The sequence below is a fragment of the Hippoglossus hippoglossus genome, chromosome 3 (assembly GCF_009819705.1).
Source record: "Hippoglossus hippoglossus isolate fHipHip1 chromosome 3, fHipHip1.pri, whole genome shotgun sequence".
NCBI classification, from domain to species: Eukaryota; Metazoa; Chordata; class Actinopteri; order Pleuronectiformes; family Pleuronectidae; genus Hippoglossus; species Hippoglossus hippoglossus.
Genome location: NC_047153.1, coordinates 1,273,845 through 1,343,013, shown reverse-complemented (window position 1 = coordinate 1,343,013; position 69,169 = coordinate 1,273,845). Strand labels below are relative to the sequence as shown.

General features: G+C 42.4%; 8 protein-coding genes and 1 long non-coding RNA gene across 22 annotated transcripts in view; 7 read left to right on the top strand and 2 right to left on the bottom strand.

The window, feature by feature from the left end:
- The window catches only part of LOC117779401 (serine/threonine-protein kinase BRSK2-like), an 80,598-nt gene extending 79,407 nt beyond the window's left edge, over positions 1–1,191 (bottom strand). For all 5 annotated transcript variants that reach the window (XM_034615576.1, XM_034615583.1, XM_034615602.1 and 2 more), the window contains exon 1: positions 769–1,191. In XM_034615576.1, coding sequence (XP_034471467.1) covers positions 769–862 — 94 coding nt within the window. In that variant the 5' untranslated portion in view covers positions 863–1,191. The remainder of the gene's footprint in view (positions 1–768) is intronic.
- A 10,216-nt stretch (positions 1,192–11,407) lies between these two features.
- Positions 11,408–15,812, top strand: LOC117759306 (interferon-induced very large GTPase 1-like). The gene has a single exon (XM_034581373.1). The coding sequence runs from the start codon at positions 11,408–11,410 to the stop codon at positions 15,029–15,031; it is 3,624 nt and encodes a 1,207-aa protein (XP_034437264.1). The 3' UTR covers positions 15,032–15,812.
- A 2,712-nt stretch (positions 15,813–18,524) lies between these two features.
- On the top strand, positions 18,525–40,820 carry LOC117752049 (ras association domain-containing protein 7-like). Of its 5 annotated transcripts, none has more exons than XM_034569201.1 (8): positions 18,525–18,582; positions 23,533–23,607; positions 33,017–33,173; positions 37,059–37,184; positions 38,070–38,711; positions 39,030–39,301; positions 39,429–39,596; positions 40,698–40,820. In XM_034569201.1, exons 4-7 carry the CDS (start codon positions 37,082–37,084, stop codon positions 39,579–39,581), a joined length of 1,170 nt encoding a protein of 389 aa, XP_034425092.1. In that variant the 5' UTR covers positions 18,525–18,582; positions 23,533–23,607; positions 33,017–33,173; positions 37,059–37,081; the 3' UTR covers positions 39,582–39,596; positions 40,698–40,820. The 5 variants fall into 5 exon arrangements, with proteins under 5 accessions (XP_034425092.1, XP_034425082.1, XP_034425099.1 ...); XM_034569191.1 differs by lacking the exon at positions 40,698–40,820 and adding an exon at positions 33,742–33,825 and having other exon boundaries at positions 39,429–39,779; XM_034569208.1 differs by lacking the exon at positions 40,698–40,820 and having other exon boundaries at positions 39,033–39,301; positions 39,429–39,779.
- Positions 28,649–30,865, top strand: LOC117752377 (interferon-induced very large GTPase 1-like). Its single transcript, XM_034569610.1, has 2 exons — positions 28,649–29,586; positions 29,813–30,865. Exon 1 carries the CDS (start codon positions 28,762–28,764, stop codon positions 29,560–29,562), a length of 801 nt encoding a protein of 266 aa, XP_034425501.1. The 5' UTR covers positions 28,649–28,761; the 3' UTR covers positions 29,563–29,586; positions 29,813–30,865.
- LOC117752776 lies at positions 32,586–36,632 on the bottom strand. Its single transcript, XR_004612137.1, has 3 exons — positions 36,511–36,632; positions 33,958–34,080; positions 32,586–33,128 (listed from the first exon to the last, which is right to left on the bottom strand). It is a non-coding gene; the product is annotated as an uncharacterized LOC117752776 (long non-coding RNA).
- A 4,223-nt stretch (positions 40,821–45,043) lies between the features above and the next one.
- On the top strand, positions 45,044–47,263 carry LOC117752640 (retinal cone rhodopsin-sensitive cGMP 3',5'-cyclic phosphodiesterase subunit gamma-like). Its single transcript, XM_034570166.1, has 4 exons — positions 45,044–45,129; positions 46,001–46,112; positions 46,580–46,614; positions 46,746–47,263. Exons 2-4 carry the CDS (start codon positions 46,003–46,005, stop codon positions 46,820–46,822), a joined length of 222 nt encoding a protein of 73 aa, XP_034426057.1. The 5' UTR covers positions 45,044–45,129; positions 46,001–46,002; the 3' UTR covers positions 46,823–47,263.
- Positions 47,264–50,316: 3,053 nt separating this feature from the next.
- LOC117752516 (guanylyl cyclase-activating protein 2-like) lies at positions 50,317–52,360 on the top strand. Its single transcript, XM_034569880.1, has 4 exons — positions 50,317–50,628; positions 50,725–50,874; positions 51,789–51,885; positions 51,991–52,360. Exons 1-4 carry the CDS (start codon positions 50,434–50,436, stop codon positions 52,110–52,112), a joined length of 564 nt encoding a protein of 187 aa, XP_034425771.1. The 5' UTR covers positions 50,317–50,433; the 3' UTR covers positions 52,113–52,360.
- A 2,875-nt stretch (positions 52,361–55,235) lies between these two features.
- LOC117752510 (guanylyl cyclase-activating protein 2-like) lies at positions 55,236–56,562 on the top strand. Its single transcript, XM_034569866.1, has 4 exons — positions 55,236–55,436; positions 55,586–55,735; positions 56,059–56,158; positions 56,306–56,562. The coding sequence occupies exons 1-4, from the start codon at positions 55,236–55,238 to the stop codon at positions 56,422–56,424; spliced, it is 570 nt and encodes a 189-aa protein (XP_034425757.1). The 3' UTR covers positions 56,425–56,562.
- A 1,854-nt stretch (positions 56,563–58,416) lies between these two features.
- LOC117778995 (golgin subfamily B member 1-like) overlaps positions 58,417–69,169 on the top strand; it is a 31,095-nt gene continuing 20,342 nt past the window's right edge. For 3 of the 6 annotated variants that reach the window (XM_034614901.1, XM_034614903.1, XM_034614899.1), the window contains exons 1-14: positions 58,417–58,669; positions 60,672–60,731; positions 61,653–61,808; positions 62,412–62,549; positions 63,433–63,546; positions 63,741–63,896; positions 64,216–64,395; positions 64,522–64,644; positions 65,073–65,186; positions 65,351–65,654; positions 65,914–66,029; positions 66,275–66,392; positions 66,860–66,951; positions 67,043–67,194. In XM_034614901.1, the coding sequence (XP_034470792.1) occupies positions 60,687–60,731; positions 61,653–61,808; positions 62,412–62,549; positions 63,433–63,546; positions 63,741–63,896; positions 64,216–64,395; positions 64,522–64,644; positions 65,073–65,186; positions 65,351–65,654; positions 65,914–66,029; positions 66,275–66,392; positions 66,860–66,951; positions 67,043–67,194 (1,808 nt within the window). In that variant the 5' untranslated portion in view covers positions 58,417–58,669; positions 60,672–60,686. Of the gene's footprint in view, positions 58,670–60,671; positions 60,732–61,652; positions 61,809–62,411; positions 62,550–63,432; positions 63,547–63,740; positions 63,897–64,213; positions 64,396–64,521; positions 64,645–65,072; positions 65,187–65,350; positions 65,655–65,913; positions 66,030–66,274; positions 66,393–66,859; positions 66,952–67,042; positions 67,195–69,169 lie in introns of all 6 variants that reach the window. The other 3 variants (XM_034614898.1, XM_034614900.1, XM_034614902.1) reach the window with 3 other exon arrangements.

The window sequence follows — 69,169 nt, the reverse complement described above, 5'->3', positions numbered from 1 at the left end:
TTTGTGTGTGTGTGTGTGTGTGTCTCTGTGTGTGAATGTGTGTCTCTGTGTGTGTGTGTGTGTGTGTGTGTGTGTGTGTCTCTGTGTGTGTGTGTGTGTGTCTCTGTGTGTGTGAGTGTGTCTCTCTGTGTGTGTGTGTGTGTGTCTCTGTGTGTGTGTGTGAGTGTGTCTCTGTGTGTGTGTGTGTCTCTGTGTGTGTGTGTGAGTGTGTCTCTGTGTGTGTGTGTCTCTGTGTGTGTGTGTGCAGGACAGTGCAGCATCACTCTGCAGCCTCAGCAGAGACCATGTGACAGACGCTGCTACAGAGGAATTAAAGACAAGAAAAAATCACAAGGGCCGAATATCAGTGAGAAGTGTCTGCCTGACGACAAGGATTAAAGGCACACTACCACCTTCATCATCTTCATCATCATCAACTACATCATCATCATCACCTGCATCACCTTCAACACCACCACCTTCATCATCATCATCACCCCCATCATCTTCATCACCACCTTTAACACCACCACCTTCATCGCCCTCATCATCACTTTCGTTACCTTAATCATCATCATCATCATCACTTTCATCCTCAGCACCTTCATCATCACCATCATCATCCAGAAAACCCGCCCCCCCCTCACATCCCTCAGTCAGGAGCCGTGTCTCCGCTGCTCTTCTCCCGCATAGAGATCACGCAGAGCCGCTGTGTGATGTCAGCTGCGGATGATGCTGAGGAGAGTCCCGCAGCTGGGGTGGGGGGGGTGGGGGGGGTTATTCACTAACCTGTCTGTCCTTTGCCCAGCGTCTTCTCCAGGCGGTACGGTCCCACATAGTTGGCGTAATGGCCGCTGTTTGCGTCCTTCCCCGACGATGACATGTCTCAGTCGTGCGGGACCAGTTTTTTTTCTTGCGGGTGTCAGAGAAGCGCAGTCCCGCGGTGGAGCTCTCCTCGCGCGGCGTGCCCGTGGATCTGATGCTGCTGCGTTAATCGTCTCCCCCCCCTCCTGCGTGCGCGCTTGCGTGCGTTCGCCGGTCGTGCGTTCGTATGTCTCCACAGTCCCGCGCTGCTCTCGTGCGCGGTGCGGCTCAGTGTGCGGGTTTGGACCTGTTCGTCATGGTGCTGCTGCGGGAGGAGCTGCGCTGCGGCCCCGCTGGATGTGCGCTGGAGCTGGGACAGGACGGACTCTGCTGCTCCGTCAGTGCGCGTCCGTGTCAACCACCACTTCCGCTGCTGCCTTTCAGAATAAAGGCACAGAACTGCTGCAGCTCCAGGGCCGGAGCTAGAGGGGGCACTGGCCCCAGCTGAAATCTGAAGTGCTCCTGTCACTGACCTACAACAGAGAATATTCAGTCTGTTATATTGTAAAGTCTCGTCTTTTCTAAAGCTGTTCTCAGACCTGAGCTCCAGGTGAAATCCAGAGAATCGTCTCCAGAGCTTCTCCAGAGTTTGTGTTTCACAGCTGAACAACTCAGCATCAGATCCTCCTCATGGTTCAGGTGAGAGGGGGGGCAGCCGGGTGCCGCAGACAGAGACAGGAAGTGACACGTTACCTCTGCTGCAGAGGTCACGTGATCATGTTTACATCACCTGACACCGTCTCAGCTCTGATCACCACGAACTCTCCTAACATCTTCGTCTGTGTGTGTCAGCACTTCTTCACCAGAGAGATTTGTTTTTGATTCTTCATGTTTGTGTCACGTGTTAGAACACCCCCCCCCCCCCTCCTGCTAACACCCGCTAACACCTGCTAACTCTTGCTAACACCTGCTAACTCCTGCTAACAACTGCTAACTCCTGCTAACACCTGCTAACTCCTGCTAACAACTGCTAACTCCTGCTAACACCTGCTAACTCCTGCTAACAACTGCTAACTCCTGCTAACACCTGCTAACAACTGCTAACTCCTGCTAACACCTGCTAACTCCAGCTAACACCTGCTAACTCCTGCTAACACCTGCTAACACCTCTAACATCTAGTCCTATAATCTAAAATTTATAATGTCTTTACAAGTTTGAACTCAGGATGTCATAACAGGTTACTGAACACAAATATATAAATATATTATGAATTATATATTAATAAAGTATAAATACACAATCATAATAACTACATTATGAATATGGATGAACGAAAATGTTTGTGTTCTGCTCGTTCTCTGATTTTTACATATTTTAACTCGGTATCAATCCTCCCTTTGGCTTCGTCTTTTTGTTGTCAGAAAGTTGGGGTTTTAATTTGAAGGCCAGTTCGTCTAACTTCCGGTGCTGGGCCATCCTGTCACAGCTGCTTGGTAAGGGAATGCGCATGCGCACAGAGCGTGCACGGCAGGGGTCTCTGATTGAGTTGGGGTCGAGGTGATGAGGAAGCTGCACTGTTCTGTCAATCAAGACATTTCAAAATAAAACTGATTCAAGGTTTGAGGTCAAGACAACAAAAGGTTTTAAGTCAGATTGAATTTTAAATGTTTTCTTTAAACAATTTAACTAAACTCCAATTAGTAATTAAACATGAAGTCATTCATTGTCAGTGTGTGTGTTTGTATGTGTGTGAGTGTGTGAGTGTGTGTGTGTGTGTGTGTGTGTGTGTGTGTGAGTGGTAAACACACTGGGACACTCTCACTTGATTAAAGCAGCGGTTGGTGACACCGATCATCCATCAGTCTCATCACTCCTTCACAACAAAAGCCTTTTGACCCGGCACGCTCGGTGGCAGATGGAACCACCCCCCCCCCCCCCTCAACCACCCACCCACCCCTGCCCCTCCTCCTCATCTACCCCCCCCCCCCCCCCCCCCCCATCTTACCCACAAATCCGAGTCCCTAACAAAGACAGAGAGGGTGAGGTGGGTGGGGGGGGGGGGGGCCTGGTTGCCATGGGACGGCTTTACCGCTAAATGACTTCCTGTTAATTAATGTAAAACCCCCGCCCTCCATCATCGACACAGGAGGCGGCGATGACCCCCCCGTCCGCGGATCAATCCTGACATTTCTAGATTCACGCCACCGGGCGAGCTCTCCGGCCTGATCTCTGCCGTCTGATTCCCTGGAGGCCGTCGGCTGTTCGACAGCTGTGGACGGCACCGCGGCCACAAAGCCAGAGCAGCGTCCTAATCACCTCGATGTGGAATAATCTGCCATAATCACCCGGGGCTCTGAGGAGAGGCCGCACGTCCGATACCCACGTGTCAACAGCTGAGCGTGTTAATGTGAAGAGGAGGACCGGATCATTACCAGCCCCAAAAGTTCCTCTGGAGACGATTCAGCAAGAAGAATATCGTTTTCAACAGGTGTAGATCTGCACAAACACACATGGACCACAGACTGTAAACAAAGATGGACGACACAGCTCCATTTCCTCCCAACATCCAGAAATGAAGACAAAATATCTCAGATATGAACGCTACCATATTTAGCATCTAGCATCTGGGTGAAACCGGGACGATCCTGGACACACCCACGACTCAACTCTGTGTTGGTCGTCATGGCGATCCATCTGAAGTGAAGGACCAGAAGAACCTGCAGAGATAAGTGCAGAAGTATCTGAGACCACGTGGGAGTTGAACGAAGCACCGCTCAGTGACTGTGGCTGAACAAAGTGTTTCAACAGAGTGAAGCACTTTGGATCATTTAGATCATTTAATTTAAGCAGCTCTTTAACTTTAAAGTGAATATTCAGGAGCTGAGTTAGAGTCTCTGGCTCGAGTGGTTTGTGAAACGTGACGTGCAGAAGAACGTCTCACGTCTTCTCAGGATTCATTCATTCTGCGTGGTGAGCTCAGCAACACGCAGAGAGAGCAGGTGTTCTATTACTGATCTGGAGCTTCAGGTGGTTTTAAGAGGCGGTGGTCGGTCGTGGTCCAGTTCTCTTCACAACGTTTACTTCACGTGATTCCATTTAAAAGAAAGATGAGACGGAAGTTAGTTTGGTGTGAGTGCAGCCGGAACCAGAACCTTGAAAACACAACTGAATAAATAGTGAAATTACATGAAGTAAAAATCATAGAGCAGCACTAACAAGCAGAAACATCAGTGAATGAATTGAGAAGAAAAACGATAAACACCAGTAAAATATCATTTTATCATTTTTCCCACATTTAAGAATATTTTTTAAATGATATGATTTTTTATATGGAACGAATTTGTGTTTTCTTTGAGCCTGCTCATGCATCGTGGTCTATCTTTCCGCACATGCTCATGCTCACGTTGAGCGTGATGCACGTTTCCACAGCAGATCTAAACGCTGCAGGAGCAGCAGAATGTGCCCTTCACTTTTCAAGACATTTCTGTAAAAAAGAAGCTTAGCCTGCAGTCTATTTCTGCATTAGTCAGCCCTATTGTGGCAGCAGGGCAGGATAATGCAGACACACACACACACACACACACACACACACACTTTCAAGGCAAAGAAGCCAAATGAGAGAACATTTCCTCTGACAGCAGACTGATAAAGAGCGAATAACAGAGATGAGGTGAGGTTTAGAGGACTTGTCCCAAACCTTGAGAGGAGAAGGTCACTGTTGGTCTTAGAAGAAACGTCCTTTAAAGGTGTATTTGTCAGGAGCATCAGTGATGAAGAACAGAACATTAATCAGGGAAATGAACGGCGACCGCTCACTTCATTTGAATATATTTTCCATCAGTGGAGAAGTGATGAGGCTCAATATTTCCGCTGAAAGTCTCATCAGTGCAAAATTGGAATCTGACTCTTTCAGTTATTTTGTTTTAACCGAGCTCCGAGGTTTTATAATTAAAGCTGAATTTACAACGGGAGCTGAAACGAGACCATTCAAGTATAAATACAGTATATTTACAGATAATATTTACAGATTTATCACATTTACTGTCAATTTGAACTCATGACCTCGTGTTTTTGGCCATTGTTGTTTTTACAAGACGTTATAATATAAGTTAGTGTCGTTTTCCACAACTAGAGATTAACAACTGAAGCTGAACTCAGTGTTTCTGATTAGTTACAGTGGTTAACACTATTATCAGCTGTGTAGCGCCCCCTGCTGGTCAGAGAGAGAATGCCGGTTTCGGACACTTCACTGCGTTGGCTTCACTTTCTGGACCCGGAGTCAAACCGTCTGTTTGTGTCCAAGATAATAAAGCACGTCTTGTCTTTCCACCACCTGTTGTCATGTGACCTGAGTCCCATGAGGTCTGCATCACTTTAACTTCCTGCTGTTTTGGTAGAAAGCTCCGGAAGAACAACTGAAATGAACAGAAAACAAAGCCTATTATTCTAATCTCTTCTTGCCCGACCGCAGCTTCACAATAGCTCATCCGGAGGCACATTGTTGGTAATTAAGTGGGGGGGGGGGGGGGGGGGGGTGCAGCGAGACGAGTGTAGTTCAGGGGTAATTATAAAACTGCTAATTTAGAGTGAAGCTCCGTAAGCTCATTTCGATTACGGCGCCGCAATTAAATTGGCAAAAGACCATAATTACTAACAGCACTCACAATATGCAGCCGCACATTCTATCTGATTTCCTATTTATCTGTCGGTTCTGCTGCTTCTCCTTTGACTCAGATCTTTGAGATACAGTCTATTAAAACTCAGATGGCTTCATGCAGGTCTTCTTCAGCTTGGGCACAAATGTTGAAAACCATTAGGACAAATATACAAAAGTACAAAAATGAAGACTCACACAAATAAACAAATAGTAAAGCAATAATACGACATATAAAACATCAATGAAAACACACAACAGCACATAGAAGCAGACACATCAGTCTTATCTTATCTTAGTGGAAAGTTAATTGATTAAAACCCTTATTAACATTATTTTTTAGAGTAATTCTGGGCACCGATCTGCTCAGCGAAGGTCAGACTTGTTTTAGTCGCTGTGGGTTGTCGGTTTCAAACCCTCTTGTAGCTGTGAACGTGTCTCTATTGAAAACAGATGATCTTGTCTGTTTTCCTTTGAGCTCCACCTCCTGGTAACGTTCGCTGCCATCACAGTTGTTGATATATTGAGATCAACTGAAAGCTAAGCAGAAATCATATTTGAGCCTTTTCAGTGAAATCAGAGGGAGGCTCCACTTCTGTTTAGAAGAAAATAAACAACTGATTCAACACGAGCCACAAATATGAACGTTTACACGTAACACAAGGTTAAATATTGTTTTTAAAGTGAAACAAAACTGAAACAACACGTTTGTGTCTGATCCAGTTTTGTGTTTGTGATCAGGTGAAGTTTTCAATGAGACGTGAAACTCAAATGTACATTTCTGTTCATGTGCACAAATGATCTACCCTATTAGAGGATGCCACCTAGTGGATCCATTGCAAAACAGCATCCATATAGATGTTTCACTTACAGACATGAATATTTATCCAATTGCTCATAAAATCATAAAAAACTTTTGATTTAAGGACTTTTTGTCTTTTCAGTTAGTTCAGTTTTTTAATTAGCTGATTAAAAAAAACAATCAACAAAGTTGTTTTAATTTTATTGGAATTACTTTTATGTTAGATTTGTTCGTTAATAACTTTTAAATAATTTTTAATACTAGGAATTTTTTATGTTTGTTTTTTTGCGCACAAAATAAAAGCAAAAGTTGTGTTTTCTTATTTAAGTACATGTTATGTTAGTTTTTCATTCTTAATTTTAACTTAAGGTCTGTTTATGTTTTAGTTTGTTAATTAGCAAACAAAATACAAACAAACTAAACTAAACAAGACTTTTTTAGATTATCAAAAAAAAAAAGTCTTAATTTGTAATTTTGATTTAATGACTATTTAATTTTTCTTTTTTAATTAGCTCACAATAATTTGTAATCATGTTAAATTAGTTCACAAAATATATATATATATATATATACACTTATCAATATGAATATGAAAACACATACATATAAACATTACCAGTGTGTGGATTTCTGACATAATTATTAATTTATATTCTATGAATCGTTTTCACATGTTACTGTTATTGTGGCCTGTTGGACAGAAATCAAATAAAACGACCTTTATCCTGAGGTTTACATCTGATCTTGGACCAAAAAAGACAAAAACTAAGTCACAAATCAGAAGGAAAAAAAATGGAAATGCTAAAAAAGTTGTAGTAACTGTACAAACCCAGTTGGATTCAGTTTGCAGAGCGACTGTGGCTGCAGGTCATTGATCAGAGGTTCCCCCAGAGAAGAAGCACATGACGGCGTGGACGCTTTAAGTTAAGCTGTAAAAAATAAGGTGCATTTAAAAAAAGGCAAGTTTTTCCTTTAGAAGCTTTGTCACTATAACCCACAGTTACTCACATCTCAGGTGAGATACGTATCTGGTGTGTACTGGGAATATTTGTGATGGAAAAGATTGAGTGGAAGAAGATGTACTCACCAGATAATGGACACATCAGCTGTGAATGACACTATAGTCAATATAATTTATTGGATAAAAATCCTGATGATGATTTATACAGAGCCTCTAAGTTCTGACTGCTGATATTTTTCTCACACAATAATTTACTACAAATTAAAAAGCGTTTCTAACAACTTCAGATGCTCACAGCCACCGTGGTGTGAACAAGTTAAATCTTATATGAACGTGATAGAAACGATGCCCCTGCTGGGACGTTAGGGGAAACACACACTAAACAATACAAACTCTCTATACAGTTGTTTCTTGTTATTTCTTGTGTATTTGTGGAGAAGCAATAAAGACTAAAGTGGAAGATAAAGAAAAGTAAAGCTGTGGGTGACAAACTAAAACAACGAGAGGTATTTGAACAGATTGATGCACTCTGATATGAACTGTGTTGTCTGAATGAGGAAGTGAAGTCAGACAGGTCCGTCAGGCTCAGCAGGAGACGCTCAGGCTTTGAAAACACGGAGCACGACATGTGAACGTGATTCAATAGGAAGGAATTCATCAGACAACACATCACAGGGGAACGCTGCCTCAGCCTGAACCACAATTTAACTTGTTCACTTTTCCTTTTCGAGGATCTGAGTTGAAACCATTTCACAGTGGAGAGAAGAGACAGCAGCAACGGGGACTAAGAACATGTGAGTTACTTTCAGCTGCTGATTTTTAACAGTTTCTGTTTTGTCATTTCTGGAATCCTGAAAACTGAAAATCATGATTTCATATTTTCTGTAACTGAAATGAGCCATATTCTTCAGTACAGTTGGAGGTTCAACAAATAGGAAAGACGTTAATATGACACAGATTTTCAACTTTGCTGATGTGTGTTTGAAGATGTTTCATCAAATCCTTCTGATAAGTGTCTGTTTGCAGTCATAGAAACAACAACAAGCTAAGCCAGGTTCAGGCAACTTTGACAAAAGAGCGAGAGCGATAATTATGATAAAAATAAGAATAAGACTTGTGACCATAGATCACCCAAATCTAATCAGTTCATCCGTGAGTCTGACTCTCACGTCGCGTTGTTGTGCAATAATGCATTAAACGTGATACCATTAAATGGTGTGCCTTTCAGCATTCAATAAATTTGGTTATCAAAATAAAATATTGAATATTAATATTAAAAATATTAATATTAAATAACTAATTGATTAAAGTTACCTCGGGGCACCACCCTTCAAAGGAAGGGAAAAGAGCCAATTTATTGATTAAGTCTCATGAAAGTACTAACCACAAATTTGGAACTCTGATTAACAATTAAATTAATAACTATAACCAAAATGACCATATAGATAGTTAACTAAGTTGAAGGATATAGAGTTCTTGACAATGTAGAGGTTGGCAAAATTCACTTATGCAACATTAATGAAAAAACATTTGTGAAAGAAAAACATTTATTATGAATATAATAAAGTATAAAAACACAAATTACTAACGGTGTACTTACTAAACAAAGATGTGTATGTGAGTATGCGTGTGTGTGTGTGTGAGTGAGCGTGCTTCTAAAATGGCGGCTGGCCACTTTGAAGATAACGGACTCTCCCCTTTGGAATGTTTACGACATGTGGCGGGGGTCAGAGAGAGATGGGTGAAGAGATGTGTGTGTGTGTGTGTGTGTGTGTGTGTGTGTGTGTGTGTGTGTGTTGGTGCCAAATTAGAGAAAGTTACTAGATGCATGCAAGGAAAGACTGAAGAGCATAACTAACATTAACTTTCAAATAACTTGTAACCACAATATCACAGCAACACAAATCAAACTTATAAACATCACAAGGAATCGAATAAACAGTCTTTGCTTAGCCTAGTATAATTATTAAGCCCAGTTGTGTTACCCGTCCATGGAAAGGGGAAAAGGTTGCTGTGCTGTTTGAAGTTCTGTGAAGTCGTCTTGCTGGTTTGTGGCTCCCGCCTTCGTGGTTCTGTTGGGCTGTGCAGCTCAGTTGCTGTTTGAAGTTCTCCGGCAGGACATCGCGTCGCTGCTTGAAGGTTGGTAGAGCTTGGATTGCGAGGAGGTTTCCTTGGTGAGATGAGCTGGAAGCTGCAACTCTCCTCCAGGAAGTTGATTTGAGTTGAAAGAGTGAGCTGGACCGCCACCCTTCTCCTCTGAGAGGATTCGTGGAAGGAGCGGTGTGCTCCTCTCGAAGAGGTGAATGGAAAGAGAAGATGTGAACTGGAGAAGCCAAACTTCTCCCCTCGACGGGTCGCATGGAAAGAGATAGAAGAGAGGGGGAACAGGCCTTATATGGGCCCCATGACCTCATAGGTCATGGGGCCCAGAGTGACCAATAGGAGTTGACACTTGTGTCTCCAGTCGGTTTTCACACCTCTGTGTGACGTTGAGGCCCCTGGGAGACGGAGTTCTGGAAGCTCTGGTTTTCTCCAGAACAAAGGACATGCGGCTTCAGGCTTTTGACTGCACATGTAGGCCGAACTGTGGTTCACAAATACCAGGTCCCAACAGCGTTCTCAAGCAAAAATGTTCACAAGGCAAAAAAGATGTGTTTTGTGAAGTCACAGTGAATTTTAACATCAACCACCAAGTTGTAATCACTTCTTCTTTGAGCCCATCTGAACATCTGTAGCAAATTTGAAGAAATTCTCAAAAGGCCTTCTGGATATATCCACAAACAGAAAACATGATACAAATTTAATAAATCTTTCCATAAATTTCTAATTTCTGTCATTGATTTGAATGTATATTCAATGAGCTCATGTTTAAATATCACTCAAGCTATTAACCCAAAGAGATGATTTCTGTTTTCAGGTGCTGATGAATGAGGCCTGAGTCAGACCACATGCACAATGGACACAAGACCAGAAGCCACAGGTACACCCCTGAGTTACTGTATATTTCTCTTGACTCATTATGAGACATACTAAACACTACATGTCAAATTTGATAACCCTTATCAAACATGTCAAGTCTGGGGCAAATTGCACAATTACACAGTCTCTCTCACACTCACACAGTCTCTCACACAAACACACACACTCTCTCTCTCTCTCTTTCACACCCACACACAGACACACAGTCTCTTTCACACACACACCCACGCACACACACACACACCCACACACACACACACACACACACACACACACACACACACACACTTTACAGACCTGTTGGACTTTCTGTCAAAAGTGGGACTGGAGAGATTTTATCCCAACAAGCTCACTCTTCACTTTCTCTTGGAGATCAACAGAAACAGCGTCTATGAAGAACCTGCATCGTCAGTGGAGACGCTGCCCTGGTGTTTTCTAAGAAAACTGTTTGAGGTCAATACAAAATGCAGAAGCTGTCGATATGAATCAAACACTACTGAGGACAATGACAGTGAAAATGAGAATCTCTTTGAGCTGGACCAAACCACCGCTGATGACTCTAGAGATGATGAGGTTAACCCCCTCGACCTCATAGTCGCTCTCTTCCATTGCGCTGACAGCTTCCTGCAGCAGGAAATGGCCCTCAAGATGTCAATGTGCCAGTTTTCTCTTCCACTGCTGTTGCCCCGCGTCAACAAGAGTCAGTGTACCCTGATGCTGTGGGCTCTGAGAGACATCGTCAAAGAGTGGCGTCCACATGATATGTCTGAATCAAGAGGGTTTGTTGAAGACAACATTGTCCAAGCAAATATACCATTCTTCTCCTTTGTGAGGCTGAAGAACAGTAGTTTATCCAAGTCCCAGTTTTTGAATCATGTCCTCAGCAGTGGGCAACAGAACTGCAACATCTTCATACACAGAGATGTGGAAGGGGGGGCAGTCAAAAGAGAAATTGCAAATGGGCTTGTTGAGGTTTGCTGGTACCTTCCCTCTGGAGGGGAAAAACTTGACATTTTTCCTGAGCCTACTGCCTTCGCAGATTTGCGAGGGGACATTTGTGAATCACTCACACAATTCAACTTTCTCTTTCAAGTATCAACAGCTACCTTTGTGTTTCTGGACAGCGTTGAAGAAAGTGAGCACAGGATTCTATCTTCTCTTCAAGATGTGAAATCCAAACTCTTCTTAGTCGTCAATCGAAAGGGAGGCAATGCCAGAGAGGAAATGATGTCTGTGAAGAGATTGGTGAAGGAATTAGGTTTACCAAAGAACAGAGTGAAGGTCAAAGACCAGAGGATAAATGTGGCAGAGTTCTCAAAGAAACTTTGTGAGGTCATCAAGGCATCCCTGTTAGATGTGAAAGACACCATGAGCATTGTAAATATGGTTGGAAAAGCTGTTGAACTTGGTCTGTCTGTGGACGAAAGCAAAACTGACGCACAGAGAAAAGCAGCTGACGAGATCATGGGCGACATTGGAGTGCGAAGTATACCACACTATAAAAAACTAAATCTGACTTTGCAAGGAGCGAACTGGAAAAGGTTGTCAAAGTTAGAAAAGGAAGAGTGTAGACTGAAGACATCTGGTGATTCCGGCCTTGAAGACTATAAATGTCAACTACAGGAAGAAAAAAGACAAATCAGACAGGAGCAACAAAATTCTGACGCCTCCAAAGGAATGAAGAGTTTCATCAAGTGCTTATCTACAGATGACAAAGAACAAAGAGATGTTTTCCTTAAGTGGATGAAACTGAAGTTTAATACACATTCACGAGGCAAACTCTCTGTGTTACGTCACAAATTCAAAGAGCAATGCAAGAAGAAAGACGCCAAACTCATAGCAGAGTTAGACCAAGCTTTGGTGGATAGCTCTTTAGGAACAGAGCATTACATGAGAGAGATGGGACTGATCTACGAGTTCTCAATCATCAGCTCAACAGCTGATGAAATATCCCAGCTCCCTGGTTTGGCAGCTGAAATGCTGTTGGATGGATATCCTTTAGAGCTTTTGGACGGAGATGCCTCCAACATCCCAGAGAGATGGGTGACAGACGTACTGATGGAGCTTCACAAGAAGGTTGGACAGAGGAGCAGACTGTTGGTACTGACTGTGTTGGGTGTTCAGAGCACCGGTAAGTCAACGCTCCTCAACACCATGTTTGGTGTGCAGTTTCCTGTCAGCAGCGGCAGATGCACAAGAGGAGCTTTCATGCTCTTCCTCAAAGTTGGAGAGGATTTGAAAAGCGAGTTAAACTGTGATTTTATTGTCCTCATTGACACAGAGGGTCTTAAGTCTCCTGATCTGGCACAACTAGAGGACAGTTATGAGCATGACAACCAGCTAGCAACCTTTGTCATTGGCTTGAGTGATGCCACCATTATCAACATCGCAATGGAAAACGCAGCAGAAATGAAAGATGTCCTGCAAATTGCTATCTACACGTTATTGAGGATGAAGATGAACAGTAAAAAGCCAGTTTGTCATTTTGTTCACCAAAACGTTGCCGGACTTTCAGCTCAAACAAAGACCATGACAGAAAGAAAACATCTCCTGGACCAACTCAATGAAATGACTCAAATCGCAGCTCAAATGGAAAAGAAACCTTCTATCAAAGAGTTCACGGATGTGCTGGACTATGACATGGACAAGAACAACTGGAACATCCCAGGACTCTGGCATGGAACACCACCAATGGCACCAGTGAACACAGGTTACAGTGAAGCTGTAGCACATTTCAAGAGAAACCTGTTACAAACAGTGAAGAAGGACGAACTTAGAGAGTTCTCACAGATCCCAGAGTTTCTGGAAATGATGACAAATCTCTGGAGGGCGGTAAAATGTGAAAACTTCATCTTTAGTTTCAGAAACACTCTTGTGTCTCATGCTTTCAACAACCTGTGCAAAGAGTTCAGTCAGTGGGACTGGGCTTTCAGAAAAGAGATTCTCTCCTGGCAAACACAAGCAGAGTCAGACATTCTGCATGTGCACAGTCAGTCCGACACAGAAGCTTGGAACACACTGGTTTCAGCAAAAAGAATCAAGGTTTCTGAACAAATCGAAACACAGGAGAGAAAAATTAAGGAAAAACTAAACAACTACTACAGAAAAAAAGAAAAACAAGTACATCTGATCGAGGCCTTCATCATAGATGCTTTTGAAAGTATCAGCAATCTTGCAAACGAAATCAACCTTTCTGTGAACAACAAGTTCGACTTTTGGCTTAAGTTTGGAAAACAAGGTCAAGAAAATGAGAGTAAAAGGCAAATTGATGTTGAACACTGGGTGATGAGTCTATTGAAAGACCATAAACACTGCACCCTGTCTGAAGAACAACTAACTAAGAACTTTGAAGAGTTGTGGACTGGAGTTGTCAAACAGGATGTGCAGGACATTGGAAGCCTACAAAAAACTGGCAATGTTTCTTTTGAGGTCAAAGGTGACCATCAATTAGACGGAGGAAAAGACAAAACCACAGAACTCCAGAACTTAGCAGAAAGTATCATTGAGTCGTGTACACAGTGTGTTAGAGCAAAGACAAACACAGATGCTGATGATGGATTAACAACTGAACTCCTCGAAAAAGTGGATAAATCCCTTCAAGAAAGCTGTAAGCATTGGCCGAACAAGTTCGAGTTTGACCTGAAACTTCACATTTGTGGCATTGCCTCAAGGGAATTCTTCAAAATGAAGGAAAACTTCCTGTTAGTTAAGGATCCCCAACAACAGCTGGAGAAAAAGAAGACTGAGTATCTGTCAGACTTTCTGTATCTGTACAAACAAAGAGATCACAGCCTGCATGAAGCAACTAACTTTGTCCAGTCTTGTATCAAACCTGCTGTGAAACAGTTCATCTGTGGATCTCTGGGAGTAGACATTGTGGAGGACATTCTGACAGGTTCCCATTCAGCAGAGTATAGTTCTCGCACAATCTTCCAGTACAACATTCAGAAAGAGTTGCTGCAACAGGAAGACTTCATGAGTTTTGTCAGGTACATTACTAACTATGAAGTATATGTTAAGGATTGGATATTTCAGCACATCCTGGAAAAGATGTCAGTGGACGAGACTTTGTGCAAACTGAAGAACAACAATCTACAAGTCATCGACAAAAAAATATCAGAAGCGATAGATCGGGCAGCAATAGGAGAGGATGGTGTTCTGCTGCCAGATAACAAGGAAAGCATCACAAAGCTAATCAGCAACATGCGCAAACATTTGATCAAAGACATCTCAGTTTCAGTGGAGGCTGAAGAAACCACCCTGTTTCAAATCCAAAGCTCATGTCATTCATTCATCAAGTGTCTCAAGATCTCAATGAAGGAGTTGAAGGACCAACTGGAAGAGGAGTTCTCAAACTCTGACGACATCACTGAGACTCTGAACAAGCTTCCAATCAAACCACAGGATGAGCTTTTCAAGCGAGTGTTTGGTTGTGGACGACAGTGTCCATTTTGTAATGCTCCCTGTGAGGCCGGTGTCACAGAACACAAGCAGCATCATGCAGCCATTCATCGGCCACAAGGTCTTGGCAGCTACAGGTACGAGTCAAGTGAGAGGCTGGTTAATTCACTGTGTACAACTGACGTGCACAGTGACGGTACATTCAGAAACACAGACACCAAATGGGAGTGGCATACGTACAAGGACTACAAGGAGTACTATCCAGACTGGATCATTCCTCAAGACCCAACCACAGAGGCATCTGACTACTGGAAGTACGTCCTGGTGCAATACAATGACAGATTTGCTGAAGAATATGAATCCAAACCAGCTGAAGTCCCAGAGGCCTGGAGGAGACTCACAAAGGAACAAGCTCTGAAGGGTTTGAGCGACTCCTTCAACAGGAAGTGAACAACTCAAAACTCTGACAAGTATTTATCAACAAATCATTTAGAGAAACATGAATTTTTCATTCAGAAATGTAAACCCTGGAGGAGCAGAGGGATGAATCCTGATAAAAATAAATAAATATAAATATGATATCGTACCCATCAAAAAATGTCGCAGCTCCTTGATCAGAAGAGGAAACACCAATGCTCTCAATTCACCTCTTGTCATGAGTGCACTCGCCTGGTTTTAGGCATGTGACAAAACAGATTATTCTACAAGGTAGCAAACAATTCCCGTAAGCTTAAGGAAGTGATGAATAAATATGTCAACGATGAAAATCAGACTGTTTACGAGAAAAGAGGTTGGCAGTGATCCTTGTTTACACCGGCTGGACGACATTCTTTTATTTTGTACTTTTGCAGACACGCACACTGTTGGTTGAGTCAGAGAACTGCACTGTCGCTTCAGACAAACACAAACGTAAGCAGAAGGAACTCAATCAAACACGAAAGCCAGAGGAACTTTAAAAAGTTGTCAAAAACTAGATCGGGGTTGTCAGTATCCTGCACTCCTTGTTCCTGATGGTGACTCAGGATTGGACGGACTGAGACGACCACAAAAGTCTCTTCAATGCTCAACTCTTTTTTGTCTGACATTTAAAAAAAATATATGTGTGCTAGAGTAAATAAGAGTAAATAAATCTGAATTACTTGTATGTTAATGAAAACTACTTTTATGTGTCATACATCCTTTCATATGTTGACTAACTTTTTTTTAACAGTAGTTTAACAAGTAACAGCTAGAAAAACTTGTGTCATCCCTGACATATTGTTTATTTTGTGAGTACTTCATGTTTCTATAAAAATCATTTGTTTTGCTACGCAGCTCTGTACATGAGTACTAAAGATAATGACACTGATGCTTTATAGGATGATGTTGAAGTATTAATATAGACATATATGTGTAATGATTATAAAGAAGGTATATGTATATCAGTGGAACAGAAGAGAACACTGTGGCCTCTGACTGATTTCAGACAAGATACCAGAAGGTTGAGAAGGTGTTTGATTATTGTGGGAAACAAAGTTAATATTCATCCATTGTTGGTAATTGCTTGTTTCGGCTCCAGTTATTGTTTAATAATAACCGGTATGTATTAATCAAGTATTAATAAAAGTAACAAAAAGCACCTTGGACTCATGGATCCTTTTTTGAACGCAGTAAGGAGCCTGCTTTGCTGCATCTTTTTCTTTTCACGGACAATAGTGCTACATTTATTGTGTTCCATGATTTATTGTTGATCTACAGTATAGTTACTAGTGGTGGTAATGATGATGATATATAAACTCAGGTCATGTGAAGAATATCTATTAAAATATGTATCCTTAAAGTGACCATAGAGTCAATGTTTTTTATAGCTTTAAGTATTATGTAGGAATATATATAGGAATATAGGAATCATTTTAGCAAAGTCAACTGTCATGGAAATTTATCATGAGATTTGAAATAATGAGTTTCTCAGACCGGAGTTGTCTTAGAGCTTTAATTATTAGCTCTGCAGAGGGTTACACAGCCAGCAACACGGCTCAGAGTGCATCCACGAGAAGTTAAAAAGGAAGGTTTTTGTACAATGTGATCAACAGGATACAAAACAAAAAGACAGACAGGAAACATCTGCGGTCTGGCATCACTGTTACAGAAAGAGGACTCAAACCCAGCCCACAGTTGCACAAATTAAAGTCAACAGGAAGTGCACAGAAAACAGTCAAAATAGTAGTAAGACATTATTACATTCCTCCGTTTTTATCATATAAATATGATCACAAGAAAATAGTCAAGAAACATCATAACAAACATTAATAACAAACATCAAATCATAGAAGAATATTGACGAGTCTTCAACCCATGCACTTTGTGTACGTAGAGAGTTAACATCCAGCATGGAGAGGTTCTAGAACAAACGATGCATGGCGATGAGGACACAACAGGTAATCGCTGCTGTTTTTGTGCAAAGAAAAAAGTACTTTCCTGTAATTGAGCAAGCATATACAAAGAAAAATGGAAGGTGTAGGAGGAAATCAGGTTACACAACATCATCATTATCACACAAGTCTGTTGATGGAAGTGGAGAGGACAACAATGCAAAGAGAATCTCATAAGGTGAAAGATTAGACCTGGTTCGTTTTCTCATCCTCATCAGCACCAGAGGCAGGACCTTTGTCCGTGTGAGACCTGTGTCTTCACAGCACTTTGCAAGCTTAGTTTTGAGTGTGCCGTTCTCTCGTTCCACAGCTCCACCTCTGGCTTGGTGACCACACTTGCAGTTTGTTTTGAGGCAGGAAAGGCTTCAACCCATTTTGACCACATGTCGACCATCACTAAGCAGTGAGATTTACCTTCTGATGGTGATGGCTCTATGAAGTCCATCATCAGATGTTCAAAAGGTCGTACAGGCGGTGGGTGTGCTGCCTGGCTGGTTACAGCCATTGGCCTGCCAACATTGTGTGTGCCGCAGATTACACATGCCTGACAGTATTTTTGAGCAAAGGTGGAGAAACCTTTCGGAAACCAATGTTCTGTGATCATAGATAACATGCCCACTTTAGATGTGTGATCTTTACCGTGAGCTAACTTAGCATAATGAGGAAAGAAATGTTTTGGCAAACAGGGTTTGTTGTCAGGGCCATACCACACACCAGCTCGGAACATAGCACCAGAGGTCTTCCATAGGGAGATCTCAGGAGGAGTAACAGTGGACTGTACTGCAGAGAGAGAGGAGGACATGTCAGAAAATCATGTTCAAACCTTATGGGCTGTTTGTCAAATTTAACCGTGCACGGGAGAGGTTTTGTGAAATTTTCCTTTACTGTTGCTGTTGAGCCTTGAGAGAAAATAAAGCGACCACTCATTTCAGGAGATGTGGGTAAATCAGACATCCTAACCACAGAATAACCTGCACCAGAGTCGACCATGAAATTGAGTTTGTGACCTTTAACACACAGTTCGCGAGTTGAGGCATTTTCTTGAAAGCATAATTTATTTAACATTGTGTGTGTGTGTGTTTCACTTCCCTTTTTCTGCACCTCGCCCACGGCCACATCCTGTCCGCGCCCCTCTCTTCCTGGTACAGTGAAGTGTGTGTGTCTGTGTGTGTGTAGTGTCTGTGTGTGTGTGTGTGCTCCTGTACAGATATCTTTGTGAGGATCAGTTGGAGACATTTTGACCCTCAAGTAAGACAAAGTGACATATTTTCCAGATGGGAGAGAACAAGAGAGAACCTGTTGTTCCAGTGCATCAAATGCTTTCGGTTTAGCTTGTCTAGTATAAAGAGCAGAGCGGACACGAGCAGCCTCACACTCTCCTGTTACACCATGTCAGGTATGTTTTAGTTTACATGCTGGAAACTTAGTTTAATGATTTGATTGATCTGATTTGAATGTCTGATAATAACAGTGGTTCTGAAACTAGAGAAATGTATTTCTCTTCCAGGTTCTGAGGCACAGGGGAGTCAAGGAAGACAAGGAGAAGTCGGACCATGTCTGCAATGAACACGGAAGAAGGAGCGCTTACAGGTACATTCCTATGAATACTTACATGCATAATTTAGTGTAATATCAGTTTATTTATGATAAGAGGACTTTGAAAGATCTGGGGTCTCATTTATAACCGTTGCGTGCGCACAAAACGGGGCCTGAAACGTGCGTAAGCCACTTCTCACGCAAACGTTGGGATTCATAAAAACAAACTTGACGGGAAAATTTGCGTATTTCCACGCATGCGTACGAACGTTTTGGAGACGGGAAAGTGGCGACGCAGACGTGAGGTGGTGAACTGAAGCAGATTATTGATCCACTTCATCATTTACATTAAAACCAACAGCTTTAGCTCGCGCGACAAAACTGTTCCACTCAAACCTTTTAATAAAAAAATATCAAACAACTTACTGCAAATTACGTTCAGATTCCATTAAACAGCGAAGTTACGGAGCCGAGTCATTAACAGGTTTTAATAATATCTTCTGACACTGTGCGTGTATCATCAGATCACTGCAGTGAACGGGACTGAGCCACAGAGCACAGAGCGACCTGGAGATCACTGACAAGAAGTGAAGAAACTTCAAATAATATCGCAGAGTGGAGTGAGGATCCACTGATGTGAGGGAATCGGTCCGATGCTCTAGATCAGTGGTCGCCAACCCGTCGAACGCGATCTACTGGTCGATCTCCCAACTCTCTGGACTCACTGGCTGTCGTTGCGCCGCAGACCAGCTGTGTGTCGGTTGTCTGTTGTTCACACGCGCTGTGTGTCGGTTGTCTGTGTGTCGGTTGTCTGTGTGTCGGTTGTCTGTTGTTCACACGCGCTGTGTGTCCCCTACTGACGGTGGAGCTGCTGGTTTATCTCCTGCATTTCCTTCAGGAACAAGTTGGTTCATGTCCTAAACTAAATGTCCGGTCTGAAGACGAGCATCGTCCGGTCTGTGGATAACAATCAAAGTCCCGTTGGAACAAATGAGTGGATTCAGAAGGTGAAACGCTGGAGTGCTTTTACTTTGAAACGGGTTCGGGAAGTGATGTAAATACGTTTGTGTCATAAACAGATAAACATGGTGGTTCACAGCAGAATAAACAGAGAAAATGATCTTTCAACTGATTTTTAATGTTTATCTGATGAATTTATGTCACAAACAAATGGTTGCAACACTTTCTGTATGCCTTTTCAAAATAAAAGCACTCCAGAGTTTGTTAATGATATCCATTCCCTTGTTTAAAAAGGTTTTATTGTGAAATATTTGCAGGAGCGGAAGCTGCACGGCTTCATACTGTGTAGTACTGGTATTTATCTGAGTACAAGGGACTTCTTTCATATAAGGCAATAATCATATTTGTGGCCATATTCAAATCAAAGCCTATATTTAAAAACATTGTGCTGCAGTAGCATGTTGTGGAACTGAGAATCTACATATTGTGCATTGTAAATATGAATTAATATTAACTTGAATATTGTGCATTGAATAGAAAAAGTTGCATAACTGCCTCTCTTTGTGTATATTTATTTCTTGTACATTCAGCCTTTAACACAAATTGCAAAAAATAATAAATATGACCCTCCTAAGTGGGTTTCTTAGAAGATATCAGGGTGGTAGATCTCGGCTTACGTTTGGAATTAAAAAGTGATCTTGGGTTTGAAAAGGTTGGTGAACACTGCTCTAAATAAATAAATACTGCCGTGACACTGGTGCGTGATGCTGCGTGATGTGTGCAGGCGAATGGAAGGATGAGGAGGAAACGAGGGTTCAGCGATGTCTGATCAGCTGATATAGATTCTATTGATCTGTGATCTGTGATCTCTGAGCTGAACTGAGTCCAGCATCACACAGATCCAAACCATCCCAGAACAAACACGAGCATATAATAATAATTCTGTTAAATTCTATAGATTGAGGACATCACATCTGTCTCTGAATTTAATAATCCTTAGTTTTGGATGATTCAAATACGAACAGACAATACAACAAGTTCCCTCATTTTCTGAGAGGCTGTTTTTTTTTTTTTTCCTCCACCTTTGAATTGGATCTTTTCTTATTTCAGGCTCGGTTCTTTCTATCGTCTTCACTCTCACTCACTGTGTTAACAGCAGCAGCAGAGTATCAGTGTATTTTATTTATTAATCACATCACTGCTGTCCCATAAAATCTCTCTTCACCTCCACCTCACTAACAAACACCTCGATGTCAGTTTCAGAAAGTTTCACTTCCTCTTCTCATCGCTTGATGCCGTGACTCCGTCATGACTCACGGTGGAAACCCATTGGTCAGCAGCATAATTTAATATTCATGAGGTGCTTTGCATTGACCATTTATGGTGTAATGTGGGCGTGTGAAGGGCGGAGTATGAGGCAGATCCACGTCCGAACGTTTCCAGGTGGAATGTGATTTATAAAGTGAACATTGTGTTCAGGTCTGGGTGCACGGTTTTATGAATCTTCTTTTGTGTATTCCGTTTCCGGCTTTTTTGCGCACGTACACTTTTAGTATGAATCCCACGCACTGTTTTATAAATGAGACCCCTGGGCCTTTAGAATCACATGAATCTCAATAAATAATTAAATAAATATATAAGCAGAGGAAATGATCAGGAGTTAAATTCCATAGCTCGCTGTACATTCCAACAAATGCAAAACAGGAACAGCAACTTACTGTTGGAGAAACGTACAGAGCTTCAATCAATTACATCAGCACCAAAAATATTTTGGCCTCAGTTTTTCACACTGGGAGGAAGTGGAGACATGTTGTCTTTTCATACAGTCAACTGTCACCACAGAACTCTTTTCAGTTCAGGTCACAGATTAAAGCATTTCTCTGTGGGCAGTGCAGGTTGGCTTTCAGAACAGGTTCAGTGGGTGCAGGTCATACAGAATCTTGGTCCATCCATACATACAGGACTTCCTTAAGAAAATGACGAAAGTCACAATACGATAGATAGTTCAATAAGAAATATTTTTGTAGTTATGTACTGAACTTAATTTGACGGTTTAGACAAGCAACAGGTTCAAATAAACACAATCTGGGTCAGTGCTGCAAGTCAGACAATTAATCTTTGAATTGGACAACTGCCCACCTCAGTGCCCCCTCCCTCCTCCCCTACCACAGTGACGACTCTCTCCATCCTGGAGAGGGACGTCAACAGACTCTTCAGGAGACAGAACCCCCGCAAAGCAGCCGGGCCAGACTCTGTCTCTCCATCAATCCTGAAACACTGTGCTGATCAGCTGTCTCCGGTGTTCACAGCCATTTTTAACACCTCACTGGAGACATGCCACGTACCAGCCTGCTTCAAGACCTCCACCATCATCCCTGTCCCCAAAAAAACAAAGATCACTGGACTCAATGATTACAGACCCGTCGCCCTGACCTCTGTGGTGATGAAGGCATTTGAGCGCCTTGTGCTATTCCACCTCAAAGCCATCACTGACCCTCTCCTGGACCCCCTGCAGTTTGCCTACAGAGCCAACAGGTCTGTAGACGATGCAGTAAACGTGGCCCTTCACTTCATCCTCCAGCACCTGGACTCCTCAGGAACCTATGCCAGGATCCTGTTTGTGGACTTCAGCTCTGCCTTCAACACCATCATACCGGCTCTGCTACAGGACAAGCTCTCCCAGCTGAGTGTGCCTGACTCAACCTGCAGGTGGATCACAGACTTCCTGTCTGACAGGAGGCAACACGTGAGGCTGGGGAAGCATGTCTCTGATTCCAGGACCATAAGCACCGGTTCCCCTCAAGGCTGTGTTCTTTCCCCTCTACTCTTCTCCCTGTATACCAACAGCTGCACCTCCAGTCACCAGTCCGTCAAACTCCTTAAGTTCACGGACAACACCACCCTCATTGGGCTCATCTCTGGTGGGGATGAGTCCGCCTACAGGGGGGAGATTGACCATGTGGTGACCTGGTGTGGTCAGAACAACCTGGAGCTCAATGCTCTGAAAACAGTGGAGATGGTTGTAGACTTTAGAAGGAACCCAGCCCCACCCACCCCCATCACCCTGAGAGACTCCCCAGTCGACACTGCGGAGTCCTTCCGCTTCCTGGGCACCATCATCTCCCAGGACCTCAAGTGGGAGCTGAACATCAGCTCCCTCACCAAAAGAGCTCAACAGAGGATGTACTTCCTGCGGCAGCTGAAGAAGTTCAACCTGCCAAAGACAATGATGGTGCACTTCTACACCTGCATCATCGAGTCCATCCTCACCTCCTCCATCACCATCTGGTACGCTGCTGCCACTGCCAATGACAAAGGCAGACTGCAGCGTATCATCCGTTCTGCTGAGAAGGTGATTGGCTGCAATCTGCCATCTCTACAGGACCTGTTTGCCTCTAGGACCCTGAGGCGTGCAGGTAAGATTGTGGCCGATCCTTCCCACCCGGGTCACAAACTCTTCAAGGTACTTCCCTCCGGCAGGAGGCTGCGGTCCATCAGGACCAAAACCTCACGCCACAAGACCAGCTTCTTCCCGGCTGCAGTTGGCCTTATCAACAAGGCCCAGGACCCCCACCTGACTTGGACTCTTATCCCGCCCCCACGCCTCAAGTCTGTGTTACATTAACACACATTACATTGCACATTCTCATTGCACTCCTGTTTTGCATTTTGCATTTTACTTTTTACTTAATTTTTTTATATATCTTTTATATATTTTTATTTTATATTTGTTTTTTTCATGTGTGTAGTACTTATTATGTTTTTATGTTTTATGTTCCTTGTATGCACCTACATACCAAGGCAAATTCCAGGTAGGTGTAAACCTACTTGGCAATAAATACTTCTGATTCTGATTCTGAGGTGATTTGTGATTTCCACCTGTAGTTGGTAACCAAAATCAATTCAACTCTAAAACATCTTGGACACAAACTAATCCACAAATAAACTATGTTAGAGTCTGTAGAATAACTATATTTCTCTTTGTGGAAATACAGTAACAATTGTTCTGTGAAACTTACGAGTTAATATATTTTTTTTCTCTAGATTTTGATGCACAGAGGAATCAAGGGAAGGCTTTGACCATGTCTACAAGAGACACAGAAGGTGAAGAGCATGCAGGTAACTCATTCAACTTGTATTTGTGTATGGACACAGAGATCTTACAAAGCAATATGTTGAGATCTGTATGCTTGTTGCGTGAATGGGCACAAAGCTGTAGCTACCAAGTTTATACTGAATTCTGTCCTCCAGCTGAGGACGTTAAAAACTTGGGTTAATTCTACGAAGTAGACGACGTGCAGGGTGTTGGACCAGTGTAGCAGGACATGTCTTCGGGTGGTAGTAACAATATGTGATTGGACTATAAGCCGCTGGCCCACGTCCACCAACATCTTCCAGTCTCTGGCTTGCTCCATCTGACCATTCCTGGTCAGATGGAGGAGAACCTCTCTGTCCCTGTTCCCCCTCACAGACAAAAGTTTTCCTTTGAACTGCGTTTGATGTTTTGGATGTCAAGGCATTGGTAGCAGTTCTCTTTGTGTCTATTGTTGCTGCAAGGCATGGGAGTACCTGGTTGTGTCTCCACGTATACCTACCTTGGGAGAGACGTATTTTACAACCAGTGAGGATGAGGGTAGCTTGAGTCGAGCGTAGTGGGCAGGATGGATCTTCGTTCAGCCACTGCTGTAGGTTGGGTGAGGGAAGGACGTCATAGGTTGCTCGAAGCAGGAAGCTAATCCTGCTAGCTTCCATTCCCCACAGGTCCTTCCAGCTGATCTGTCTTTTCTCTATGATTTCCCATTTCATCCACTGCCCCTGTCTTGCTTGAGTGACAGCCTTCACACATCTTGCTGCCTCTTCCTGATGTCAGATTTCCAGGACTACCAATTGTCACCGCTCTGAAGGAGTTGCCTTGTTCCACAGGGGACTACTCTGACCTAGGCCCAAAGCTCCTCTTCCCTGTTTAACGTGACCCACAGTGTCAGTGTGCTAGAGTGCTGCTTTTACCTGTTGGGTTGCTTCTTTTGGTTTCCATTTCCGTCCTGTTGTCAATGATGGTCCAACAGCCTGTATTTATTTGTCTCTGGACTCTGAGAGAGTCTCCAGCCTTGTTTTGGTGAAGTTAAACTCCTCTACAAGACCTGAGAGAGGCAGCTCGAGGATGACATGACCCTTCAGGCCGATGTTGCTCAGACATCTTGGGACTCCTAAATGTAACCGTGAATACTTTTGGTTTCATGTGAATGAAGTCTTCGCTCCCAAATGTTATTCACAAGAAAGATTTACAGTATGTAACACTGCAAAATCACACATACCCAAACAATCAAACATACATATACAACCCAATAGGTGGTGCCAGCCTTTAATTTCTAAAATGTATGTTCTCTTTCTATTTGACAGCCCTGTTGAGCTTTCTCGTCAAACTTGGACTGGAGGACTTTTATCCCAACAAGCTCAATCTACGGTCTCTCTTTGAGATCAACAAAAACAGTATTGAGGAAAAAGCTGTTTTATCGCTGGAGGAAATACCATGGTGTTTTCTCAGAAAACTGTTGCAAATGAATGCAGAATGCAGGAGCTCAATACAATCATCAATCAGGCCAAAGGAAAACATTGAGGAAGACAATGATCTCTCTGATGAAGACCTTTACACCGCTGATGACTCTAGAGATGATAAGGTTAACCCCCTCGACCTCATAGTCGCTCTCTTCCATTGCGCTGACAGCTTCCTGCAGCAGGAAATGGCCCTCAAGATGTCAATCTGCCAGTTTTCTCTTCCTCTGCTGTTGCCCCGCGGCCACAAGAGTCAGTGTACCCTGATGCTGTGGGCTCTGAGAGACATCGTCAAAGAGTGGTGTCCACATGATATGTCTGAATCAAGAGGGTTTGTTGAAGACAACATTGTCCAAGCAAATATACCATTCTTCTCCTTTGTGAGGCTGAAGAACAGTAGTTTATCCAAGTCCCAGGTTTTGAATCATGTCCTCAGCAGTGGGCAACAGAACTGCAACATCTTCATACACAGGGATGTGGAGGGGGGGGCAGTCAAGAGAGAAATTGCAGATGGGCTTGTTGAGGTTTGCTGGTACCTTCCCTCTGGCGGGGAAAAACTTGACATTTTTCCTGAGCCTACTGCCTTTGCAAATTTGCGAGGGGACATTTGTGAATCACTCACACAATTCAACTTTCTCTTTCAAGTATCAACAGCTACCTTTGTGTTTCTGGACAGCGTTGAAGAAAGTGAGCACGGGATTCTATCTTCTCTTCAAGATGTGAAATCCAAACTCTTCTTAGTCGTCAATCGAAAGGGAGGCAATGCCAGAGAGGAGATGATGTCTGTGAAGAGATTGGTGAAGGAATTAGGTTTACCAAAGAACAGAGTGAAGGTCAAAGACCAGAGGATAAATGTGGCAGAGTTCTCAAAGAAACTTTGTGAGGTCATCAAGGCATCCCTGTTAGATGTGAAAGACACCATGAGCATTGTAGATATGGTTGGAATAGCTGTTGAACTTGGTCTGTTTGTGGACCAAAGCAAAAGTGACGCACAGAGAAAAGCAGCTGACGAGATCATGGGCGACATTAGAGTGCGAAGTATACCAGACTATAAAAAACTAAATCTGACTTTGCAAGGAGCGAACTGGAAGAGGTTGTCAAAGTTAGAAAAGGAAGAGTGTAGACTGAAGACATCTGGTGATTCCGGCCTTGAAGACTATAAATGTCAACTACAGGAAGAGAAAAGACAAATCAGACAGGAGCAACAAAATCGTGACGCCTCCAAAGGAATGAAGAGTTTCATCAAGTGCTTATCTACAGATGACAAAGAACAAAGAGATGTTTTCCTTAAGTGGATGAAACTGAAGTTTAATACACATTCACGAGGCAAACTCTCTGTGTTACGTAACAAATTCAAAGAGCAATGCAAGAAGAAAGACGCCAAACTCATAGCAGAGTTAGACCAAGCTTTGGTGGATAGCTCTTTAGGAACAGAGCATTACATGAGAGAGATGGGACTGATCTACGAGTTCTCAATCATCAGCTCAACAGCTGATGAAATATCCCAGCTCCCTGGTTTGGCAGCTGAAATGCTGTTGGATGGATATCCTTTAGAGCTTTTGGACGGAGATGCCGCCAACGTCCCAGAGAGATGGGTGACAGACGTACTGATGGAGCTTCACAAGAAGGTTGGACAGAGGAGCAGACTGTTGGTACTGACTGTGTTGGGTGTTCAGAGCACCGGTAAGTCAACGCTCCTCAACACCATGTTTGGTGTGCAGTTTCCTGTCAGCAGCGGCAGATGCACAAGAGGAGCTTTCATGCTCTTCCTCAAAGTTGGAGAGGATTTGAAAAGCGAGTTAAACTGTGATTTTATCGTCCTCATTGACACAGAGGGTCTTAAGTGTCCTGATCTGGCACAACTAGAGGACAGTTATGAGCACGACAACCAGCTAGCAACCTTTGTCATTGGCTTGAGTGATGCCACCATTATCAACATCGCAATGGAAAACGCAGCAGAAATGAAAGATGTCCTGCAAATTGCAGTGCACGCATTCTTGAGGATGAGAGAAATTGGAAAAAAGCCAGTTTGTCATTTTGTTCACCAGAATGTTTCATCAGTTTCAGCTCATGCCAAGAACATGACACAAAGAAAACATCTCCTGGACCAACTCAATGAAATGACTCAAATCGCAGCTGAAATGGAAAAGAAACCTTCTATCAAAGAGTTCACGGATGTGCTGGACTATGACATGGACAAGAACAACTGGTACATCCCAGGACTCTGGCATGGAACACCACCAATGGCACCAGTGAACACAGGTTACAGTGAAGCTGTAGCACATTTCAAGAGAAACCTGTTACAAACAGTGAAGAAGGACCCGTGCAATGAAGTGTCGCAGATCCCAGAGTTTCTGGAATGGATGAAGAGTCTCTGGCGGGCAGTGAAATATGAGAACTTCATCTTTAGTTTCAGAAACACTCTTGTGGCTCATGCCTATGACAACTTGTGCAAAGAGTTCAGTCAGTGGGAATGGGAGTTCAGAAAAGAGATTCTGACCTGGCAAACACAAGCAGAGGTAGAAATCTTGAATGCTGACAATGAATCTGAGGTAGAAACTTGGAACAGATTAGTTGGAGGAAAGAAATCTGAGGTGTCAGACAAAATAACCGACCAACAAACAACAATGAGGGAAAAAATCAACGACTACTACAAGATGAAAGGCAAACAAGTTAATCTGATAGAGAAATACAAAGAGGACTTTTTAAACAGTGTCAAAGGCCTTGCAGATGAAATCAAACGTTCTGTGTGGATAAAACTGGATTGCATCCTTGAACTAAAACGAAGTTCAAAAAAGGTTCAGGACATTCAGAGAGAATACAGAGGTGTGATTGAACAGAAGGTCCTGAAGCTTCTGGGTGACTGTGACGCGTCAACTCTGACTGAGGAAGAGCTGACACAAGAGTTTGAAAAGATGTGGGCTGAAGCCACTGTAAACGTGTCCGGCCTGAAAGAGCGAGACATTGCAGCATGCGTCCTGAAGCAGCTGAGAAAAGACTTCTGTAATCGAAACGTCAATGAGGCTTTGAAGAAAGTAACAGACCTAAAGGAAATGGGGACAGGTCCATTTAAAACTAGACATGATCACTTAGGAACTTTTATGCAGAAGGTCAAACATCTGTGGATAGGAGATTTGCAGAGCTTTGCAGACAGTATCATTGACTCTTGTACAAGGTTTGTACGTGATAAAGTAAAGACCGATGGAGATTACCAGGACTCTTTCACAAAGGATCTTCTAGAACAAATTGATGAATCCCTTAAACAAGGTTACACCCGTCGCAAATCAAATATACAGTTTGAGATTGACCTGAAACTTCACATTTGTGGCATTGCTTCAAGGGAATTTGTCAAAATGCACAAAAGATTCTTGTCAGATAATAATCCTCACACTCAGCTGGAAAAGTACAAGACTCAGTACCGGTCAGATTTTCTCGATTTATACAAAAAGCAAGATCACTGCCAACGCAAAGCAAAAGATTTTGTCCAGTCTTGTATCAAACCTGCTGTGAAACAGTTCATCTATGGATCTCTGGGAGTAGACATTGTGGAGGACATTCTGACAGGTTCCCATTCAGCAGAGTATAGTTCTCGCACAATCTTCCAGTACAAAATTCAGGAAGAGTTGCTGCAAGAGGAAAACTTCAAGGGTTTTTTTCAGTTACATTGATAACTATGAAATATATGTTAAGGATTGGATATTTGAGCAAATCTGGCAAAAGATGTCAGTGGAGAAGACTTTGTGCAAACTGAAGAACAACAATCTACAAGTCATCGACAAAAAAATATCAGAAGCGATAGATGGGGCAGCAATAGGAGAGGATGGTGTTCTGCTGCCAGATAACAAGGAAAGCATCACAAAGCTAATCAGCAACATGCGCAAACATTTGATCAAAGACATCTCAGTTTCAGTGGAGGCTGAAGAAACCACCTTGTTTCTGATCCAAAGCTCATGTCATTCATTCATCAAGTGTCTCAAGATCTCAATGAAGGAGTTGAAGGACCAACTGGAAGAGGAGTTCTCAAACTCTGACAACATCACTGAGACTCTGAACAAGCTTCCAATCAAACCACAGGATGAGCTTTTCAAGCGAGTGTTTGGTTGTGGACGACAGTGTCCATTTTGTAAAGCTCCCTGTGAGGCCGGTGGCACAGAACACAAGCAGCATCATGCAGCCATTCATCGGCCACAAGGTCTTGGCAGCTACAGGTACGAGTCAAGTGAGAGGCTGGTTAATTCACTGTGTACAACTGACGTGCACAGTGATCGTAAATTCAAAAACACAGACACCAAAGGGGAGTGGCATCCGTACAAGGACTACAACAAGTACTATCCAGACTGGATCATTCCTCCAGACCCCACCACAGAGGCATCTGACTACTGGAAGTACGTCCTGGTGCAATACAATGACAGATTTGCTAAAATATATGAAGTCAAACCAGCTGAAGTTCCAAAGGCCTGGAGGAGACTCACAAAGGAACAAGCTCTGAAGGGTTTGAGAGACGCCTTCAACATGAAGTGAACAAAGTGCAACTGAACACATCAGGTAATTCAGTCCAATTTAATATGCAGCAATAGATTCACATTCACTTGGATGAAATATTATTTTTTAACGTAGACTCTGGAAAATGTCCAGACTTTGTTTATAGATTTGGTTTCTTCCAGTTTCACATCTTACATTAGAAACGTCATCAACACGCCCACTCACTCTCTGTGAATGTTCTGGACATGTTCCTGCTGTGTTCTCACATTCTCTACGTTCTCACTTACAGCTTCTCCAGACGTCTCAGGAAAACGTCTGGACCTCCGTGCATGTCTGAAAGCAAATTCAGAGAACGACAAGTCTTCAGTCTAATTCAGCTTCAGGAACTATTCAAATTTTGGGGGAAATCTGTGCAAGAACTTATTGTTTGGTTTGTTTTTGTTTGTTTTACTCTTGTGTATCTTTTTTGTTAATGTGACTAAACCACCAATTTGTTTCAGTGAAAATGAAGAAAGAACAACACAGTAAGTTTGGACTTCTGTGCATCTTCTTTTCTTTACGACTCTTCGATGATTTATTTTTTGGTATTTTTCTTTACGGTGTCAATAGTCACTCGCCCTCGAGCGATAAAAGAAATAAACGAGAAATGTAAAAATAAATGTATATTTTTTACCTGTATTTTTGTTCCTTTTTGTTGCCGTATGTTTGTGTATATGATGAATTATCTTTTATATTACTTTACGTACATCAGGGCAGAGAAACAGATGTGCATGGTGATGTGGATGATGAAGTTATGAATGTATTATCTCTATGTATGTAATGACTATATTGAAAACAATGGCGATGTACAATATACTAAGACCATGTGATGAAATATTCAGTCATATACTGCCATTTATATCGTTACTTTTATTTTTTAAGTTGTTTAAGTTTGCTCAAGCAAATATTGTTATTCACATATTGTTAAGGATTAACTTTTGATTCATATTCTTCTGATTAAAATGTATTTTTCCATTATTTACATGCTCCGTTCTAAATGTCAAGTACAGTACTAAGGACAATGATGATGATGATGATGATGATGATGATGATGATGATGATGATGATGATGAAGCACAAATTGTCTTTGTACGTTTTTATTTTTGGGACTTTTTTATCATTTTTGCGAATGACAGTTGATAATGTGACGAATTTACAAGCTACAATAAATGATGAGTCAGTTGATCTCAGTTTGTGTTTGACTTTTTCTGATCACAAATGTTTTTTTTGCTGATAGTTGCATAATGAGTAGAGATATTATGTAAAAAGACCATATGAAATAAAATTATAATATGATAAACAATGTTTTCAAATAAAGAAAATAGCTACAAACAATATTTTAATCATAAATGATCAAATGATACCATGAAAACCATTTTGGTTAGCCTTCTGCATTCAGTCCTTATCTGCTGTTGATGGAACATGGTGGGACACAGGAAACTCTTCAGCAACACATCACTCACCTGCCACTTGGGGCAAAACAGCCACAAGGGGGCACCCAAAGCACATCTCCAATTTATCCAATCAGCACAGGCCAAAGGGAAACACACACACACACACACACACACACACACACACACACACACACACACACACACACACACACACACACACACACACACACACACACACACACACACACACACACACACACACACACACACACACACACACACACACACACACACACACACACACACACACACACACACAGCTTGCCTGCAGTGTGACAATGTGTGTTCTTAATTCTGTATTCGTACGTGTGATCTCCTTTAGTTTCTTTATCTTATCGAGTGACTCCAGGGAAACGCCCTTTCATTCTGCACTGCTGTTGTATGTCTGGCAAAATGACAATAAAGTCTGATTTGATTGGATTGGATTTGATGGGAGGAGCCTGGTTTCAGTTCAGAGTAAAATCCCTGTTCAGAGAAATGGAGGCTGGAAGTAGTGATGCTCATGTTGCTGTGGTAACCCTGGTAAAGGTGTGTAACTGCACTCAGCTACACTTTACTGTTACTGGTTCCAACAACTTCTGACTCTGTCGTGTTGATGACGAAGAGCAGGAGGCTTGTTCCTCAATTTATTATCTGAATGGGAGCAGAATATGTACTGTATATATGTACTGTGTATATGTACTGTGTATATGTACTGTATATATGTACTGTGTATATGTACTGTGTATATGTACTGTATATATTTACTGTATATATGTACTGTGTATATGTACTGTGTATATGTACTGTGTATATGTACTGTATATATGTACTGTGTATATGTACTGTATATATTTACTGTATATATGTACTGTGTATATGTACTGTATATATGTACTGTATATATTTACTGTGTATATGTACTGTATATATTTACTGTATATATGTACTGTGTATATGTACTGTGTATATGTACTGTATATATTTACTGTATATATGTACTGTGTATATGTACTGTGTATATGTACTGTGTATATGTACTGTATATATGTACTGTGTATATGTACTGTGTATATGTACTGTATATATTTACTGTATATATGTACTGTGTATATGTACTGTATATATGTACTGTATATATTTACTGTGTATATGTACTGTATATATTTACTGTATATATGTACTGTGTATATGTACTGTATATATGTACTGTGTATATGTACTGTATATATTTACTGTATATATGTACTGTGTATACAGTACAAGGGAGGGCGCCTTTGAGCCAAGGATACACACAAGTCAAGTAGAATCATAAAAAAAGTATCTGCCTGGAGAGTGACTTGTTGTATTTATTATATTATATTATTATATTTTATTATATAATATAATATAATATTATAATATATCATATTATATCATATTATATTATATTATATTATATTATATTATATTATATTATATTATATAGTACAGGTGTGTGTCTCTAATGTTGTGTTCTCTTGTCCTGTGTTGATACTTCAGAATTATTCTACAATATTCTGTCACTTTTATAGTTTGTGTTCAGAGTGAAGTTAGAAAACTTTGTGTTCATCCTACCTGGTTTATCTGCACTGAAGATTTCATACTCAATGTTTTTCATCAAACTAAATAGAATTTTCTTTATTACTGTTCACCTGAGTGTTTTAATTGACATCTATGAGTGTGTGTAATGTGGTGCAGCTTCATAGAGCTGTTGGGCCGAGGTGAAAACTTAGTATTTCCAGTTTGGGGTGAATGTCATGAGGGGAAGTAAAAAACAAAGATGTAAGAAATGAAGGAAAGAAAAAGATGATTTCTGTGATTTGCTCTGCACGTACCTCACTGAAAGGTCAAATCTAAATGTGCAACGTAGATTCAGTCAGAAAGATAAAAGGAGATGAACAATAACTTCCTCTCAGGACGATGACAGCACAAAACTCACAATCCTACTGAGATCAAATGCATTTAATTACCTCCCACAACTGAGCTGCACCACTTGTCAGGCGGTGCATCCAGAAGAGCTGCATTCCTCAGCTTCACTCCTCCCCCTGGCTGCAGTGTGTCGGTAGGTGGAGTGTTCGGGTCCCAGCCGCCCTCCAGACTGAGCTCCCGACGCTGAGAAAGATCATCAATGAAACTGAGAGAAGCTCGAATCCACAGGTGAGTGTGTTCCAACTCCTCTTTAACTGCCCTGTCACACGTTTGGAAGGAACAGAGTTCAACTGAAGGAAATGTTTTCACTGCTGATTTCTGTTTCTCAGATAAACAACAGTTGATTTGTTTGTGGACATATTTCATTTCATCAGTATGTTCATGTGTCTTCATTTATCAACAGTACCGTGTTGCACATGATGTCACTGGAGCTTCTTTACTTCAATGACAAAATACTTGAATGAGGTTAAAAACGTTTTTGTGCAACATTTCATTTATAAAACCCTCAAATTATAATTGAATCTTAGTCACTTTCCAAAGAAATTTAAATATTTTCAGTTAATTTCAGATGTGGAGCTGAATATAGTTTGTTTTTAATGATTCTTAGAAATTAAAGTTTCTTGTGTCGAAAAAAAAAAAGCAAAAAGAAACAAAATTGTTTGAGATTTTGTATCTAAGTAAAAAAAGTTGTGATGTGGAGATAAAGTACTTTTTAAGGTAGTAGCCTTAAAACGAAGGCAGCTTCATTTCTGACCTATTTTCAAAGATGACCATTTTTTTTGTAATTAGCTTCCAGGGTTTTGAGGATGTGTGTTTTTTCTGAGTGAGGCTGATACTGAACGTGGTTTTGAACAGTGGAGTGAGTAAACACACCGCTGAGGTATGTACGTATGTGTGGGTGGAGTCAGAGTCCTGCAGGAATGTCGGCGTGTTCTGCAACATTCCTGCCTTCAGCAAATCTGTGTGTGTTCTGCTGCAAACACAACACACACACACATTTCAAACTTCAAACCTGTGGGGGCTCTTCTAGTGTCGGGTCCAGTCACACATGCTCATCAGTTGTCAATGTTGTGTGTCCTCTCCAGGTCACAGTTCTGGCTGCTGGTGAACTTCACTCTGCACAATAGACTGTTCTCTGCACACAAACAATACAAAGTGACAGAATATAAGAGTTTGAGTATAAGAGAACACAACATTAGAGACACACAACTTTACAACAGGGACTGAGTTCTCTGAGAAATCAAGGACAAAATAAAAAATAAACAAAAGATTCTCACAATTTTAAAGAAAGTGAAAGAAAAAACTGTTGTTTTCATCTTGAGCCAAAAGTTATTCAGAGAATTAATAGAAACTTAAATAACAATTTTAAACATCAGTGACGTTACCACCTTTTAACTCAAAACCTTCTGTCATTTTACAAACTAAACAATGAATCAACTTTTGAAAGAACCAATGGAAAATGTGGCTGTTTTTCCTTTTGTCCTTTTTCATGTATCTGAACTTAATTAATTATTTTTCATCAGCAAATGTCTGTACTCTCTACTTCACTACATTTTTACAAAGCATTACGTGACAGGTTCACATTGATTTGTATTTTTAAAAGTAACCAATAAGAAGAGAGGAAGTGTTTCACTGATCCAATCAGAGCGGAGAGGTAGCGTTAGACCCCGCCTCCTGCAGCAGAAACACCAGGTTTCACCGAGACTCAGTGTCTTCAGTATCGTCTGTATTATCCTTGTATTAAACAGAATATACAGAAGCCACAGCTAATGGTGTAGTTGCATTAGGGAATAGGCTACACTCATTAAGTACTTTTATTATTTTTAAAAAGTATTTTCAAAAGAAAGTACTTTCTTGTACTCAAGTAGACAAGTTAATAAGGTACTTTTAGTTTCACTTGAGAAGATTTTAGCCTTTGTATTTGTACTTTTGCTTTAGTAAAATATTTGAGTTCCCCTCTCCACCAATGATGTTTAGAATGACCACAAACCTACACTGTCACAGTAATAACATATATTATTATATACTTTGGTTCCAGTGCCGACAGCCACTGTCTCAGGTGATCAGTTTTGTCAATTAAACAACTTCAGGTCACTTTTCTGGGATTTCAAGTTTCAGCCGAGTTCAGCTGATAAACATAAGTACTAAGTTAATGATCAGAGTTTGGTTCACCGAAACTTGGAGTGTCAACAGTGAGAGTAAAGAATGTTGGCTGATGTGTCAGGTGGTTTAAAAACAGGCGGCTGTTTGTCTCCTGGTCTCACACTTGTCTTTTTGTTGGAGACTGTTGTAGACCCGGACACTGACACCATGAGAGAGTGATATTTCACACTTGTCTCCTCTCTCTGGTTTAAGTGTCAGGTTACTGCACAGCGTGAGAAATATTGTGCCGTTTACTACCTACCGATTCGTAACACCTAAAAAGAAATACCACGGTTTCAAATGTTCTAATCTATATGACCTAGAAGCATATGTATATCATCTAATCCAAACATTTGAGTAAATGCAGCACTTTCTATGTATCACCTAGCATGAGATACAGCGCCTCAGGTTCTATATATAAATCCTGACTTTATACCTTCCCTCATGTTTCCCTTTAATGATACATACTGGTGTAAATCTTAATGAGAACGTGTCATTTTAACCCTTTGATTTTATTGCTCCATGTCCCTCTACTTCTAAACAGTTGCAGTTATAAATACGACAAAGAGGAAAATTAAATGTCTTTTTATGAAATTAAACATGTAACAAATAAAATGAAAATTAGTTTTTAAAGTTCTTTTGAAGAAAAGTTGCTTTTTAGTTAAACCCCAAAAATGTGCAATCACCTTTTGTTCAGCTAAAACAAATGAAACTGAAATTGCACAAGTATCCTTTCATCGAACAGAACGTACTTAATGCAGCTTTACAAAATGTATCTCTCAACTTTAAGGATTTCTCAAACGCTATAACAATTATTTTCTCTGAATAAAACTGTTACAAAAATCTTAATCAACGACAAGTCGCACAAATAAGGACGAACTATTTAGCTCGAACACTTGAGTGTAAGATTTAGGTGAAAGGATCAATTGGCAGAAAGTGAATAGAAAATAATACGAGTGTGTTTAATCTAAATTGTACAGAATGTTGTTTTCTTTACCCTAGAATGAGCCTTTATATATAAATAGTTCATATATAAATACTTTATATTTACATATGGAGCAGCCATGTTTTTTACAATAGCCCAGACTGGACAAACCAAACACCTTTTGGCTAACAGCTAGCATATAGCTATTAGCTGTAGCTATTAGCTCCCTAAACTCTCTAAAACAGTCAAAACGCTGAACAGACGAATCACACACTTTTCACTAATGAGCCAGAGAACTTTAGAAACATTAATATAAGTACCTGGTTTACTTTAGTAGCCGTTAGCTACGTTAGCACCATGCTAGCAGAGATGACCACAGATGGCTAGCAGCAGGCTAACAGCTAACACAGTTGATTAACTCCCTAAACATTTAAAAACACTATAAAAAAAACTTCTTAATAATGATCCAGAAAACTTCAGAGACATTAATCACAATACCTGGTTTACTTGAGTAGCTGTTAGCTACGTTAGCTCAACACGCTACATGCTGAGTGACAGCACTCACACTTCCTCTCCTCTCTGTTAGTCCCGCCCCTTAACTAATCTTCTTCTTCTTCTTTTTTTTCTTTTCTTTTTCTTTTTCTTCTTCTTCTTCTTCTTCTTCTTCTTCTTCTTCTTCTTCTCCTCCTCCTCCTCCTTCTTCTTCGTTGGTTTAGCAGTGGGTGGTAACCAGCATCAAGGTGCATTACCTCCATCTACTGATATTAATGGAAACAAATGTAGGACCAATCAGATGAAGGAACACGTACTTATACACTTATATACGTAATATAGACTGGCACAGCTTTTACTGTAGTTATGGTAGGATTTATACTGATATAGTTTAATTTGGGAGTTTTTCTACTATGTATATATTCTGGGGGTTTTATACGATGTATAAACTATGTATAAACCAAGGGGTTACATGAAAATGTGTTGGTTTTTATTTGTCTTTACTTCTAACCGAGGTACAGTGTAGTGATGTGTACATGTATCGCCCCTTGCAGGTGGAGCCTGGTGCTGCTGAGGGATGGAGCTGAAGGTGTGGGTGGAGGGCGTGGTCAGGGTGGTGTGCGGTTTATCACTGAACACTTCCTGTCAGGAGGTTGTGATCACTCTGGCACAAGCGATTGGTGAGTCTGTCCGTTTTCCTTCAGCACGTGATACACACTTTGTATTCTACTCACTGAGAGTATTCCTGCTCACCAGAGGAGGAACACAGTACTTCCTGGATTCTATGAACATGGACTCTTTAGTTTAATACTTGCTGAGCAGGCTAATGGTGGGATAGTTCTGGACATGAGTTCTGTGCCCATCTCAGACAATCTGTATATTTTCATCTTGACTTTAAGGTCTTCAAATTGGAACATCGTCAGAATATCGTACACTTTGTCCTGCAGTTTGTTATGATGGGGTGCACTGCAAAATATGTTACTGGAACAAAAATATAAACTGTTGCTGAAAAAGATTTACATACCACCTCCTGTCAATCCACCGGCACGCCCACCTACACCTTCCACCTGCACCCATTGGACGGTACTAACTGTCAATCACTCTGTGGTACCCCCCCCCGATACATCCGGTGCTTTATGGTCTGTTTGACTCTAAATGATCATAATTCACTAAATGAACATCAGCTGTTTGAAGAAGACTTGAAACTAGAGACTGAGACATAAACTCCTGAATGTTTACTGACGTTATAAAGTGAGAAGTAGAGTCATTTTCTATAGACTTCTATAGAAACTACCAGTGGAGTCGCCCCCTGCTGGTCAGTACAGAGAACACAGGTTTCAGGGACTTCCTCATTGGTTTCACTTTCCCAACCTGGAGTCCACGTCCATTTGATTGAGTGTCTATAGACACCACTGCAGCTTATTATGGAGCATTATGTCTGTGGTTTTTTTATACACTAGAATCTTATTTTGTATTTTACCTTCTTTGAATTTGAAATCATTGTTTAAAATTGTATATTTGTGCTTCTGGATATGAATTGTTCATGTTTGTATTTTTTCTGGTAGGTCAGACAGGTCGTTACATCCTCATCTTAAAGTTGCGAGGGAATGAGAGACAGCTGGTTGCTGACGACTGTCCTCTGCAGCATCTGGCCCATCTGGGGCAGCTGGCTACCGAGGTCCAGTTCATTCTGCGGAGGACCGGCCCCAGTCTCAGCGGTGGTCCAGACACGCCAACCACAGGGAGACGCCTTCCCCTACCCAGACCCTCAGAACCAGAGCCCCTCAGACGCAGGGAGCCACAAAAGTCTCTCACTTTTAATCTGGGTCACGCAACTTATTCCAAGGGGACCAAACCAAACAGGACCATCCACAGAGCGTCCCCTGAACCACGGGCCTCCCCCGTCTCTTTCTTAGACGCTCCCGACCCCCTGAATGCTGTTTCCTCTCACCCCTCCACAGAGGATGTGTTTAGGAAGATTCTACAGCAACAGAGAAGATTAGAAGACCTGGAGGTTCAGCTTCAAGCTCTGGAGGAGGAGACACAGGGGTGGGAGCGGGAGGGGCCGTCTACGGTTCCATGTCTGAGTCCGGACGCTGCAGAGGAACTGGAGGAGCTGCAGTGGCGGCTGAGGCAGAATGAAGCAGAGCTGATGAACAGAGGACACTGGGAGGAAAAGCTACAGACAGAGACAGACAGAGAACGAGGTACGTGTTGAAATCCGTCCACACTGTCCACAGAGTGTCTTCATAGGGTAAATAGATGTGTGACTTTTTAAAGTCGTACATGTTTGGAACAAATACATGAATTTCACTTTGCCAGTTCAAACATGAGAAACGATGAGAAACACAAATTTGAGACGTAATTATATTTATTTACATATTTGTTCTGTTTTTGCTTTATTGTTTTGTACCAAATTTCTTGAGGAAATTGAATATGCGAACTAAAATAATCCAGAATGAATGAACGAATGAAAGAATTCTTTGACATTTCTAAAACAATGAATTTGAATTCACTGTTGTGAGCAGAGATGCACAGACGTCTACAGCAGATACACTCCTCGGTGGGTGATCAAAGTCACGAGATCAAGGAGCTCGCGGCTCATTCTGCACACCTGGAACACGACATTCAGCTCACAGCCTACAGACAAAGCTCGCAGGAAGCCGCTCAGCAGCAGGAGGAGGCGCTGAGGCCCCTGAGGGAGGAGCTTCACAACCGCCATCAGCACGCAGAAGAACTGGACGCAACGTTGTCAGGGACACAGGGGGAGCTCCACGCTGCAGACAGCATGCTTCAGGTAAAACACCTCCATCTTATCTCACTTCAGCAGAACTACAGTAATCAGTGGATGTATGGTATGCAATGTCAATAAGAGAATTTGAAGAAGTACACGTTGGTAACATCCTATTTTCTGCTTCCTGTAGGAGAGACAGGAGCTGGTTGAGGAGCTGAATAAGGAGCTGAGACAGTGTAATCTGCAGCAGTTCATCCAGCAGACCGGGGCTCCACAAGCTGAGCAGACAAACTCCCTGCTCGTCACTGACGTTTACCTCAGCAGCGCCGGAGTGATCGAGTAACTCAACGCTGCCACTGTACGTCAGCAGGATGTTTTCTATATATCAGTGTTAGGACATAACATAACTATAATAGTTGTTATTCTTGTTATTATTTTAGTATTGCTGTAGCATAAAAGAAAACATATTGGCAGTGAAACTAAAGCTCAGTTTGACGCTGAGGTGAAAAACGTTTTAACTTCTTAGATCAAATGAAAACAACAATAAAACAAGTGTTCAGAGACTGTGACTAAAGACGGACGACAGTACGACTCACCAGAAGAGTCTCGCTCTCCACCTGGTGGCTGGCTGCAGTATAGGTCACAAACCCTGCCTCCTCCACGTTAGCAGATAGGACATGGACCAAACATACACCTCGTCCACACTAATGCAGATATTCAGCTAAAAAACCTTCTGCGTCTTCCTTTGGTGCCGGTTGCCAGTGTTTTACTGAAATGGAGATTTTGACAAACTCATAAACTCTGGTATCTGGGTATCCATGGAAACAATGACATCACAGCTCACTTCACACATGTTGCTATGTGTAATGAGCATGAGCCACAATCAATAACAGGAATGGCGGCTGTACACTGGTTGACTGGAGAATTAGATCACTGAGTGTGCTCACGTTTGTCTCTGGCAGATCGTTTATCTTTATCACCACCTAGTGGCCCGGCATGGATGTTTGAAATATTATATTTGAAACATATCCACAGTAGTAAGATGGTTTCTGTCATTTTAGACAGTTCTTATCTCACTGATTTTCAAGTGTTCATGTTTCTGATCAGTTTTAATTAGTTATTTGATGATATAAAATTGGCTGAGACATCATGATTGACAGCTGAGACGGACTCATGATTAATGATTGAGCGTATTTATCGGCGAGACCTCGATACCATGACTCCATTACTGCACCGACTGTGACTCCAAATGGGCAAGATGGCAGCTTTCGTGTCCAGGATAGTTTGGCTTCGTTTCTCAGTAGTGGGAGGAAGTGAAGACACGACGTCTTTACATCTTGATTTTCAGTCGATGGTTTAATTTAACATAAAGCTCCGAAAACTCCAGTTCTGATGATTACATGCTCAAATAAAGAGAAAGCAAATCATGACAATGTTGTTTTCTCTTTTTCTACTGCAGGACAATGAAGGAAGAAAACATGGTGCAGACCCTACAGTGTGTGTGTGTGTGTGTGTGTGTGTGTGTGTGTGTGTGTGTGTGTGTGTGTGTGTGTGTGTGTGTGTGTGTGAGTCTTGATAATTTATCAAATAAATGATAAAGAACAAATGTATTTTTGCTTGTTTTGTTGTTGACTTTTCATGTGGATGCTACTCAGTCACATGACAGCAGAGGCGGGATATGACTGGATTGGATATACTTAGCTTAGCATAATAAACCTGAACAAATTCAGACTTGTCAAGTTCAAGTAAAAGAAATTTTAAAAAGTCGTGTTACAGCTGCAAGATTCTCAACTGGATGGTTTTACAAACAGAATCTGGTATAAATATAACAACCTGCTGACGGTTATACAGCAGCACTAGAATGAGGAAAGATAAAAGGTAAATTTAGCATTTTGTTATGTAAAACAGCAAACTTTAACTACTCAGCCAAGCCCAAGGCATTATGGGGCATCGCCCACCCCTCCATCAGCATAGTGGTGAGTAGATAATGAGAGAATTTTAGTTTTTGTTCAAACTATTGTGCAAGTAATACAGGTCCAGTTAAGCCCACAACTGGGTGAGTGGATATTAAACACACCAACAAGGAATTCTCAGCCAACAGATTTTAGTTTTGAAATGAGAAAGCCAATGGGTATCGGGGTTTTTTTTCTGAATCAATACTTAAAAAATGTTACCGTTAGATGGAAATTACTTTAACAACATTAACATTTTTCGTATGCTAAGATTAATATCCCTTCCACTTTTCCCACAAGGCTCCATCATCAAAGACTGACCACCATAGGTTGGTCAGTCTTTACTGTCTTTGAGAGAACACAACATTTATCATAATGGAACCATTTTCTACCACAGACATTTCTCATAAAGCTGAATAAACCTATCAAATAAAAAGTCTTTGATCTTGTGTGAAATTCCTTTGATGACAATAAATGACTATGAAGCATTTGTCACATATAGGCTTTGATCCCCAGCTGGTGGTTATACAACAGAAGGACTTTACTCACTATTCAACCACAGTTTATAACCAGAATTCAACTCACTGAGAAAAACTACCCAGTGACAATGATCCCAAACCAATTGGATCGACACTCAGGCGTGTTTCTGGTAATCCCGTCAAGACCCCAGCAGGTCATCGAGCAGGATGAGTCCGAGTTGGACACATCCGAGCTGTACGAACCTGAGGGGGACATTCCTGCGCTAGTCGTGTCTGAGGGGGGTGTACCCGAGCTGGTCGTATCTGAGGGGGACGAGTTGGACAAGTCCAAGCAAAGCATGGATCAGGATGAGTCTGATGAAGACGAGTCTGAGGACGAGTCTGTGTGGTATGAACCTGTGATCGACTTATCCAAGCAGAGGATGGAGCAGGATGAGTGTGATGAAGACGAGTCTGATGAGGATGAGATTGACACACCTGTGCAGAACGAGTCTGATGAAGACGAGTCTGATGAGGACGAGTCTGATGAAGAGGAGTCTGAAGAGGAAAAGTCTGATGAAGACAAGTCTGATGAGGACGAGTCTGATGAAGACGAGTCTGAAGAGGATGAGTCTGATGAAGATGGGTCTGATGAAGAAGAGTCTGATGAAGAGGAGTCTGAAGAGGACAAGTCTGATGAGGACGAGTCTGATGTGAACGAGTCTGATGAGGACAAGTCTGATGAGGACAAGTCTGATGAGGACAAGTCTGATGAGGACAAGTCTGATGTGAACGAGTCTGATGAAGACGAGTCTGACGAGTCTGACGAGGATGAGATGGACAGGGCAAATCCAAGCTAAGCATATTCCAGCTGGACATAAGCGAGCTGGACATGTCCCAACTACAAATACACAACATGGACGAAGCAGTCCACACAGAAATGGACAAAGTTGTGTTGAGGGTCATCGTAGACAAATTTCTCTCGAAGGCTGGACATCAGGCAAATTGGAGGTACAGCACGCCAGTGATCCAGAGCATCATCGAGCGTCTGTGGGAGTCGATATGGGCAGAGGTCAAAAACCAACATTTTGTCATCACCCCAGACACATGCAGACACCTCCACAGGGACGTTTACGAGACGCTGTGTAAGAGGTTGTCCCGTAAAGACAAGCTGATGACGCTCCTCAGTTCACAGGAACCGTCATTAGACATGTACGTCGCGGCCACGTTCAGACAGCACCTGACTTTACCCAGAGACCACAGCGCCACAGGGACGGTGCGGAAGTTGTTCAGCTCCGTATCGACAACAGACCGAATATCAACACTGACGATATCATAGTTAAGCAGCAATGACGTTTCACAAGTTAAAATCAGATAAAAATCTGCAGTCTCAGATTTTTACATCATCTCCTTGAGGAAGTAACAAATGACAAATCTCTTAAAACCATTAACCAGAGACGAAGCCATCAAATAAAAACTGCTCCTGCCTCTGCGCTGAGGGGGGTAGTTCACAGACACAGGTTAATACTTAGGTAAGAGATTTAACACACAACAAAACCACAACACAATCATCATATGTCTGATTGTTTTCATCAAGATCCATGAAAAAGTCTCAAAGAAATCAAGGAACATGTTGAAAAATGCCCTGAACATCTCACATTGTTAAGGAAAGTGAGAACTGCTGCACAGACTCCACCTGCACGGTGTTCGATTCCGAGATATTCACTCAAACGACACGAGTCCCACATCATGAACTCAGGTGGCCACCACCTCTGCTCTTATGTCACTGCTGACACAACCAGTTACAGTCATGTTGTTGTGTGTTAAGTAACGAGGTGGTGGGGTTGTATAGTTGATTATGTCACACGCACACGCACACGCACACACACACACACACACACGCACACACACACACACACACACACACACACACACACACACACACACACACAGGTATGCTGTTGTCAGTGATCTTTCTGTCTGTTGCTGTGTCTGCTCCACTGACCTGACGAGTAAATACTGAAACACTGTTTGAGGGGGAAATAATCTGAAGGTAATATTCTTGTATGGTTTGTTCTCACCTGGAGAGAAAGACAGAGAGAGAGAGTGTGTGTGTGTGTGTGTGTGTGTGTGTGTGTGTGTGTGTGTGTGTGTGTGTGTGTGTGTGTGTGTGTGTGTGTGTGTGTGTGTGTGTGTGTGTGTGTGTGTGTGTGTGTGTGTGTGTGTGTGTGTGTGTGTGTGTGTTTGCGCGCGTGCTCTAATCTAGTCTGATCTAATTGCTTTGTAATCTAGTCCAACGTGATCGTATCTTTTATCTAATCCAGTCTGGTCTGACCTCGTCTGTCTCTCTAGAATCAGAAGGAACTGGAGATGAGCTCGTGACACTTTCTTAAGTTTTGCTCATTATCAAACCAGAGAAACTTTCACTGTCCCTCAAGTGAGTTGGTTTATTTCCTTACTTATTATCAGTACTACTCACTTTGGTATTAGTTTACTGTCTCATGTCACCTCTCCTCTTTTCTGTTGCTTTTAATATTGGTTCTGAAAACACACTTTATATTTATACTTCACTTACAATACAATTACAATTTATTTATATTTATACTTTTGTTTTTTAGCTTTAATTCTATTGTTTATTCTCTGTATTCTTGGAGCATTCTCTCCTTCAGGATTAATAAAGTCTCAAATCTCATTTTATCTTATCATACTTGTGTATTTCCATAAACATCTGTACTTGAGTCCAACAACGAGTAATGCAACATCAATTAAAAGTACCAGCAAAAGAAAATGATAAAAGAAAAGTTCAAGTATATCACAAGTATTTAAAATCAAATCAAGTAAAATCAGTAAAAGCCGTTTTGAGAGATGATTTAAAAACCAAGTCTGTGTTCTGTGTTTCCTCAGGTAAACTATTTCAGACTTTTAGGGCCTAATATGTATAATATTTTATATAAACTGTGTATAAAGCAGCTGCAGCAGCCACAACAGCAACAAGCTGCTCACACACTGATGCTTCAGTTATGATCGTGTAATGATTTCATATCAATCAATAAGTCAATCATTTGTTATTTGCACATCAGGTTTCCTACGGATAACGTAACACAAAGTACAGAATACAGATATATATAAAGAGATATGAGAGGAAAGTCATGAGGTAAACATGTAAACACCTGAGTGATGAGCTGTTCCCTCAGTGACCTGAGACGCTTCATGTGAGGTAACCAGCCGTACGTGGGGGAAACAGGGTCCTGACGTGGTGAGCACATGTTGTACCACAGGTACGAGCTGTTCTCACGGTTATAAGCTTATCCCTGAAAATACCCCCCCTCATCTCCATTAAGGGCTTTGAGTACGAGCGCTGCAGGTATATAAACACAGAGTCTGAGCCACAGAGCAGAGAGACTGCAGAAAGAAAGAGACGCTGCTCTTTGTTCTGCATTTCTTCTTTCACTCAGCAGCTCCATCCACCCATCACCTGCAGGTAAGACTCACAACTACAGACTCACAACTACAGACTCACAACTACAGACTCTCAACTACAGACTCTCAACTACAGACACACAACTACAGACTCTCAACTACAGACTCACAACTACAGACTCACAACTACAGACTCACAACTACAGACTCACAACTACACACTCACAACTACAGACTCACAACTACAGACTCTCAACTACAGACTCTCAACTACAGACACACAACTACACACTCACAACTACAGACTCTCAACTACAGACTCACAACTACAGACTCTCAACTACAGACTCACAACTACAGACTCTCAACTACAGACTCACAACTACAGACTCACAACTACAGACACACACATTTGTAAAAGCTTCTGAGAAATCTTGTTTCCAGTGAAGAGGCCGGATGTAAACAGCATTTTTCCATATATATCTTTTTTGAAAGATATGAACTTCAACAGATATAAAGAAAATAATGAAGACATATTTTTATTTTAAGACACTTAATGAAATATGACAGATCATCAGAAACACTGAAAACATAATTAACTTTAATAAATGTAACATCATCACAACATCTCTAGTATTAGTCGCTGTTTAAATCCTTTTTGATGCTTTTATTGGTCTATTTATTATCTGATTTGTTGAGTCTGTTTTCACAGATTTACTGTAAGAAAACAAAGAAGTTGTAATTGCTAGTTTATCTTTATGTTGTTTCCCGCTCACACACAGTTCAGCTGGTTTATGATTAGAGCATCTTCAGCTGGTTACATATCCAACAGCTCATCTCACTAAGACTGATTATGAGTTCAGACTGATGAGTCTGCACATGTAAACTGTTCCTTTCACATTTCAACATGTCAAACTTTATTGTTCTCACAGACATGAACGCAGCAGTGGCAGCACCTGGAGGCAACAAGGCCGCACCCCCCAAGTTCAAACAGAAGGAGACGAGACAGTTCAAGAGCAAAGCTCCCAAAGCTGGACAGAAGGGGTGAGTTGGGGGGGGGGGGGGGAGAGGAGAGTGAGAGAGAGGAGGAGAGAGAGAGAGGGGGGGGGGGGGGGGGGGAGAGGAGGGAGAGGGTGAGAGAGAGAGAGAGAGAGAGAGAGAGAGAGAGAGGGGGGGGGGGGGGAGGAGGAGGGGGAGGGTGAGAGAGAGAGAGAGAGAGAGAAGGGGGTGAGTGAGAGAGAGAGGAGGGTGAGAGAGAGAGAGAGAGCGAGAGAGAGAGCGAGAGAGAGAGAGAGAGAGAGAGAGAGAGAGAGAGAGAGAGAGAGAGAGAGAGAGAGGGAGAGAGAGAGAGAGACAGAGAGAGAGAGAGAGAGAGAGAGTGGGGAGGAGAGAGGGGGAGAGAGAGAGAGAGAGTGGGGTGAGTGAGAGAAACGGGGGGGCGAGTGTGGAGGAGATAAAGAGAGAGAGACAGAAACTATCTTGTGTTAACTAGTCCTCTGATCTGTCCTCAGATTTGATGATGTTCCAGGGATGGAGAGTCTTGGAGGTAAATATTGATCCCAGTGAAAAGCGATTCATGATTATTGATCCCAGTGAAAAGCGTTCCTTGATCGGAGCCTAGAACTCTAGACGTTGTCAAAGTGACTGATTGTAACTCGTGGTCCTCCTCGGCTGCAGGTGCGGAGGTGGTCTGCCCCTGGGAGGCGTTTGGAGACATGGAGCTGAGCGACCTGGCTCAGTTCGGCCTCGTTTAGCTCTGGAGCCAAAAGGAAACAGTTCATTCCTGGCGGCTGCGATCCAGCAGCTTTTCTTTCTCCTTCCTCACAAACTCTCCCTCAAGCTGTGGAGACGAGTCTGATGATGGAACCATCCGAGGACGACTGATGAGAGGAGAAGACTTGAGTGGAGGAACAAGCTCATGGACGGCAGCACCCAGAATGACTCTTCTCCTGTCGTCTGCCCCCCCCCCCCCAGCCGCAGGTGGTAGCATCAGTCTGAGCTCTACGTTATCTTTACATGTCAGTGATGTCAGGAAGTCTGTGTTGTGGACTTGACGTCCTGTGTAGCCCGGCACACGTGTAAGAGTGTAACACGCTGTACCGCTGCTCGGGTTCAGTCACAGAGACGATCAGGAATCAACACGTCTTCAATGTAAATAATGTGAATGTCTGTCTGTCTATCTCTCTATCTATCTATCTATCTATCTATCTATCTATCTATCTATCTATCTATGATATAATAAAATCTGTTTTAGTGTATTTTACTCGTGTTTGTCTTTATTCCATCTGTGAACGATGTGATGAATTCATTACACGTCAGTTAAATATTCTGTAATTCACTGGAGACACGACTCGTTCAGCAGCGTCACACTTCAGAAGAACGAGCTCAGAGTTCAGTTTATTAAGTTTAAAATGAACTAGTTCACATTCATATCTTCAGCTCTTCAACCTCTTGTAACTCACCAGGTAACAGTGGACACGACCGAGGTCACATGTCTGAAGGTCAGTCAGTATCATGCGAAACCTCGTTAGAGCAGAGAGACGCTAAACAACTTCACCTGCGCCAGACACAGTTCAAACTACAGGCGACCAAATCAACACAAAACACACAAACTGTACACGTCCACTAAACACACAAACTGTACACGTCCACTAAACACACAAACTGTACACGTCCACTAAACACACACAAACTGTACACGTCCACTAAACACAAAAACTGTACACGTCCACTAAACACACACAAACTGTACACGTCCACTAAACACACAAACTGTACACGTCCACCAAACACACAAACTGTACACGTCCACTAAACACACAAACACGTCTCTCAGTTTACTCCTGATGAAGAACTCACCAACTTAGATCATGTTCACCTGTTGTGATGATGACGTCTTTTAATTGTTTGAATAAGCCAGAGGAGAATTAGCTCAGATCAAAGGAAGGTCGTTTCCTCTCTGAGACTCTGAAGCTTCATGTGTTCATAGTTTCCTTTGATCTGTTAGTTCTGGTTTCACGTTGTAATTTAGGGACAAAAGAGTTTAGTCTGACAAACGTACGTCCTGTGGTCATCACCTACGTGGGCGGAGTCTACCTATACTGGACTCTGATTGGTTTATAGAGGGGGGGGGGGGTCTTTCTGTTTGAATGGAGTAAATGAATGAAGAGCTTCATTTGGTTGCCATGGTAACATCATGATGGTATTACTACCAGCATCAGCACCTCCAGGCGCAGTACTCCACAGTACTCCACAATACTACAGTACTACAGTACTCCACAGTGCTACAGCACTACAGTACTAGAGTACTCCACAATACTACAGTACTATAGGTATACAGCAGCTCCTCTCGTCCATCAAAACAAGTGAGTGAATTGATATTATCATCAGTTTATAATCTGACATTTGTGAGTTTTTAGAAGTTGAAAATAACAGTTTTTACTATTTGTCTATTTCTTATGATGAAATATGACGGCCGTGTTTAAGAAAATAAATCTGAGACTTCAAGAATAAAGTTGCAACATTATGAGATTAAAGTCGTAATTTAACGAGATAAAAATTAAGAATTATATGATTCTCCTTGCTACTTATTTCGTACATTTCCTTTTACCTCCCCATTTATCTAAAAAAATATGACTTTTCTTTTGTAAAATTTCTACAATATTCTTGTCCCAACTTTGTTCTCGTAACATAAAAACTTGATTCTCAAATATTACGATTTACGATATATATATGTATACATATATATGTATACATATATATGTATACATATATATGTATACATATATATGTATACATATTGTCCTGGAGCACGAGATGCTCAATGAGATCTGGTCTGTTGTCAGATTTTGATCCTCAGGTTTAACTCACTGATCCGGACTCGTGTTGTGTCCCTGCTGTCGGATCAGCACAGTAGAATAATGCAGAGAGTTAATAAGCAGCTCAGTCCAGCACTTAGAAGTTATTAACAGCATTTATATAAAGAGTCTGAATATACGAGGGGGTGAAGTGTTGCTGCCTCTGAGTGAAATGACTCGATTGTTTCTCCAGACGTTTCCAGGATGAACGCAGCCGCAGGTGAAGGACACAAGGCGGCGCCGCCCAAGTTCAAGCAGAAGGAGACGAGACGGTTCAACAGCAAAGATCCCAAAGCTGGACAGAAGGGGGGGGGGGCTCTGCAATCCATCCTCCACATTTCATCCACATTCAGTCACTTACGTTTGAGATTCATTTTCATGGAGATTTACTTTGTAGTTAATTTATCATCTCAGTTTTATGTTTGTTAACCTTAATAACATCACATACAGTAAATATAATGTTTTCTTCATTGAGATCTGGATCTCTATTCCCCTCAATGAGGGATCATGAAGAGTGGTGGTTAGTACATTTATCCAATCAAGCAACAAAACACAACACAGAACAAAACAAGACAAGAAAGAAAACATCTGTTAAAAAGCTTCTGTATAAAATATGTTTTAATCACTGATTTGCTGCTGATTCTACGACGATGTGAAGAGTCAGTTTCATGTTGTTGATTTGAACGTTACACGATATTCGTTTAAAACCATTTTTGTCAGAAAAACATAATAACACAATGTTTACAGCCAGAATCTCCTTTGGTTCAAGATGTAATAGAAACTGAACTTTTCACTGAACTGAACCAAGTGCTTCACAAAATCAAAAAATGAATCAACTAAAATAAAAGCTATTCAATCAATTCAGCAACAAATTATAAACATATTAAGGTCGAGACCTTCAAAGTTATACAGAAACCAACAGATCCCACATGAACAACATGACATGACCCCTGGTGGCTGGCTGCAGTATAGGTCATAAACTCCGCCTCCTCCATGTTAGCAGATGAAAAAAACTCAGATGTAGTGAAGTTGATGTTAGTTTCTGTTATTTTTTACTGTTCTCATCATACTGACTATAAACTATTGTTATTATGGTTACTGTGGTTATTGTGGTTGAATAATTACATACACATTAATTTGTTCTCTCAGATAAAAATATCAGACACACACACACACAGACACACACACACAGACACACACACACACTGGTTTAATTGACCCCTGCTGATTGATAGTTAACTAGATCTCTCAGTTTGGCGCCTGCTCACAGAAACATTGGCAGATTTTCAGACCTACTTGGACGACGCCTCTCTGACCAAAGATCATGAGATTAAGGATTAGTGAGGAGGACCTGTGGCGGGACTCCCCCCCGCTCACTGAAGCTCGTTGGACCGGAGTGTGAGAGCACAGATGCACCAGTGGCCTGGAGACAGAAGCCAAGTCTCAGGACAGAACATCAGCTGGGACCAGACTCCATCGGTCAGTGTGGACCTCTGTCCTCGGACGCCATGGGGCAGGAGGGGAGCCACAACGAGGCCATGGACTTGGCAGAAATTCAGGACCTGTGCATCGTTTACATGAGGGAGTGTCCGAGCGGAGCCCTGCACTTACACGAGCTGAAGAGGATATTCGGAGTTCCCAGCAGCTCTGCAGAGGAGTCCCTCTACATCGAGACGGTGTTTCACTCCTTTGACACGAACAAGGTAAATCACACTCTCTGCTTCCTAATTCCACTCTTAGATTCTCAGTTGGTATTATTATTATTGTTATAACTGTGACTCTGTGTTACTTGTCGCCAGGATAATACGCTCGATTTCCTCGAGTACGTGGCAGCACTTCATTTGATCTTCAGGGGAAATCTGGAGGACCGACTCAAATGGTCTTTCAAGATGTACGACAAGGACGGAAACGGCAAGTTGGACCGACAGGAGGTGAAACGCATCATTCGGGTAAGACGGACGTGTGCAGCGGTTCATTCAGGACTTTTACTTCTCTGTACGTTATTCAATGTGAACAGAATAGAAAAGTGAGGATGGATATTCAGCAGAAATGAGCTGGTTTCATAACACAAATCCTGTGGAGGCAGATAAGAGCTGTGTGCCAGTGGCAGGGCTCAGGGCCGGGGTCACGACCTTCAGGGCCTCAGGGTATTACAGGAGCTGTTTTTAACTTTACTCTGCTGGACTTTACTCTAAGCCTCTAAACTGGGAAACGTAAAATTAGACCAGTGGCCATAAAGAACTGTTTCAATATAAAAGAACAAATCCAAGTGGTCTGATAACAAATTATTTATTTCTTATAAAACATTTTTTTAAAAAGGTGGAGGGAAAAAAAGATCCCAGCTCAGCTGCTTAATCTGCATCCGCACAAAATGTGATGAGTTCTTCTCAGACCCGTCACTGCATTATCAAAAACATCAACTTTTTATATTTACATAATTTAGCTTTTTTTCTGATGTCAAAAATAAGTCACACAATGTAAAGAAGAATTCAAACATGTTATATAAAACACCTGACACTGACACATTGTATTTATAACAAACATCAAATAAGATAGAACAAGTACAAAATAAAAATACATACAGATAAAAGTAAAGTAAGGAAAAGATGGAGGGAGGTTGACATCCGCATTTGGTGTAATTTATATGATGTTAAGTATTTTTCCCCAAATCTTCGAGGTTATAATATAATGTTGTTATTTTCTAAATGGAGTCATAGAGATGAGGTTTTGTGTTTGTGATTCTAACGACGTTAACCTGCTCACTGACAAACGGACCGAGAGCAGAGGTCACGAAACAGCTGTGACTTTGTCTCACTTCTTAAAGTGACTTTGATCTCAGACACTATTTTCCTGTTTCTCACAGATTATTTATAAAATCAAGGTGCAGACGAGTGACGTCACTTTGTCTCCGTCTGAAATCTGTGACAGGATCTTTGATCTGGTCGACCAGAACCATGACGGTGAGTACGATGATCAGAATGAAGAGTTTGAAATCAAAATGATTTGATGTCGGGATCTTTCTTCCTTTCATCACATGTGACGTCCTCAGTGTTTCTGACCCACAGGTCAGATCACGTTGTCTGAGTTCATGGAGGGAGCTCAGAAAGACGAGTGGGTCATGAACTTGCTGAAGCTGGATGTCAACGCCACCGGCTGGGTCATCCAGAACCGTGGGAAAGTACCGTGACCCTGAGGCCTGGTGGGCTCACCGCTCACGTGTTCCTGGTTTGAGCCCGACACTGAGGCATTGTCGTCAGACCGCAGGGTTTAAATGACTGTTTGCTGCGAACTTCCTGTGACTCTGAGCTGGAGGGCAGTGCAGCCACAGTTCTGTCGGGATTTTAACGTTTGGTGCGACGGTTCAAGGTCGTCGCTGCACACATGGAGTGTGCGGCACAGAGGAAACGTCTCCAACTGAGACACAACACTCAGAGAGTTTCATAAACACACATTTTATATGTTAGTGGAGGAGGCTCAGTGAGAAGCTCCAGCTGAACCAGGGAGAGGGGATTGGAACATCTGAGACTAGTTGGACAATCGACTCTCCCTGGATTCAAAAGGCAGAGAACATGGAGAAGAACTCGCTGGAGCATCAGGAGGAGATCAAACAGCTGCAGAAGGATCACACTCTTCAGCTGGAGGAGAAGCAGCTGAGATGGAGGGACTGAAACAGCAGCTGGTGGAGAAACAGATGGAAGAACACAGCAACATCGTCTGAAAACTCACAGAACGTCCACTGAAAGTCCTCTCAGTCACTGCTGGCGTCCAGCTTTCCAGCTCAGTCTCTCCTTCATGAGTTTCACTGCGTCTCTTCCTGTCTCTGTGTCCGTGTCTCTCCTCTGGCAGCTGCTGCCTTTTGAATCCAGGGAGACTTGATTGTCCAACTTGTCTCAGATGTTCCAATCCCCTCTCCCTGGTTCAGCTGGAGCTTCTCACTGAGCCTCCTCCACAAATATTTAATATACTTATACACACAGTATTCATTATTATTGCATGTTTTTACTTTTAGAAATGAATTGAAACCACAGTAGAACTGTAAACAAGGTAATGACCCCAACATCCATCAGATCACTTCTTATATTTACAGCACTGATTATTTCAGTTCAGACGTTGATTTCTAAAGACGATTTAAACATGGGAATGTTTTCCACTCAAAGTATAACTATGAAAATGTGAAAATATAGAAACATATTGTGCTTCTGTTTGATTTTACTCAGTCATGGGGGTTTAAAGTTGCATTACTTCATTACTGAAGAAGAATTCATTCATATTTTGGCAAAAAACAAGTTCAAACTCAACATCAACACATGAGACTGTTAGTAAAACTATATTTTCCAGGAAGCAGAGGAACCCTTCAGAGAAACTTCACACAAAGCTCAGGTTGGCCTCAGGTTGTGAGGTGGTGGTGCAAACCACTGCACCACCGTGCCACAGACACACTTCTATATGTAAATTTCTATGCACTTGTGATAATTTTGGATCATTTTAACGTCCATGTGAGACGTTTGCATTAAAATCCACCCGAGCACACTCTGCTGTTCGTGCGACGTCAGGAACGAGTCACGTTGATTTGATCTTTATGATCTAATGTGTTTAATCCCTTGTTATTTTATTCACTGTGTAAAACTTCACATTAAAAGTACAGCCGTCAAATAAATGTGGTGGAATATTTAACTGAAGTACAAGTACCTGAGTACATGTACTTAATGATGATGGTCTGAACTCTGTCACATTTTACAAACATTTGACTGATTGTTAACACAACAATTACACAAGTGCATCGAGGCTGTGGAACCAAACTAAACTGATTGAATGAGCTCATTGGACAGTTTCACTGGATATTTTACTGACTGTTGTTTATAATGAAGAAAATTGAAATGCTGTATTTATTCTGGAATTCAGTTTATTTTCTTATTAAACTGATTTTTGTATAAACTTCATGTTGTGTCGTCTTTTCTTCTGCTGCCGTCAGCTCCAGTGTCTTCTTTGATTTTGCCACTAGGAGGCGCCTGAGTCAGAAATGTTCACATCCTGCAATGAGCTTCAGAATGAATCCTCAGAATATTTATATAAAGTGAGAGATTTGCTCAGGAAACATTGTTCACACATACTAATCCCAAAGAGAGCTGGTGGAGCGAGGTGATGTTTATTTAAAAAACTCTGAAGTTCAGTTTATTTAAGTGTCCAGTTTTTGTTTGATTTGAGAGAAAACTCTTGTTAGCATCTTTGGAGATTGTCTCCAGATGATTAACTTCGGGAGCTGATAGGTCAAAGGTCAAGATAATATGGTCCCCAAAACACATGTATATTTCTGCAGATGACAGAGAGACGGCTGAAGACGGAGGTTTGGAAACGAGGCTCTGGAACATCTCGTCTGAGGAAATCCAGCAGTCGTCATCTCCCTTTAAATCAAAGCTTAAAACCTACTTTTATTGTTCTGCATTCCCAAGTTTGACCTAATTCTACTTTTGATTATTGTAATGGGAGGTCATACTTACATTTCTTCACTGAAATTGTTTTTATTCTTTTATTTATTGTGTTTTCTGTAGGAGTGCTATATGAATAAAGATATTACCATCATGATGTGAAGTGTATTTATAAGTACTTACTTTGACTCAAGAAGAAAAGTTGATGTGTTACTTTTACTTGAGTACATTTTAGTCTTGTGTCTCAGTACTTCCTCCACCACTGTGAAGTGAAGCTTTAACTTTAACAAACAACAAGATCTCCAGCTGATTTAAATGAACAAATAATTTGTCTTCATGTAGAATAAAAGATGTCATAATGGTGACATGTCATTATCAGTGTATAAATCCCGCTCCAGCAGGCAGGTGCGTCTCGGGGAAGTGAGCTCAGACCAGACCTCAGGGGATCAACACTTTTTTCCAGACCACGCTCAGGCTGGATTTTGACGTCATCCTGGTTTTAATCTGGCTGAGAGCTCTGTGGCCTTTTCTCTGGATTGAGGCAATCCACTCGTCTTTGCTATTAAAGCCGACGGATCTGTTGCTTTCGTGTTAATTCACTAGAGCTCAGTGGTCAGTGAATCTTTCTTGTTCCTTTAGAGCGACACAGAGTTGCTTGGTCAGGTTTTTACAGAATACAGATATCAAAGGGAAAAGGTGGATTTGACTGGAAGGATTTGCAGAAGATCATTTAAAAGTCAATTGGATTTGTGCACAGGTTGCCTGGAAATAGCCGACGCAGGGTCTGTGTGTGTGGACGGCTGGGGCACAGGGCTGAGGACACTCGACAGCTTCAGTGCGGCTTCAGCGACGTAATGTTGGCGCTTGTTTTTATTTAAAACAACATGGGCCAAGGACAGGGCCTCCCAGAAAAGGAGGTGACTCTGCAAAACATTCAGGAACTCTACCGCAAGTTTGCCAGCGAGTGTCCGAGTGGAAATCTGCACTTACACGAGTTCAAGAAAATCTTTGGCAACAGCAAACCTTCCACAGAAGAAGAAGCAGCGTACATGGAAAATGTGTTTCGATCTTTTGACACAAATAAGGTGATGTGACAGCGTCCAGTGATGTAGAAGTAAAGAGATGACTATAGAATAACTAACTTTATTTCAGCTGTAAAACAGTCAAATGTATCTTGTCAGTATTCGTCTGAATATTATTTGACTGATGTGTCTGACCTCTGGTTTTCCCGCAGGACGGTAAACTGGACTTCATGGAGTTCGTGGCCGCTGTGCATCTTGTTTTTCGTGGAAAACTCGAGGACAAACTGAAATGGTCTTTCAAAGTTTATGACAGAAATGGAAATGGCTGCCTGGACCGACAGGAAGTACGACACATCGTCAAAGTGAGTGCACGCTTCCTTTACATTTACATTGGCAGCCATTTTTTTACTGGACCATCACCGATAGAAGAATAAGAGGTGGTTTAAGTTCATGTTTGTGTTTCTGTTGCACTTTATTGTTGTAAAAATAAGAACGTGTGCGTCGATAGCGAATCAGAACCAGTCTGCGTTGTTCCGCCTCGTTGTTTCCAGGTTGTGAGTTAAGTGAACGTTAAGTCAAATGGAATTTGTTTCTGTGTTTCCGGTGTCAATCCAATAAGATAAAACCAACTTTATTGTCCAAAGACGTCAGCATGAGACACTTAAAGCTTGTTTCTTCTGTGCAGATCATCAACAAGATAAAGAGACACAACGACCCGGAGGTCACCGAGAATATCGACGACATCTGCAACCGAATATTCGACCTGGTGGACAAGAATAACGACAGTAAGTTACAAGTTCAACACAAACACAAATCGGCTCAATTCACAGTCAAAAGCAGGAGATGAGTGAGAACAGCTGGAGATGTGTTGATTCTGAGCTGGATCTGTTTCCACATTATAAACATTTTACTTTGTGTTTCGTTCTGTTCAGGTCAGATTTCTCTGGAGGAGTTTATAGAGGGAGCTGAAAAGGACCCGTGGGTGATGGATCAGCTCAAACTGGACATCGCGCCCTGTGATTGGTTCATTGAGCAGCTGAGCAAACCCTAATGACATGGACACAAAGGGGTCGGGCTGGGGGGGGGGGGGGGGGGGGGGGGCTTTTGTGCGATGCCCTGCGCTGCCACCCCTTCAGACACGCCCCTGTTGGCCTTCAGTGACGAGCTCTCGCCTTGTTTCCACACAGAAATGTTCTTCTGCGACAATTCAAGGAAATAATCATCTTGTTATATTTGAGGGAGCGAGAGGTTCAGAGACTCAGGGAAATCTCACCCGGCGCTGGACTGTGTGAATCCTTTTTATTTATATTTATCCTTTAAGATGAGCAGCAGAACCTTCCATTAAATCTTCAATTTCAACCTGGTTTCACCTTTTCTGGGAGAGAAGCCATGTTTGTTTTGCACCAAGTGACAGGACACAGCTTCGTGTCATGACTCAAGACAACCTGTTGTTCTAGGACCTGATGTTTCCCTGTGAGCTGAGTTGATTGTTTGAATTGAACATGAGGTTGAACACAGGAAAACAAACTGTAATTCAGCCCAGTTCTGCACATGGGAGCTTTTACCATTTGGATTTAGGCTGACTTACTACTCTTAGCCTTTAAGGCTCCTTGCTGAGCAGTATGATAAAGTGGTGACAGTTACACCAGAGACAATCACACAGACACTCACACGTTGGAATTTCTGTAACATTTTCCCCCCTTGACTTATATTTGTTTCTCTGAGCTGTACAAAAAAAAATCAACTTTTTAAGATGTCTTCATAGGACGAGGTGTTTGTATGTTATACATATATACAGTTTGAAAAGTCTGAATGTTTGCTGCTCACTTTCGTCATGAGAAATAAAATCTCGTCTCATTTGAAGATTCCGATGTGTTTCTCCTGCACCTCCCTCAGGAGAGAGAGACGAGACAAATCATCCTGACGACTTCTTCTGCTCCTTCTCAAAGTTTGATTTACTCTTGAATTTCATCACTGGGGCAAAGGTCAGATATTTTGTCAGCTCATGTAAAAGCTTCACTCATTATTTCTGACAAAGTTAAGTGGAGTGAGACAGAAAAAGAAGTGTTTTCAAATCGTGAGTAAATATCAGGCTGGGACAAGAGGAAGGACATTTCTCAAAGGAAATTGTTTAATTTTCATATTTAATTGAGCCCTGAAAAGACAAGACAACGAAGAGATGTTATTTTGAACGTTCTTCTGGGTGGTTGTGGTTGTCAGAGGGGGCGGGGGCAGGAAGCCAAATTATATCATGTCCTTAGGCAAAGAGCCTTAAAGGCTAAGATTAGTAAGACTCAGTAAATCCATACACAAGGTCCCACAGGGTCTCTCCGAGGGAACAGTGCATGTGCATGTGCATGTGCCTGTGCATGTGCATGTGCCTGTGCATGTGCATGTGCATGTGCCTGTGAGGCCACTGAGCCTCAGTCAGTGTCAACAAGACCATCTCTTTATTTTTGATGTATTTATCTTTCAAAGTAAAACACGACACTAAAATAATTATAGATTGTAGAGAGCAATGTAAACACACGTCTCTCTAATAAATATGTTTTGTCAAATTATGCAATTTTATTTGAGTGCAAAAGTGGGGCAATGTGTTTATGTGTGTGTGTGTGTTTGTGTGTGTGTGTGTGTGTGTGTGTGTGTGTGTGTGAGACATACATTGAATATCAAGGACATTTCACACACACATCATTGAATATATCTGGGGAATTGTTTCCTGTTCAAACACATTGTTCATTCACACATTCTTCAAAAAGGCCTAAAATGAAAAATCTTAACAAATCGTCAGATTCATTTTTAATATTTTTGGGAAACTAGTTTTTTTTTTTAAACCACTGACAGGACAGGGGCCCTTCAGGAGCCAATCAGATTAGAGCTGGAGCCGTTTTTCTTCATGTCCTCAGAAGGCTGTTAAAGGTAGAACGGAAGTGACCTGCAGGTGTTTCTCTTGGTGTTTGTTTCTTCTTTGAAACGAACGTATCCTCCTCTTCAGTAGAAACACGTGATGAATAAAAACACAACTTCACGTTAACACACCTCTAACGCGTCTTTTCATATTCACGAACTTTTCACGCCCTATTCTAATTCGTAGCTCGCGATCATTGCAGGAAAACGCAGGTCATCCTCCTGCGGAACGTGACAGTTGTGCGCAGGCGCAGTGCCCTGCTGCTGCCGTGTTGATAAACTCGTCTCTGTCCTGTTCTTTCGTCGCCAAGTGGAATAAAATGTGATTTCACGCGGTTTTGTGGACGGAGCCACGTGTCGGCTGGATTCTTCCTGGAGCTGTGGATCCGGTAAATGTTTGAAACCGTCACTTTAGCGGCAGCGAGTAGTTCGACTGAGAGAACCTGTCACGAACCTGCAGCTCGGTGCTAGCTGCGTTAGCATGTAGCCCCGCAGCTGTCGGGATCAAGTTAGCTAGCTGGATTAACGCTAGCTGCGGTTTGTTGAAGTCACCGGGCTAAGTGTGGACGTGCAGCCGGGTCCCGACACCCGCTGCCCGGGCAGGTGCGAGGCCTCTGCGGCTACAGTTAGCATAGCAGCCGGAGACGCAAGCTAGCACAAGGTAGCTAGTGTTAAATCATGGGCTCGAATAAGTTGGATTGACTCCGGAGTGCGAGCGGAGCGGTTTGTTTTCAGTCAGGTTGTTTCATGGAAACTGCTTCTATCCGCAGTGACATGATCTGTTAGCAGCAGCTGCTGGTGTGTGTCTGCAGTGTTGGTGTGTGTCTGCAGTGTTGGTGTGTGTCTGCAGTGTTAGCATCTGCCTGCTGCCTCCTCGGGTTCTTCGCGGACAAACGCATAGTTTATAGATCCCGAGGGAAAAGTCGTCATCCAGTAAAACACGAAACAGTCGAACTCAAGAGCAGAAGAACAAGCAGAGGTCCAACTGAGTGAAGGACGAGTCACTGCAGGGAGATGAGTCTCACTGACAGAACCACTGTTGTTTCATCAGGGTGTTTTCAGACGTCCAGAGCCTCCGGATAATCTCCTGATGCTGTCCTGTATGTGAGAGGCTCCGGAGTTTGTCCTGCCAGCCCCCTCGTACGAACTCCGAATAAACTCCTAATGAGCCCATGTGAGAATCCAGTGAGAGAATGTGAAGATTTCTGTTGTTTGTTGTGTATCGTACAGAAACACACACACATTGTTCAGCTGGAGTACGACTCCACCTTTCCATTTACAGTCTGTGAGAAGACGACCTGAGAGCAGTGAGGTGCTGGTATAAACCAGACAGATAAACATGGGTTGATGACTCTCGATATGATTTTGTTCCTCCATTATCTCAGATGAATGCGTACTAGTCAGCACAAATACATCTTTTAATTTAGTGTTTGTGTAAATAAGCTCATGGAGATACACCAGGTTTCTCCGTGGCTTTCAGGACACCGGTGTCCACTGTGGAATCGTGTGGGACAAGACCAGTTTGAGCTGATTTTCCAGCTGCGTCACGTGGTGTGTTCTGCAGGGTGACTGATTCGGCGGATCGTGCAGCCTGTCACTGCACATTGTGTCGTACCAGGCCTCAGGTTGTGGCCTGGTCTTGGTCTTCTGGCTGCTCCCAGCACCAGGAGCCACACCCAGCAGGCTGGTGTTCAACAAGGCTGTGTTACCTGCTGTAAAGTAAACACTGGTTCATGATTAGCTTGGGCTCTCAAAGTCACCTGACTGACTCGGCCTGCTGAGCAAGTCACTGACCTGAAAGCCTGCATTCCTCAGACTATTATCTGCTCGGGTGTTCGTTAATATTTCAGTGTAGGAACCCAGTGCAGCCTCGGCATCATCCCAGGGTACAGACACACGTGGAATAGGCACCGTGTCAGTCCTGCTCTTTGGAGGCTCAGCCACAGACATATTAGTGTTTATGTTTCCTGATGTTACATCTTTTACTGAATAAACAAAAAACAATCTGTTTATTTTCTTTATTTCTATTATTTGTAAAGTATTTGTATTTTCTTTGTATATTTATTTATAATGAAGTTTAACGTTAAATTGTAAAACATCAAGCCTCCAACACATCATAAGGATTTGATAATGAAATCATTGACAATTAACTATAATTATCGTCTAATAACTATCAGTATTGGCATCAGCCCCAAAAATCAGTATTAGTTGGGCTCAGACCGACACACACCAACAGTAAGGTGACACTTCTAGATTGTTATTAAATGTGTGTGTGTGTGTGTGTGTGTGTGTGTGTGTGTGTGTGTGTGTGTGTGTGTGTGTGTGTGTGTGTGTGTGTGTGTGTGTGTGTGTGTGTGTGTGTGTGTGTGTGTGTGTGTGTGTTTTTTACAGGTCTCAACTGAAACCATGCTGAAGTGGTTTTCCGGTGAAGAGGGAGAACCTGGGTCTGGAGTACGTTCACACACACGTTTGTCTTTCATTGATTAAACACTGAAGAGATCTGTGACACTGTTGTCAACTGTTCTCTAACAAACTGAAACAACTTGTCTTTAGTGTGTTTGTAACGCTTCATAAATCTATAGGACTGTTTCAACACTTTGTCCATCACGACATTTAATATTCATGATCCATTATTAAATGCGTGCCTCCAGGTGAATTCTGTGGCTTCAGTGTAGCAGTTTGATTTATTTACTAAAGAAACCCAGTGACGGCTCTGCAGTGTGTCTCATGTCCTGATGAACTGGAACGACTTGGCCTGCTGAGCACAGGACTCTGACTCACACAGAGCTCACACTTCCTGTGAGGGGGAACCACTGCTCCAGCTGAAACCCTGTTCACTCCACAGCAGACGTCCCTCATAGGTGGACCGTGGTCCGTAATCCGGACATGTAACTCATAGGAACTGTCAAATTTTGACACAGTGCTTTTTATTTGTATTGGCGCAACTTTTGTTGCCTTTACGGCACTAATTTGGCGACCTAGGAAATTTGCTAACCGATTGCATGTGTTGTTAATCATTTCACATGACGCCACTGATCCAATCAAATCTGTGAATTCCGATGAGGTTAGTCAAGGCAGTTTTATTTATAAAGCACACTTCATACTCAAAGGAATATTCAAGGTGCTCGACAGCAACATTTAAAACAACACAGCAACAAAATGATAAGAAATCCATTGAAAACCAGAAAGTTTAAAGTTGTTTTGTAAAACCTTTTCCTGTGACTGAAGCTGGCAGTGAATGCCCGTATTTCACTTTCTACAGCATTGCAATCAGATACCTGTGCGCCTGTTCCAACACCAGCTGGGTTCATGTGTTTTGTTGTCTGGCCAGAATGTGATTTAGTTTGGTCACCATCTCCTCCGCGTCCTCAGGGCCCGGGCTCTCCCCACAGTGCTGCTGGCGGTGGAGAACTTGCTGTGGAGGAAATGGCCGAGCGGCTGACCCAAACTGAGCTGCTTGTCACTCAGCTGAAGGAGATGATCCGAGAAAAGGATGCAACGCTTCGCACCAAAGACGAGCAGCTCAAGGTGAGGACAGCTTCCCCTCTGGAGTCAATAGGAAGGCGAATTTATGAGAGTGAAATCCGCTGTGTGTCCTTTTGAGAAGTTTACATGTTCGTTAGGCCCAGATCTCTGATTACTTGTGTCAGATAGGGACCATCTATGATCTGTGTGTATATATAATAAATCTGCATTTACATTAATTAAGTAAAGCATCATGGCTTGAGCAATATTAATAATGGTGGGATGTGAGCTAGCCATGGATCTATTAAGGAGGATGAGCCAGCACCTGAATCTAAAGGAGACACACGCAGCTCCCACATAACTATTTTACACCGAAACTAGCAGGTAAACGTTTTTTTAAAGTCTCTACAAGGAGTTTTTAACTGGTTATGAAACAGTCTTATTGTAATATTGCTGCCTCTTTATGACCTACAGCAGCAAATGAGACGCATCTATTCACGAGCTACGTGCTAGGCTGTTCCTCGCCAACTCCACATTACGATACACCACCTCATCACTATGCGTCCTGCAAACAGCTGTGTGTAGTGGTGTGGTTTGAAGCATTTCTCACATTGTGGGTGAAAGTAAAAACAACAGCTAATGAATAACCTGTTCTCTGGGACTCAGGTGGAGAAGGAGGCTTGTGATGGCAAACTGTCAAAGCTGCGTCTCCAGAACAAGGCCAAGGTGACGTCCCTCACGACACAGCTGGAGGAGCTGAAGAAGCAACAGGGAGGTCAGGTTACGCCAACACACGGCAAGAAGGTACAGTTACTGTAAATGGATGATTAGATAGATGTGAGATAGATTAATAGACCTGAGGATAACGTGAGGTTTATTATCCATGTGAATCCCTGCAGTGAAAGCACAAATTATCTGAAACTCGTCACATAAGCTGTTTTCAGACCTGCACTGAAATCTGGAACTTTTCCTTCCAAAAAATGTCTGTAACATGTCAGAGTGAGTCCATGTGAGGAAACAGCAGGACAATGTGTGGAAGCTTCCCAGTGAGCGAGTGGACATGTTGACGAGGTTTCTAACACGTGACGGACGTGAAACTGGAAGAACACAAACATCTCAGGATGAAGAAGAGGAGCCGTACACGGAGAAGACGAAGACGTCCACTTGGAAACACGAGGAGGTTCCAGATCTTTTGGTGATGAGGGCCGACGCCGGTGTGGATGAGCTGTAAACAACAACACTGATCTTTCCACAGCAGAGTTTATACGTCATGTCCGGCCCCCTGCTGCTCTACAGGCTCCGCCTCCTGCTGCTCTACAGGCTCCGCCCCTCGCCTGGATGTTCCCCACATGTTCCTGTTGGTGTGAACGAGTCGGACCCGACAACCTGCTGCTGCTTCACAAACACCAACTCCAGAGAAAGTCTGGATACAATTTTCAGACATTTTCTGGTGTTCATGTCTGAAAACAGCTTATGTCTCTGATTTTTCTCACACAATTTAAATCCCAATTCCATTTTAGACTTGAGATTGAAATGAAATCTACAATGTAAAGTTAATGTGTCATTGGTCTGTGATGTTACGGATCTTTTATTAACAAACGATCGGGAGACACAGAACAACATGAGCAGTCCGTGTGGTCGTCTGGGAGATGTAGTCCAACGCCTGTCATTTGATATTTGTCTTTAGGGCTCTTCAGAAGCAGGAGAGCAAGCCAGTCGGGGCAAGATTGTCTTACTAAAGAAGAAAGTTGAGGAACTTGAACATCAACTTGCACAAAGAAACAATGAACTGGAAAACAAGGTAATGCTTATTCAAGATGGATTCATCCTCCTGTTGTCCTAGTTAGTCGAAAGGTGAACAAGGTGCCGTGAGGAAATCCAGTGTCCAACTATCTCTCTCTCCTCTTCTGGACATTTCTTAAAAGCAGTCAGAGTTTGAATTCTTTGTGGATGTTTCTTCATTCTTTTTAAACCAAAAACTTAAATTTACTCCAGCGGAAGGAGGTGGAGTCCCAGCGGCAGCGAGGCGAGGAAATGGACACGATGCTGACGGAGAAGGACCGGAAACTGGCGGAGAAGGAGGCCTACATCGTCCACCTGCAAACGGCACTGGCAGGAGATCAGCCCGTCACACCTGCACCACAACAACAGGTCACGTACATAAAGAACATGCTGGGAACATCGTCTCATAACAGATTCAGGCTTCATCCACACTAATGCGTCTTTGTTTTAAATAGTGTACTTTAAAAAACACATCATAAGGAATCTCCATCTACTGGAAACCAGATGAATGAAAAAACATTGATGCATTTTAAAACTAAAACTTATAAATGTTGATGTAGCTGAAGGAATAACAGTAGAAGCTACATTCCAGGTTTTCAGCTATTTAAATTCATATCTATTTATATTTGGACATTCTCTTTGAGTCAAGTGCATGTGTTGATGCTCAGCTGTGCTGTGACTCCTGTAGGTGGCGGAGGACGGTGGAGCAATGCAGGAGCTCCAGCTGCTGGTGCAGAGTCTGACCAGGAAGGTGGGAGAAGCAGAGGAGCGCTACAGTCTCCTGCAGGAGCAGACGGAGAGCCTGAAGGAGCTGCTGGTCACAGAGAAGGAGCAGTACGGTCAGAAGGAGAACATGTACAAACAGAATGTAGGTTTTTAAATCCTTCAGGTGATTTCTGATTCCAGGCACAAACGCACAGAGATGCTTTGATTGTTTCCTGTATCTGTTTAACATCGATGCCTGTGCATCTGGTCTCTGATGATTGTTTTTTAGATCCAGACATTCAAAGACATCATCATTCAGAAAGATAACCAGCTGATAGAGATCAACCAGATGCACGAGCAGGAGCTCTTCAAGCTCGCAGCGAAGTCTGATGCCAGCGCCGACCTGGAGCAGGTAGTGACATCACTCACTTCTAAACCAATCAGGGAGGAACCTGTGTATTTATACATGCTTCTGTTTTTCTCTTTCTGTTGAGAGGAAGTGTAAGAGCTGCTCACAGCCATCACGTTACTGCAGGAGTAAATAATTCAGTGTCACTCATCACGTGACTCGAGCTGTTTTCAGACATGAACCTAAAAACTGGGTCCATACATTTTCCGGAGTTAGTCGGTCTCGTATGAAGAACGCAGCAGGAGACTGTCCGACTCGGTCACAACAACAGGAAGGGCCGGACATGACGTATAAATCAAGAGTCTCTCTCCGTCAAAAAGCCTGAGGGCGCTTGACTGGGGCTGCATAGCTTTGTGACAGGACTCTAGCCCCCCCCCCCCCCTAACCCCGGGGGAGTGCCATGCTTATTAACGTCTGTTTTGTCTCCTCAGCTTCTGAAGGCCCTCAAACAGAAGCTCCATGAGAAGGAGGAGGTGCTGCTGGGTAAAACGCAGGTCATCGATGTTCTCCAGGGAGAAGTGGATGGAAGAGACCAACAGATAAAGGTCAGGAAAGACCACATCTCTACGCTTGTGTATATAATGAGTTTTCTTCATTAATTATGTTATTGCCGTTCTAGATTTAAAATGAAACGTAATGGCACTTTCTTAACCCCATTGTTTTTATTATGTTCTCCACTGTTCTTCATCATCTTCTCTTGTCCCCGTAGGAGCTGATTGAAAAGCTCCGTCGGCTACAGGTTGAACGAGAGAGCTTGGCCTCCAAGATGGAGGCAGAGAAGCACGTGATGCGAGCACAACTTCGCGACCTGATGGAGAAACAGCAGGCAGAGGTGCAGCGACTGACTGAGCAGCATCGCTCACAGGTGGACCAAGCCCAGCAGGATTTCCTGGAGCAGCTGGAGGAGCTGAGGAGAACCTCGGTAGCAGCGCCACCTGCCAGTCAGGAGGCCTCGGGGATGGGAAGCATGACTGCTGATTCAGCCTCCATCCAAAGAATAGCTGAGCTGGAAGGTGATTGCCTTACATCATCCTTTCTTTTGATAAAAAGATTTTTAATCAGATTATATGTTCTGTGCATCCAAGGAGACACTTTCACCACATTTACCAGAAAACCAGGTCAAATACAACGATGTCATCAAACCATATCTTCAGAATACACACCGTCATAGCTGTATCCCAGATTTAGTAAACACAATCATAGAATGATGAGACCGTAACAAAATCAGTGAGATCTCTTCACCAAATTAAATTAATTTCTTTATTTTTGCAGCACAAGCAAAGCAAAAAACCGATGACGCCAGCAGATCAGAAGCCAAGTTCCTGAAGATGAAAGCTTGGTCGAAGTCTCGGATCCGACAGTTGGAGGAGGAGATGAAGAAAAGCCAAGTAAAATTAACAACTTTTTGTTCTCGTCTTGAGAAGCCTGGATGTTTTTCCCAAATTAAAATCAACCCGTAGTTTTCTGTCAGATGTATTGAAAAGGTCTTTTTTAAATGATCCAAAAGAAAATGAAGACAAATCTCAAGCTGGACTTGTTTCCCCAGTAACGTTATAAACAACATCCAAAAGCAGGAGGAAGTCTTCTAAGTAAAAAAGACCCATTTAAAAGATGGTTGCTCTGTCCTCTTCAGGCTGGAGGCGCCCCCCCGGATCTGACGGCCCTGCGGAGTCATATCACGGCACTGGAGGAGGAGAGGGAGGAAAACCTCTGGAAGGTTGAGCAGTACGAGGAGCTCAAGACAAAGAATGGTAACCAACCCGGAGCGGATTGTTCCCTGGAACTCGTGGTTAAATCTATGAGAAGAACTCTCAGAGTGCACATACCTCCACTGATCCGCCTCTTTATCATGCACATGCATAAACCATGTAGAAACATTAAACACAGGCAAAATATCCATTCTCTGATGTAGTTGAGAGGAAGAAGCTAAAAGATTAGAACGTTACGGTTTATTTATTTGACCTTTAAGCAGCTCTAGATTGACATTTGATCCAGATTAGCTGGAAATCCAAATTTTTCGGTTTGTTTTTGGTTTCTTTAAAAGCAGCCTGTGTAAATAAACACTAATGGTGTCTTTCTTGGACGATACCACATCCGTCCTTTAGTTGTTGTGTAATCTCCTGACAGACAGACAAACAGCAATGAACGTCCTTAACAAGGTGATAACGTCACTGGTAACTTTGATGTGATGATGAACTTGTCTGATGTTTTCTGTTAGAAATGCTGGAGGCGAAGCTGGTGGTGTATGAGGAGCAACAGAGGAGTCTACAGGCCGACCTGGAGCAGTTCACCAAGAGGGCCGCCTCTCAGGTCAGGGATCCACGACGTTTATCTTTTAATTCTCCTGCCTTCGGTTGCGTTGCCTCCTCACGGCCTGTTTCCTGCCGCTCTCTGCTCACAGGCCAGTGAGTCAGGAAGTGCTGATGACTCTCAGAGTCAGGTCTTGGAATGGCAGGAGATGGTCACGGAGGCTGTCAGTGCACGGGACCGGGCCAAGGAGGAGAAGGTGGCCATGGCTCTCCGCATCAGCCACATGGAGGAGGAGAGAGAGGGTAAGAGCTTCTGTTAGAGCAGTGACTCCTGATCTCAGGGTCGCAACATGGTCGAGGAGAACAAAATGATACAATTCAATATATTAGTGTGGGAATTTAAACCAGCGATGAGATCTGCTTTAGATCGTTGTTATTCAGCGTTAGTGAGAGTCACAGTCGGTGTGCACGTGAGTTCGTGCTTCATCGTGTGCAGCAGCCGGATTATACTGGTAGCTCGTGACTGGAGAATGAGAAGCTCCGTGCACATGGAAGTTCTGTTGACAGGACGAACGTATGTCAGACACAACTCTTCAGGGCGCTGCAGAAAAAGCCTGGTTCAGACTCTCAGGAGACAAAACGAGTTTCAGTTCGTATTCTGTCTCAACTCGGCTCCACCTCCACCATCAAACTTTGATTTCGTCTGTGTTGACCACTTGTCTGACTGAACATCATTTTCTTTTTCTTTGTTTGGTAACGGTGAGCGTTTGGTTTGACCCTGTGCTGCCTCCCATCTCATGGACCCCTGCCCCCCCCCCCCACTCCAGCCCCTGCTCCAGGGATGGGAGCAGCCACACAGAACAGTTTCCCATCAGTTTTGTGCATGCAGGCTCCTCCTCCACACCTTCAGTGCAGCTCCTGCTCACTGTACTTTCTGCAGTTCGCCTTCACGTTGACTGAGGCTGAACTGCAGGCAGTGCAGTGGCAGGCGGCACTTTAGACTCCGCCCATTTCCTTCTTCCTTTCTCCTGTGTTCTTCCTCTTTTCCATTCCTTCACCCCTTTGTTCTTCTGTCCTACTTTGTTTCCTTTGATTTCTGGTGTTGTCACACTAAAATAATAATAATAATAATAATGGTAATAACCTGGTATCAAATCAAACATGGTGTTTTTTTCTTCTGTGAAGGAAACTAAACTTGCACTAACTGGGAAGAGGATGACAGAGTTTCTGTGCCTCATGCAGACATACGACAGTCATGAATCTTTATGTGTTTGTAGCTTCACTTTGCAGAAGGTGGATAAAAAAACATCTCATTCACACCTCATGTTTTAAAATGTTCTAACTTCCTTTTCCTCACAAACCTACACACAGACAGAGTTTCACATTTTTAACCAATTCTAAACTGATTCATTCGGTCAGTGTCAAGTTCTGTGTGTCATCCAGTAGAACCTGCACTTTCCTTCTAGTTCCATGTAAACTCATTTAAATTAAACTACCTTAGCAAACCTTATTTATCATTAAAATAACACATTGACTCCCTGTATTTAGGGCTTTTGGAGCTGATGGTGAAGTTTGTTATAAATCCACCTCTTTCCTCAGTGAGTTACACTTCTGGCTTCTGACTCTAGGAGGTGCAGTTTTTCCATTAAAGGTCCATTAACACAAACACACACTCAGACAAACAGGGGTCAGAGTGCAGGAACATTTCGGCTCGCTGCTCTTCTTGTACCACGCCTTTGCACCCACGTTCAATTCACCCTCATTGTCGGAAAACATTCAAGTTGCCTTGAAACCAGAGAATCTCACGTGTCTCTGTCGGAAAAGTTTTGTTTGAATAAGTACGTTCATTATAGTGATGCTTCGCTCAGATTTAACATTTATTTCAGGCTCAGGATCATCAATCAGAATTGAAAGATGTAGTGTTTGGGATATTTAATGACGTCATATTGATCGTAATGGATCATCATTCATTATTAAATAAGAGCTAAATGTTTCTTCAACTAAATTAATATGAAGTGCTTGTGAAACTGGTGAATCAGCAACAAGTTGTCGACACAAAAGTCTCACAGCTCGACTGAAAACCCTCAGAGACGTAAACACTCTGAGCTGCCGACACAACAAACATCCTCTTTAACAGGATGTCGGTCCGAGTTAGTGACTCGTTTACCTTCTCATTCAGTCCAATCACTCCTAATGTTGTTCGTATTATTGTTGTTGCTGGATTTAAGATCATTAAAGTTTATCGGCCTGTTGTGGTGCTCTGATCTTTTAGAATGATG

What these genes read in the sequence shown, in the direction of transcription:
- LOC117759306 (XM_034581373.1), top strand. Translation starts at nt 11,408, where the DNA reads ATGTCTGTGAAGAGATTGGTGAAGGAATTAGGTTTACCAAAGAACAGA.
- LOC117752377 (XM_034569610.1), top strand. Translation starts at nt 28,762, where the DNA reads ATGTCAGTGGAGAAGACTTTGTGCAAACTGAAGAACAACAATCTACAA.
- LOC117752049 (XM_034569201.1), top strand. Translation starts at nt 37,082, where the DNA reads ATGGAGCTGAAGGTGTGGGTGGAGGGCGTGGTCAGGGTGGTGTGCGGT. An exon ending in AGAGACAGACAGAGAACGAG is followed by an intron (nt 38,712 to 39,029) that starts GTACGTGTTGAA and finishes CACTGTTGTGAG; the next exon opens with CAGAGATGCACAGACGTCTA. An exon ending in CTGCAGACAGCATGCTTCAG is followed by an intron (nt 39,302 to 39,428) that starts GTAAAACACCTC and finishes TGCTTCCTGTAG; the next exon opens with GAGAGACAGGAGCTGGTTGA.
- LOC117752640 (XM_034570166.1), top strand. Translation starts at nt 46,003, where the DNA reads ATGAACGCAGCAGTGGCAGCACCTGGAGGCAACAAGGCCGCACCCCCC. An exon ending in CCCAAAGCTGGACAGAAGGG is followed by an intron (nt 46,113 to 46,579) that starts GTGAGTTGGGGG and finishes ATCTGTCCTCAG; the next exon opens with ATTTGATGATGTTCCAGGGA. An exon ending in AGGGATGGAGAGTCTTGGAG is followed by an intron (nt 46,615 to 46,745) that starts GTAAATATTGAT and finishes CCTCGGCTGCAG; the next exon opens with GTGCGGAGGTGGTCTGCCCC.
- LOC117752516 (XM_034569880.1), top strand. Translation starts at nt 50,434, where the DNA reads ATGGGGCAGGAGGGGAGCCACAACGAGGCCATGGACTTGGCAGAAATT. An exon ending in ACTCCTTTGACACGAACAAG is followed by an intron (nt 50,629 to 50,724) that starts GTAAATCACACT and finishes ACTTGTCGCCAG; the next exon opens with GATAATACGCTCGATTTCCT. An exon ending in GGTCGACCAGAACCATGACG is followed by an intron (nt 51,886 to 51,990) that starts GTGAGTACGATG and finishes TCTGACCCACAG; the next exon opens with GTCAGATCACGTTGTCTGAG.
- LOC117752510 (XM_034569866.1), top strand. Translation starts at nt 55,236, where the DNA reads ATGGGCCAAGGACAGGGCCTCCCAGAAAAGGAGGTGACTCTGCAAAAC. An exon ending in GATCTTTTGACACAAATAAG is followed by an intron (nt 55,437 to 55,585) that starts GTGATGTGACAG and finishes GTTTTCCCGCAG; the next exon opens with GACGGTAAACTGGACTTCAT. An exon ending in GGTGGACAAGAATAACGACA is followed by an intron (nt 56,159 to 56,305) that starts GTAAGTTACAAG and finishes CGTTCTGTTCAG; the next exon opens with GTCAGATTTCTCTGGAGGAG.